The sequence below is a fragment of the Natrix helvetica genome (genome assembly GCF_964273705.1).
Source record: "Natrix helvetica genome assembly, chromosome: 1".
Lineage (NCBI taxonomy): Eukaryota > Metazoa > Chordata > Lepidosauria > Squamata > Natricidae > Natrix > Natrix helvetica.
Window position 1 is genome coordinate 359,759,847 of NC_138548.1, and position 70,481 is coordinate 359,830,327.

At 44.8% G+C, this 70,481-nt stretch overlaps 5 protein-coding genes across 9 annotated transcripts in view; 2 read left to right on the forward strand and 3 right to left on the reverse strand.

Annotated features, from left to right (window-relative positions):
- LOC309397287 (uncharacterized protein) overlaps positions 1-9,888 on the reverse strand; it is a 17,059-nt gene extending 7,171 nt beyond the window's left edge. Inside the window, exons 1-4 of one of the 4 annotated variants that reach the window (XM_081963163.1) lie at positions 9,633-9,888; positions 9,372-9,501; positions 5,534-5,611; positions 326-1,014 (exon numbers count right to left, since the gene is read on the reverse strand). In XM_081963163.1, the coding sequence (XP_081819289.1) occupies positions 326-1,009 (684 nt within the window). In that variant the 5' untranslated portion in view covers positions 1,010-1,014; positions 5,534-5,611; positions 9,372-9,501; positions 9,633-9,888. Of the gene's footprint in view, positions 1-325; positions 1,015-5,533; positions 5,617-9,346; positions 9,502-9,632 lie in introns of all 4 variants that reach the window. The other 3 variants (XM_081963162.1, XM_081963164.1, XM_081963165.1) reach the window with 3 other exon arrangements.
- Positions 9,889-15,151: 5,263 nt separating this feature from the next.
- Positions 15,152-32,239, forward strand: LOC309397833 (zinc finger protein 18-like). The gene is made up of 4 exons (XM_081964201.1): positions 15,152-15,322; positions 16,892-17,709; positions 20,991-21,111; positions 28,050-32,239. Exons 2-4 carry the CDS (start codon positions 17,020-17,022, stop codon positions 29,222-29,224), a joined length of 1,986 nt encoding a protein of 661 aa, XP_081820327.1. The 5' UTR covers positions 15,152-15,322; positions 16,892-17,019; the 3' UTR covers positions 29,225-32,239.
- Positions 32,240-32,397: 158 nt separating this feature from the next.
- LOC309398317 (arylacetamide deacetylase-like 3) lies at positions 32,398-39,808 on the forward strand. Its single transcript, XM_081965102.1, has 4 exons — positions 32,398-32,732; positions 37,012-37,228; positions 37,763-37,826; positions 38,558-39,808. Exons 1-4 carry the CDS (start codon positions 32,553-32,555, stop codon positions 39,330-39,332), a joined length of 1,236 nt encoding a protein of 411 aa, XP_081821228.1. The 5' UTR covers positions 32,398-32,552; the 3' UTR covers positions 39,333-39,808.
- A 14,903-nt stretch (positions 39,809-54,711) lies between these two features.
- On the reverse strand, positions 54,712-55,887 carry LOC309382446 (arylacetamide deacetylase-like 3; the record flags this gene model as incomplete). The annotated part of the gene is made up of 1 exon (XM_081933951.1): positions 54,712-55,887. The coding sequence occupies one exon, from the start codon at positions 55,885-55,887 to the stop codon at positions 55,072-55,074; it is 816 nt and encodes a 271-aa protein (XP_081790077.1). The 3' UTR covers positions 54,712-55,071.
- Positions 55,888-66,503: 10,616 nt separating this feature from the next.
- The window catches only part of LOC309397496 (uncharacterized protein), an 11,700-nt gene continuing 7,722 nt past the window's right edge, over positions 66,504-70,481 (reverse strand). For both annotated transcript variants that reach the window (XM_081963556.1, XM_081963555.1), the window contains exon 4: positions 66,504-70,481. This exon is cut by the window's right edge and continues 865 nt beyond it. In XM_081963556.1, the coding sequence (XP_081819682.1) occupies positions 69,914-70,481 (568 nt within the window). In that variant the 3' untranslated portion in view covers positions 66,504-69,913.

Sequence of the window (70,481 nt, forward strand, 5' to 3'; positions counted from 1 at the left end):
AAATGGGGCATGCAGAGAGAGCAATAAGCATTGGCAATCCCTGTAGCCTGAAACAGCTGATTGTCGGGAGGCCAATCCAACCGACAATCAGCTGCTCGTGCTAATCAGGCTGTGTTGAAGCTGAAACTGAAACGGGCTATTCGCTGTTTGCTGCAAGGAGGCAAATTGATGGGAGGCAGAGGCCAAAGGGTGGCGGATGACCAGAGGGGGGGCGGGGTACATAAGACGCATCCAAGTTTTCACCCTCTTTTGGGGAGGAGGTGAGAAATTGCGTCTTATACTCCGAAAAATACGGTAAATAAAAGAAAGAGCTCTGCACACATACCTCTTGTTCTGTTATCCCCGGCACCCACTGCCTGAGCAAGAAATCCTCGGCCAGGGATATGACTTGAGCGCTGTTCTCCGCATTATGTCTCTTGACCCAGTTCTGCATCTCTGGTGGAAGGATAGCCAGAAACTGCTCTAGAATCAGCATTTCCAGAATCTGTTCCTTTGAATGTCTCTCTACTTTCAGCCACTGACGGCAAAGGCTCTGCAGCTTTTCGTACACCTGCCTCGGCCCTTCAGCCTCCTGGTAGCAGAAACGTCGGAAGTGCTGCCGTTGCTTCTCCCGGCTCACTGCGTCGGCCTGCAAGATGGCCGCCTTCATTTTCCCATAATCGTCTCTGTCTCCCGCCTCCAGGCTGCTATAGGCTTGCTCGGCATCACCTCCCAAGGTTGGCCGGAGGCGGGCTGCCCATTCTTCCTTGGGCCACTGGAAAGCTCTGGCGACTTGCTCGAAGGAGGTTAGGAAGACGTGAGCGTCCTCCCACGGGGAAGGCTCCGGAAGGATCTGGGGGACTTCCACTGTAGTCAAGAACTCCTGCCACTGAGTCTCCCAGAGTTCGCCCAAATCTTCTTGGTTTTCCACCTTCACTTCCTGCTGCGTAGTTGTGCTCCTGGAGAAGAGCACCGGTGTTAGCAGGGGCTGGCTCTCTCCTCCGGGATCCTGCTCTTGTCCCAGCATCATGGTGTCTATGAACACAAACACAGAGTCAAGCCTGCAGCCATATCCCTTTTGGATCTTTGGCCTGCCACACTTTCTACTATTCCACTATGCCGTTTCTATTGTGGGAAAATGGGAGGGAGGATTGTACGGAGTTAAATGCTATGCAGCCAAAACAAAATCCCTTTCTAGAAAGCCAAGGTCATCCTTTGTCTTTGCACCTCTGCACCTGAGGGGAACTGGATGGGTGGAACTCCCAGCATGGCAGTGAGAGATTGGACCATGTGATGGACTTGTGGGTGTGGGGGAAAGATCTTGAAGTTTCAACTGGGTGGGGAAAACCAGGAAGCTTTTAGATTCGGGTTTTTCCAGATTTGCCAACATGGCTCTCTTAATAAATTGGAAAAATGTGGTGAAACTCACTTAACAACGCTCTTGCTTAGAAACCAAAATGTTGGCTCAGGAACTCTGGCATTGAAGCATGCAAGTCTTAAAGCTGTCAAATTACAAGACTCTTGCACCCCTAACCCTTTAGAAAAAAAAAACCCGGGGGTGTTCAAACTTGACAGCTTTAAGACTTGTGGACTTTAACTCCCAGAATTCCTCCTCCAGTCATGTTGGCTCAGGAACTCTGGCATTAGAAGCACGCAAGTCTTAAAGCTGTCAAGTTACAAGACCCTTGCACCCCTAACCCTTTAGAAAAAAAACCCAGGGGTGTTCAAACTTGACAGCTTTAAGACTTGTGGACTTCAACTCCCAGAATTCCTCCTCCAGTCATGTTGGCTCAGGAACTCTGGCATTAGAAGCACGCAAGTCTTAAAGCTGTCAAGTTACAAGACCCTTGCACCCCTAACCCTTTAGAAAAAAAACCCAGGGGTGTTCAAACTTGACAGCTTTAAGACTTGTGGACTTCAACTCCCAGAATTCCTCCTCCAGTCATGTTGGCTCAGGAACTCTGGCATTGAAGCATGCAAGTCTTAAAGCTGTCAAGTTACAAGACCCTCGCACCCCTAACCCTTTAGAAAAAAAAAACCCAGGGGTGTTCAAACTTGACAGCTTTAAGACTTGTGGACTTCAACTCCCAGAATTCCTCCTCCAGTCATGTTGGCTCAGGAACTCTGGCATTAGAAGCACGCAAGTCTTAAAGCTGTCAAGTTACAAGACCCTTCCACCCCTAACCCTTTAGAAAAAAAACCCAGGGGTGTTCAAACTTGACAGCTTTAAGACTTGTGGACTTCAACTCCCAGAATTCCTCCTCCGGTCATGTTGGCTCAGGAACTCTGGCATTAGAAGCACGCAAGTCTTAAAGCTGTCAAGTTACAAGACCCTTGCATCCCTAACCCTTTAGAAAAAATACCCAGGGGTGTTCAAACTTGACAGCTTTAAGACTTGTGGACTTCAACTCCCAGAATTCCTCCTCCAGTCATGTTGGCTCAGGAACTCTGGCATTGAAGCATGCAAGTCTTAAAGCTGTCAAGTTACAAGAACCTCGCACCCCTAACCCTTTAGAAAAAAAAAACCCGGGGGTGTTCAAACTTGACAGCTTTAAGACTTTAAGGTTTAGATAGGACTCTTAGAGGCGGGCGGGGCGATTGGTGAGCCAGCCAATCAGTGAGCGGCAGACGGGGCAAGTGTGGTGCGGACGGGCAGTGGGAGGGAGGGAGCTGGAACCGGTTCTAAACGGCACAGTAGATTTGTGGAACCTCTTCTATAGAAGAGGTTAGAATTGGCCGGAACCCACCCCTGGTGCCGTGGTAACTTTGAATGGTCACTAAGCGAACTATTTTAAGTCGAGGACAACCTGCATTTTCCCCACAACAACCCTGTGAGGTGAGAAGGCCAGCTTCTATTCGTTTGATGGTTTCTTCTAACTTTAACTCCTGTGTTTTATATTACTCTAGTTCAGTGGTCGGCAAGCCGCGGCTCGCGAGCCACAAGCGGCTCTTTACACATTTTAATGTGTCTTCTGTGTGACGGATTATTATCCTCCCTAATCATTGTGGATCGAAAAGAAAAAAGGGAAAGGGGCGCTTGTTTTGAAGCGCCCGCTCCCCTCCCTCCTCTCGGGCACTTCAAAACAAGCGCCCCTTTCCCTTTTTTCTTTTTTTCTTTTTTCTTTTCGACAATGATTAGGGAGGATCCTGAAGTCGGGCGGGGACGAGAAGCGAGGAGGCAGAAAAAGAAACGCAGGCTAAGGAGCTTCCCCTCCCACCCCCTCCCAGCAAAAATCTAACCGGGGAGCCGGGCAGTAGCAAATTAGCCAATCATGCGAGGAAAGCGAGGTCTGACCGGGTGGGCAGCGAAACTCCAGGGCTCTCTGTTCTAATTCCCCGTGAAAACTGTTGCCTCTGAAGCGTTTGCTCTACTGTTTGAACCTTTAAGCGTCCCTTTCCCTTTTTTCGACCCACAATGATTAGGGAGGATCCTGAAGTCGGGCGGGGGACGAGAAGCGAGGAGGCAGAAAAGGCTAAACTGCCTCCTCGCTTCTCGTCCCCGCCCGACTTCAGGATCCTCCCTAATCATTGGGGGTTGAAAAGAAAAAGGAAAGGGACGCTTAAAGGTTCAAACAGTAGAGCAAACGCTTCAGAGGCAACAGTTTTCACGGGGAATTAGAACAGAGAGCCCTGGAGTTTCGCTGCCCACCCGGTCAGACCTCGCTTTCCTCGCATGATTGGCTAATTTGCTATTGCCCGGCTCCCCGGTTAGATTTTTGCTGGGAGGGGGTGGGGGGGAAGCTCCTTGGCCTCCGTCTCTTTTTCTCCCTCCTCGCTTCTTGGGGCTCCACCAATGAGGGAGCAAGGCCCAGCACCAGGCTTTGGGCTAACACAGGGGTCTGCAAAGTTGGCTGTTATGACTGGTGGACTTCAATTCTCAGAATTCTGGGAATTGAAATCCACCAGTCTTAAGAGCCAATTTTGCAGATCCCTGGGCTAATATGATTGATGCCCTTGGTGGACTTCAATTCTCAGAATTCTGGGAGTTGAAGTCCACAAGTCTTCAAGCTGTCAGGTTTGAAGACCCCTGGTTTTTTTTTTTCTAAAGGGTTAGGGGTGCAAGGATCTTGTAACTTGACAGCTTTAAGACTTGCGTGCTTCAAATGCCAGAGTTTATTGAATCTAAAAACAGTGTACAATCCTATGTATTTTCGGTTTTAAAAATGTGGCTCTCAAAATAAATTTCAATCGTGGTTTTGGCGAGATTTGGCTCAGTTGAAAAAAAAGGTTGCCCACCACTGCTCTAGTTGATAATCTGGCGTTGCCCGGGTTATTTATTTATAGGGGGAAAATGTCCAGCTAAACGTAATTTCTAATGTTGGATTTTCCCCTTTGTGGGAGCCCCCTTCTGGAGTACTATGAAGCCCTTACCATGGCAACTCCACTGTGCTGTACAGTAAAAGGCATTTTACGGCAGTACATTAGAAGCCATTTTAAGGCAGAACAGGCTGTATCTTAACAGCACACACAACCTGAAGGTGCTAGGGGTGTCTTACCACAACAATATTTTTTTCCATGGTTTCTTGGAAACATGTCAAACAAACTATGGTCACCTGGGCGAAAAAGTTCGGTTACAATGTGGAATTGGCTAAGTGGGAAAAACTTTGGATACTTAATCAGAAACTAACATTGGCTACGGCGTATAAAGAAAATCTTTATAAGATGTTCTACAGATGGCATCTCCCTCCAGCACTGCTTTCCAAAATGTTCAAAAATCTGGCCCCAAATTGTTGGAAGTGTAAAAAAACACCAGGCACTTTCTATCATATGTGGTGGACGTGCAATGAGGCAAAAAAATATTGGAAAATGATTCAATCATGGTTAGAACAAATGGTGGGAGAACAAATTATGTTTAAACCAGAAACTTTTCTCCTAGGCATAATACCGGAGGGGTTTAAGAAAGATACACTTTATTTAATTATACATATACTAACTGCAGCGCGCATAACCTATGCACAGTATTGGAAAAAAGAAAATACACCATCAGAGCATGATATAATCAGAAAAGTGTTGGCCTGTGCAGAAGCAGATAGGCTCACTCTTGAACTTAAAAATAAAGGGGAATCAGAATATTTTGAAGTCTGGAACAGATTTTATGATTGGTATAAGACAAGATGACAAGACTGGAACAAATGTATATATTGTGATTGGACAGAAGGATAGACAATGTATTAAGTAGATTAATTGTTAATGGTTGAAACTAGCTGTACATAATGTGAATGTATGGTCACTCCAACTCCACGGTATTGCATCGTGTTAAATGTAAAAATAATAAAAATATATTTTAAAAAAACACAATATTTTTTTCCAGAGAGTAAGTCATCTATGTACTAAGTGTTGGTTGAAATTGCTTAAGGTATTCAAGAGTTATGCTGGAACATACAGACACACAGCCATTTATATATATATATATATATAGATAGATAGATAGATGATAGATAGATAGATAGATAGATAGATAGATAGATAGATAGATAGATAGATAGATAGATAGATAGATAGATTTCACCTCGCCAAACTTTTAGGAAAGGTTCCCCCCCCCCCCCATCCTTACCTTTAGTCTCACTCCTGCTTACACCTTGGCTCCGTTTATAAGCTTAAACTTGCAGCTTTGAGAAGATTCAGTTCATAACTGCCCTACAGAAGAGAAGTGGAATGTTTAAAAATATCGGATGATTTTACTGACAAAAAGAAAGAAAGAAACAAGGAAGTGGCGAAGATATCAAAGAGATCATCCCTCTTCAAATTGTCTATTTATGTTTAGAGTGAGATAATACCTTTTTACTGGGCAGTAGGCTATTAAAAAGAGGAACTAAGTACAATAATTGAAAAGACTGCGTTGCGACATTCTGAGCAAAACTGACTGTAAATTAGAACTGATGTTCCCTCTAATCTTCCAAATAAGCAATAAGGAAGATCTCAGCCTAGTGACTGGCTTCCGAGTCCCAATTATTAGTCTGTACAGGATATACAGATGGTCCTCGACTTATGACCACCACTGAGGCCAAAATTTCGGTTGCTAAGCAAAACATTTGTTCAGTGAGTTTTGCCCCTTTTTGGCCGCAGTCGCTAAGTGAATTGCTGCGGTTGTTAAGTTAGGAACAAGGTTGTTAAGCGAATCTGGCTTCCCCATGGAGTTTGCTTGTCGGAAGGTCGCAGAAGGGGATCGCATGATCCTGGGACATGGCAACCGTCATAAATAAGAACCAGTTGCTAAGTGTCTGAATTTTGTTTACCGTATTTTTCGGAGTATAAGACACACCTTTTTTCCTCAAAAAAGAGGTTGAAAATCTGGGTGCGTCTTATACATCGAATACAGCATTTTTTTGCCTCCCGAAGCCCCGCCCCCTTCACCAAAATGGCTGTGCATACCCTTATGGAGGCTTTCAGAGAGCTCCTAGGGGCTGGGGAGGGCAGAAATGAGCAAAATACGGGCCATTTTTTGCCCCCCAGCAGCATTCTGTAAGTCTCCATAAGGCTATGCCAAAAAAGTGGCCTGTTTCGACAAAAAAGTGGCCTGTTTTTCATTTTTTGCTCATTTTTTGTTCGTTTTTGCCCCCAGGAGTACTGTGCAAGCCCCCCCCCCCCCCCCAGGCTATTCATGTCCTTTTTTTAAAAAAAAACAGGCCCGTTTTTTGCGAAAACGGGCCATTTTGGGGAGGTTTGCAGAGTGCAAAAACTTTTTTCCCCCTTTTGGAAAGCTCTTTAATTGATTGATGAGAATTTCATTGATCAAGTGCTATGCCAGCAGAAACAAAGTCTTAGGTGCTGCAGATTGTCAGCGATTTCCTTCTCCAGCACATGGATAAATACACCTGGAAACATCTCCCTACCTACCTATTCTTTCTCTCTCACCTACCTACTGTATTTCTCTCTTTCTCTCCCTCTATCTGCCTACCAACCTACCTTCTCTCTCCCCCCCCTATCTATCTACTATATTTCTATGTATCTCTTTCTATTTCTCTCTCTCTATCCCTCTCCCACACACTCCCTCCCTCCCTACTGTATTTCTCTATCTATCTATCTCTATTTCTCTACTTCTCTCTATCCCTTTATCCACCTACCTACCTATTCTCTCTCTTTCTCCCTACTACCCACCTACTGCATTTCTCTCCTTTTCTCTCCCTCTCTATCCCCCTATCTACCTACCTACTTTTTTTTTAATTTGCCTCTTCAAAACCTTGGTGTATCTTATACTCTGGAAAATATGGTATGTGTAATTCTGCAACAGCCGTTCAGTGTGAAAAATCGGTCATAAGTCACTTTTCTCAATGCCGTTGTCACTTCCAATGGTCACTAAACACATGGTTGTAAGTTGAGGACTATCTGTACATTAACCAGATGCACATTTTGCCCTAGAGGGGGCCATATATGTAAACCTGCACGCTCTGATATTATCAGCCCTCCTAACTGGATGAATTAATTCCACTTTTTTGGAAGCTACATCAACCGAATCTTGCAAGTTTGCAAGTATAAACTTCCTGCTGCCGTTAGGACGGGTCCTTCCTTCCTTCCTCTGACCGTTGAGCCACTGAGGGCTCCTGCCTCTCTTCTCTAATTGTTTCCTAGGCAACATCTCCTCCTCTCATTTCCTCAAAGTCGCCCAGTCATACATTCTATATTTAATACAGAAAAAGTAATTTGCAGGCAAAAGAGAATGCACCAGATCTAACTTGACAAGGACAAGGATATTAGTAATTGTGAGTCTGCCAAGTTAAGCCAGGCTTTGATAGATCACCAAAAATGTGTTTAGTTTTGATCTCAGATATTTAGGTAAACAAGGGAAATCTAAAGGGCCATCCTCAAAGTCTTTGGATAAAAGCTTTCTGAAAGGGAAGTGCTCAGTGACAGGAAATGAGATCTGGTTAAATAAAAAAAGGACTGAAACACAGGAGATTTTTAAGGAGGTTGGATAACTGTTTGTCTGAAATGGTAGAGGTTTCCTGCCTGAGCAGGGGGTTGGACTAGAAGATCTTCCAAGTTCCTTCCAGCTCATATTATTTTGTTATTCTGAATGGAAAAACCCCACAAAAATAAAGAGCTAAGCAACAAAAAAAATTCAGACACATAAAAGAACTCAACATAGCCTTGTTTCTATAAATAATTAGGAAGATGGTAAGTTTCTCACGTATTCAAATTCTCTGGAAACCAAGAATATGCTACCAAAAAACATTGCCATCTTACATCTCCCTCTTAAAATGCTGAGTCTTGTCAACAAACCAGCATTCATTTATCACGAATACTGTAGCCTTGATTTGTATATTTCTTTACTTAAAAACCTCCATTGATGAAGTACCTACAATTTCTGAAGGCAAGCCGCTCCACTGATTAATTGTTCTAACTGTCAGGAAATTTCTCCTCAGTTCTAAGTTGCTTCTCTCCTTGATTAGTTTCCACCCATTGCTTCTTGTTCTACCCTCAGGTGCCTTGGAGAATAGTTTGACTCCCTCTTCTTTGTGGCAACCCCTGAGATATTGGAACAATGCTATCATGTCTCCCCTAGTCCTTCTTTTCATTAAACTAGACATACCCAATTCCTGCAACCGTTCTTCAGATGTTTTAGTCTCCAATCCCCTCATCATCTTGGTTGCTCTGCTCTGCACTCTTTCTAGAGTCTCCACATCTTTTCTACATTGTGGTGACCAAAACTGGATGCAGTATTCCAAGTGTGGTCTTACTAAGGCTTTACAAGCCTTTTCTTATATATAGATTCTTATTAATGAAGATAAATATACCTGTCCCAAGTATAATGTTTGCAGGATCCAATCTGGGTCGCTCTCCGCAATCAGAAGTTTAATCTTCCGAGCTTTAGGGACTCGTGCTGGAGCCCATCCTCAGGGAACTTCTCTCTACCAGAGTGCGTATAAACATTGATATTCATTTATACTTATTTCCCACTTCTGAACCGCCCCTCATCCTCAGAGAGGGGCTCTTCTCTTTCCTTCCACTTTTCCAATAGAATAGAAAAGAATCACAGAGTTGGAAGGGACCTTGGAGGTCTTCTAGTCCAACCCCCTGCTTAGTCAGGAAACCCTACACCACTTCAGACAGATGGCTATCCAACATCTTCTTAAAGACTTCCAGTGTTGGGGCATTCACAACTTCTGGAGGCAAGCTGTTCCATTGATTAATTGTTCTAACTGTTAGGAAATTTCTCCTTATTTCTAGGTTGCTTCTCCCCTTGATCAGTTTCCACCCATTGCTTCTTGTTCTACCCTCAGGGGCTTTGGAGACTAGCTTGGCTCCCTCTTCTTCTTCAATATTAAATTAAGGAAGGCGGATCTAATTAAATTTGAATGGATTCCCCCGCCGCTACTTTGTTTTACATCTCCTGGAAAGTCTCTCAAGGCAAGTCAAAAGTTCATACTTAATAACAGATTTTTTAAAATTACACGTTAATTGCTAGATCAGCGGGACAGCAGGCACCGCGTCCCTGTGGAAAGGGAGGTCTCCTGCGGGTCCTTTCCCAGCTAAGAGGGAGCAAATCCTGGGGATCTTTTGGGATCGAGCCGCTTGATTGCTCTGCAAAAAGAAGAGGGGGGGGGAGATGGGGAAAAAAGCCCCCACCCTTTAAAAAAATCTCCAGCCTGTTTGCTGCACACGCTTCTTTTCTCTCGGAAGGACATGAGCCTCCTCCGCCTTCGGCCACTCACCCTTTTTTTGCACCGCTGGTTCCCCGCTCCGGAGCACGAGGGAGCCCGACGAGCCTCTCAACCCGCCGCGGGGGAAAATGCCCCGTTGAAGAACCCAGGCCGGAAGCCCAGCATTGGGGAATGGTTTGTCCCCGCCCCCCCGTCCCCGCTTCTCCCCTTGAACTCTATGGTCTCTGGCTGGAGCCCCTCTAAGATGTTGCAGCTCTGTCGATTTGGGGAGGCGTTTTTTTTTTTTAACTCCCTACTCCCGGCGGAAAAAGGGATTACTATCATTGAAGAACCCAGACCGGAAGTCCAGCACTGGGGAATGGTTTGCTCCACCACCACCCTTCCCGCTCCTCACCCTCAACTCTATGGTCTCTGGCCGGATGCTGCAACTCTTGTCGATTTGCGGCCGCGTTTTCTCACGCCCCCTCCCGGCGGAAAACGGAGGTTTTTAGCGCTTCTCTGCCTGACATGAACTGGCTGCTGTTATTATTTGTTTTTCGTTTTGAACAAAACACCCCTTTGGTGGTCGGTGGGTTGTTTTTTTCACTGGGTCTGCCAATTGTGAGATGTTCCCATAAAACAGCTGTGTGCATTTAGGATGACTTGCAAGCCAGCCTGTGCTTTTCAATGAGGTGGTTCTCAATTTATCCCACTCCATTTAGTTCAAAGTTAGGACAGAATTGAAAAAGGGGTTTGATGACTCTAACCCTAACTGTCGGAGCATCCCCATGGTCACATGATCAAAAGTCAAAGGCTCACATGTTGTCCCCAGTTCGGGTCTCAGCCTGGTGCCAAGCCAATGATGGACGCCAGACACGAGGTGCAGCTTTTCCGATTGCTTTTTATTGGAGTACTCCAAGGAAAAGGGCTCCTGGTCAAAAGGCCAAGAACCAACAACAAAGCATTAAGAAACATCATACCCGGGATGGCGAACTTATGGTACGCGTGCCACAGGTGCAGTGGTGGATTTCAAATTTTTTTAGAACCTCTTCTGTAGGTGTGGCCTGCTTTGTGGGAGTGGCTTGCCAGCCATGTGGACGGGTGGAAATGGTTTGCTGGCCATGTGACCGAGTGGGTGTGGCATGCCAGCCATGTGACCAAGTGGGAGCGGCTTGGCAGTCATATGACTGGGTGGGCGTGGCCCAACTTGTAAAACGTGGTGAAACTCACTTAACAACGCTCTTGCTTAGCAAACAAAATTATTGGCTCAGGAACTCTGGCATTGAAGTGTGCAAGTCTTAAAAGCTGTCAAGTAACAAGACCCTTGCACCCCTAACCCTTTAGAAAAAAACTCCAGGGGTGTTCAAACTTGACAGCTTTAAGAGTTGTGGACTTCAACTCCCAAAATTCCTCCTCTTGCTCTTCATCTTGATGATGTGCGGACGGGCGGTGGGAGGGAGCTGGAACCGGTTCTAAACGGCATGGTAGATTTGTGGAACCTCTTCTCTAGAAGAGGTTAGAACTGGCAGGAACCCACCCCTGCATAGGTGCCACGCGGAGCCATTTGTCAGGGCACACGAAATGTTACCCTATCACAGTGATGGCGAACCTATGGCACGCATGCCACAGGTGGCACGCGGAGCCATTTGTCAGGGCACGCGAGGCGTAGCCCTGTCAACTGGGCAGCGCGCATGTGCACGCTGGCCAGCTGAGTTCACCTTTTTAAAAGCCATTTTTCACCCTCCCCAGGCTCCAGAGGCTTTATAGGAGCCTGGGGAGGGCGAAAAGAGCCTCCCCCGCCCTCCCAGAGGGCCTCCGGAGGCTTCAGGGACTGTCCGGAGGCTTCCCTGATGCCTTCGGAGCGCTTAAAACGACCCTCCGAGCAACCCGGAAGTCACTTCCGGTTTGCTCGGAGGATCCTTTTGAGCGCTCCGAAGGCTTCAGGGAAGCCTCCGGACGGTCCCTGAAGCCTCCGGAGGGTGGAGGCTCTTTTCGCCCTCCCCCAGACTCCTATAAAGCCTCTGGAGCCTGGGGAGGGCGAAAAAAGCATGTAAAAATGGGGGGGTCGCTCGTGCGCACATGCGCACTGGGGGGGTCGCACATTGCATTATGGGTGTGGCACGCCCGCACACGACCCCCCTGCGCTCCCCCCACTTGTGGCACGCGAGCCAAAAATGTTCGCCATCGCTGCCCTATCAGCTGGCAGGTGCCAGCTGATTTCAGCCTTTTTTTGAGGGCATTTTTCACCCTCCTCAGGCTCCAGAGGCTTTATAGGAACCTGGGGAGGGCGAAAACAGCCCCCCGCCCCCAACGGAGGCCCTCTGGAGGCTTCTGGAGCTTCCCTAAAGCCTCCGGAGTGCAAAAAACCGGAAATTCAGAAACATACTTCCGGTTTGCTCGTAGGGCCAGTTTTAATCCTCCAGAGCCTTCAGGGACCTTCAGGAGGTTTCCCGGAAGGCTCCAGAGGACGAAAAAAGACCCCACGAGCAAACCATTAAAAAAATTAGAAAAAGCAGGTGGGGGGATGCTATTTTCACCCTCCCCAGGCTCCTTATAAAGCCTCTGGAGCCCAGGGAAGGCGAAAAAAGCATGCAAAAAATGGGGGGGGAGCGCCTGCATGCATGCTGTGGGGTTGTGCATTGCATTATGGGTGTGGCACACCCGCACATGACCCCCCCTGCGCTCCCACCCTGCTTTTGGCATGCGAGCCAAAAAGGTTCGACCATCACTGCTTTATACATTTCCATTAAAGGAAAAGGCAGGACAAGGTGAAATAATAAGAAATATCATCTAATAAACATTTTAGTAATGGTCACTAGCTGTCCCTATTCCTAAGCCTTGGCTAATGAATGGAGTTATCTAATAACATTTCATTTGCTGCCGGCCATCTCTATTCCTAACTTTTATCCGAGGTCTGCAAGTTGTAGAATTATTATTACTTTTATCAACTTTCTAACTACCCATAATTGCTACAAGCTTTACACACACATATTTTGCTGTTGATAAGCATTCTTCATTCTTGCCAGACAGACCCCCAACAATGACAGTCTTCTCCGATTTACTTTTAAGTGTGTCCCATGACCTTGCTTTACCAGACAGACCGTCACATATTTATACTGACTCATATTTATGACGGTTGCAGTGTCCTAGAATGGTCACCTGATCACCGTTCACGACCTTCCGACCAGCAAAAACAACGGGGAAGCCAGATTCATTTATAACTCTGTTACTAACGTAAACCCTAAAAGGATTTCCTTAGCAATTGTGGGAAGAAAAGTCGTAAAATGGGGCAAAACTCACTTAACAACGGTAAGGTCCCAGAAATTTCCCCGAGCCACTGAAATAAGGCAGGACATAAAGCGAGATTTGGAATAAGAGTGAACATGAAACGGGGTCAGTGTAGAAGATCTCCTGGGGGCCCCGTCTATCCCTTCTATCTCAATACATTTTCTAGTCTTGAAGAAGGAACAGGAAACTTGAACTCAGGAAATTCAATTGTCAAACCGCAACACCTGCTGTGAGTAGGCCAAGTCAATTGGAGGTCTCCCCTGCAAATCAGACATAGAGCTTAACCACACAAGTTAGTATAAAACTAGTGCTTCCTGCATGCCAACTGCAGCCTAGACATGAAAGGGCAGCCCGGTATAATTTGCTTAGCCAGTAGAAATGAGCTAACATATTTCCGTGCTTTTGATGCTTTGAACATACTATAAGAACGCGTGTTTGCATTAGAACGCTGTTCAGATGTTAGAAATTCCTATCTCTATCTGAACTATTTGGCCAAATAAAGCTTTTCTTGATCTCGCAGTCCGGGTCTCCTGATTTTCTGCAACAGAAAGGCTAAAGAGAGTGAGACTCCAGATGAGGCGTGCAAAAAAAAATAACAGCTTTTTATTTTTGGCCAAAGTAAAAAGACTGGGCGAATATTATATTGTAGGAAGTTATCACCCAGCCCTCTCCCAGAAAAATGAAATATCCTAGGAAATATTGAAAAGACAGAATATTTATCTGGATGTGAAAAGGAAGAAACATATTGTAAAGACAGAATAGCTCACTGCAGCTTCCTGCCTCCACCCACTTTGTCAATGGGCCATTAAGAAGGCCAAGCCAGTCCCTTTACATAATAAAGAGTTCTCCCCTTCAGCTCCAGAGGGATGGGATTAAGGCAGGATAATATTGGCCCTTTACCCAACTCCCCACATGGCATCTGAGAACTCAGCCAAACCTGGATTCAAAACGCAGCCTAGAGAGTTGCCCCTGCATGGCCCCATGGGAGTCTGACAACCAATCAGAAGACAAGATCAAGATCAAAGGCCAGAGAGGGCATAAAACCAGGGACTTTCAGCATCTCAGTCCTTCCTTCTCTTCTTCTCCACCAACATTGAAGCATGTGATCACCTTTTCTGTTCAGGACTCAAGCCATGTGGTCCTGTCCACCATTAAAACCATCTTTCCAAGCAGCCTCCATGTCTCCAGTGTCTTTTTCCCCACTTGGAGCCGAGCCCAGAAGGACATTTCTTCCAACAATATCCAAAACATACAGACAAAATGCGTATATGGAATAGCCAAACCCTGTGAGAGTGGCCCAGAGTATTATATACATTTTATGCCGATAGAAACAAAGTTTACCCAATCAGTGACAAAGGTACGTTACCAACGTGATCTTTAAAGCGTTCCTTGTTCAGGCTCTGACCACCTTATCTATGGAGCATTCTAGCAAGTGGCTTTCAGGATTCAGAATTTGTGAGGCAGGAAAACTCCCTGCTCTGGTTCCTTTATCTATGGGGCCTGATATTGCTGGGTAACAGTTTCGTCTATATTTTCAAGGATGTGCCTATCTTTGAAGCCAAAGAATAGAAGCAAGACACAGAAGCGAGATAACAAACTTTGTGCTAATGCTAACCAGTATCAAGGTTACAATGTACAAGCTAGAATTAGCTCCTAACAACTAATTTCTGACAGTATGCCATAATAAGAAATAATAGAAGTCCGTTCCCGAACTTCCAGTTTGCGTGTTGGGTGGTTTTTCACTTCCCTGAAGCCTCCAGAAGGCGAACGGGTGAAAATCAAGGCTGAAAATCAGCTGGCCAGTGCATACATGTGCGATGGAGTTGACAGGGCTACGCCTCGCGTGCTCTCAAAAATGGGCACGTGCCATAGGTTTGCCATCACCGGTATAGGGTTTGGTTTAGTATAGGGTTCCCTGCCTGAGCAGGGGGTTGGACTAGAAGACCTCCAAGGTCCCTTCCAACTCTGTTTATTCTATGATCTAATCAGGAGCGCTGCAAAGCGTTCACGGGGAGAGCACAAAGACATCTTTTTCCTTAGGAGCAAGGAGCACAAAGGGGGGGCCCTCCCCCCCTCCCCCAAAACCTTAAAAAAAAAAGCAAAACAAAAGAGAGGATCAGAAAGATCCAGCCAGCAGAGGGATAGACGGGACGCGTCTCCCCTTTTTGGCTTAAAAAAAAAAAGATTGCAAAAGGATGTGAACGTTGCAGTCTTCTTCCTAGACTGGCTCCTCCCCCGGAAATGGATTTTTTTTGCGGAGGGTGGGGGGAAGCTTGGGAGGTAGGGAAGCAGCACATCTGCCTCCCAGCAGGGTTTCTCCATTTTTTAAAAAAATTAAATTGCAATTGCAAACAGCCGGAAGCAAGAAAGAAATCTGAAACAACGTGCGAGAGCAGACATCAAGGATTACCCCACGCTCAGATCCCTTTGTAGTGCAAGGAGTGGGGGGGGGGAATTGGAAAAAAGGAGACAAGGTAAAACATGATTGTTCATGCTATCACATTGTTATTGCATGCGCATTGTTTGTACATTATAATGCAGTGTCTATATTGCACGTGAGAAAAATGCCATACCATAATGTTATATACATTAATTATACACGTTATCTATCATCATCGTTATTAGCGTTATTCATTCCTGTGCATCTATAGCTCCTTTTCTTCAGGAGCTCAAAGTGGCTTATAGAGAACCCCCCCCCCTTTTATCGCCGAACAACAACCTTGTGGGGTAGGGCAGAGAGAATAGAATAGAACAGAACAGATAGGATAGAATAGAATTCTTTATTGGCCAAGTGTGATTGGACACAAGGAATTTTTTCTTTGGTGCATAGGCTCTCGGGGTACATAAAGAAAAATAAAATAGAAAACATTCATCAGGAATCATTAGATACAACACTTAAGTGATAGTCATAGGTTACTAATAAGCAATCAAATCATACTAGGAAACAACACAATATAAATTGTAAAGATACAAGCAACAAGGTTATAGTCATAAGTGGGAAGAGAGAGGAACTAGGAAGGGTGAAGAATAACAGTAATACAGTCTTAGTAGTAATATGACAGTGTTGTGGGAATTAGTTGTTTAGCAGAGTGATGGCATTCGGGGGGAAAACTGTCCTTGTGTCTAGTTGTTCTGGTGTGTAGTGCCGTATAGCATCGTTTTGAGTGTAGAAGTTGAAACAATTTCTGTCCAGGATGCGAGGGGTCTGTAGATATTTTCACAGCCCTCTTTTTGACTGGTGCAGGATACGGGTCCTCCAGGGAAGGCAGGTTGGCAACAATTGTGTTTTTCTGCAGTTCTAATTCTCCTCTGAAGTCTGTGTCTGTCTTGTTGGGCTGCAGAAGCAAACCAAACAGTTATGGAGTTGCAGATGACAGGCTCAATAATTCCTCTGTAGAACAGAATCAGCAGCTCTTTGGGCAGATTGAGCTTCCTGAGTTGGCGCAGAAAGAACATTCTTTGTTCTGCTTTTTTGATGACGTTTTTGATGTTAGGTGCCCATTTTAAGTCTTGAGATATGATAGAGCCTAGAAGGTCTCTACTGTTGATACTGTGTTGTAGTTGTGGTAGTTGTATTATTGAAAGAATGTTGATCCCTTTCTTTGTTCTCAAGGAGGATATTTGGTAGCTCAGGGTGGAAGTGTGGGGTCCTTGAAGCTCTCTAAGCTTGGCTTCTCTTCTTGCTGACATTTCACTACCTGACTAGGTAACATTGTCAGTGCTAAGGGATGGCTTGGGTTTTTACTTATTTGATTTATTTGCCAACAACTCTGGGAAGCTTACAGCGTTAAAATCATAAAAGATAGCTATTTCTAAAACAATAAAAGTAGACTCCCAGTCAAAGATAAAATTATAGTTCAATTTATATAGTAGTAAATTATATATATTATAATTTATACAGTATTATAGTATTATTTCATGATTTTGAGCTCATTCAATAATGTGAGATCAAAAACCCCAACAACCTCAAGCTGCCCAGCATTCCCTGTGGCTGATTTGCAAATTCCTTCTGTGTCCTTAGCTTTTGTTTCTTGACCAACCAGGATTCAGAGATCGTAACCTGAGGAGTCGCCCTTGATGCCAGCACGGTTGCAACGGTTTGGATCCCAGGGCAGGTTCCGGACCATTGGGCTTGGTGGTGCTTTTGCCTGGAGACCCTCTGAGAAGGACAATGGAACAGCAGGATCTTAGGGATCACCCGCAAAAGAAAGACCCTCGCGGAGGGGAGTCCCCGCCCCGAAGGACAAGCAGAGAGATCAAGCAGGAACCGGATGAGGGATCCCTTCAGCAGTGGGAAGCTCAGTGGCGGGAGTTCCTGAAGACGGTGGAGACCCCGCATTCGGGGAGCTCTAAACCGCCCGTGGATCCGTGGGAAAATAGCTTGGCCTTCCTGGACTCCTTCGAGCAGGTGGCCCGAGCCTGTCGGTGGCCCGAGGAGGAATGGGTGGCTCGGCTCCAGCCAGCCTTGAGAGGAGAGGCCGAGCAGGCCCTTCTGAACCTGGAAGGATGCAGCAAGGGGGATTATGGGAAAGTGAAGGCAGCCATTTTGCAAAGGGATGCCCGGCGGCGGGAGGAACAGCGCCAGCGTTTCCGGCGCTTCCGTTACCAGGAAGCGGAAGGGCCCCGAGGGGCTTACAGCCGACTCCAGGAACATTGCCAGCGGTGGCTGAAGGCAGACGTGTGCACCAAAGAGCAGATCGTGGAGCTGCTGATCCTGGAGCAGTTCCTGGCCATCCTACCGCCGGAGATGCAGCGCTGGGTGCGGGTGTGCGGCCCAGAGAGCTGCTCCCAGGCAGTGGTCTTGGTGGAAGACTTCCTTGGGAAGAAGGAAGAGCTCAACCCGTGGGAACACCATGCAGGGGTATTTCAATGGATCCTTTCTTATGAGGTCTGAATAGCGTTGATGACCAGGTTGCCCCAGGACAGAGTCCTTGCCCAACTCATTTTTTCATTACCCCACTTTGATCTGTTGATAATCCACACGATGGCAAGCGGTGCGTGCATACCAACGATAATGAGGACCAATAAGGGAAAATATTATTCGTAGCTCAGGGTTGACCCGAGGAGTCCTTGGTGCTCCCTGTTTTTCTTGCAGATGTTTCGTTACCCAACTAGGTAATTTCATCAGGGCCAATGATGTTATCCAGCGTTGGGGATGTGTCCTGGTTTGGATAAGGACACGCCTGCAAGAAAGCAACCAAACGGAGCGAGCACCACGGACCCTTCACAATTAGGACCTCTGTGCATAACGACGTGGTCACACGGCGCGACATCACATGACCACGCCAACCACCACAGCAGCCGTGACTGCCCAGTTTGCCATGATGGGGTGGATACCACACAGTCGTAGTGTCCCACGAGTCAGCCGATTTCCATTTGTGACCAATGGAATGGAATAGGGAGAGGAGAGGAGAATGAAGAGAGAGTAGAATAAGAATTAAAACTAGAATTAGAATTAAAATTCCACTAAACAGAGTTGGAAGGGACCTTGGAGGTCTTCTAGTCCAACCCCCCCCCCCCTGCTCAGAGAAGGAACCCTATACCATTTCAGACAAATGGTTATCCAATCTCGTCTTTAAAACTTCCAGTATTGGAGTATTTACAACCTCTAGAGGCAATTTGTTCCATTGGTTAATTGTTCTAACTATCAGGAATTTCTTCCTTAGTTCTAGGTTGTTTTTCTCCTTGATTAGTTTCCATCCATTGCTTCTTGTCCTGGCTTCAGGGGCTTTGGAGAATAACTTGACTCCCTCTTCTTTGTGGCAACCCCTGAGATATTGGAACACTGCTATCATGTCTCCCCTAGTCCTTCTTTTCATTAAACTAGACATACCCAGTTCCTGCAACCGTCCTTCATATGTTTTAGTCTCCAGTCCCCTAATCATCTTTGTTGCTCTTCTCTGCACTCTTTCTAGAGTCTCCACATCGTGACGACCAAAACTGAATGCAGTATTCCAAGTGTGGCCTTACCAAGGCATTATAAAGCGGCATTAACACTTCACATGATCTTGATTCTATCCCTCTGTTGATGCAGCCTAGGACAGTGTTGGCGTTTTTGAGAAGTGCTCGCTTCCTTGTTGACTTTGTCCGAAGTCAGCAAAGAAGGTGGTAAACGGGATTAGGTGACGGCAGGATGCTGCAATGTCGAAACCATGATTCATATGGAAACACGTGACTAAGGGGACATTGCGATGGCCATAACTGTGAGGCCATCCCATTGCAAATGCCCCTCATTCACCGCTGTTGTTATTTCTAAACGGTCGCTCAACGAGTGGATGTTAAGTGGGACCACTGGTCTCCTTTGACATCTCTCCAGTACCCTCAGCTTTGAGTGCAGCCCAATAGTGTGAGTTGCCGCCTTCAAAAGAGCTTTAGAATTCTTTATAGAATTCTTTATTGGCCAAGTGTGAATGGACACCCAAGGGATTTGTCTTGGGTGCAGATGCTCTCAGAGTACATAAAAAGACAAGATACATTCGTCAAGAATCATAAGGTACAACACTTAATGATAGTCATAGGGTATAAATAAGCAACCAGGAAACAATATCAATATAAATCATAAGGAAACAAGCAACAAAGTTACAGTCCTGCAGTCATAAGTGGGAGAAGGTGGGTGATAGGAACTTGGTAAGGCCACACTTGGAATACTGCATCCAGTTTTGGTAGAAAAGATGTGGAGACTCTAGAAAGAGTGCAGAGATAGCCATGCTGGTGGGAGATGCCATCTGTAGAACATCTTGTAAAGATTTTCTTTATACGCCGTAGCCAATGTTAATTTCTGATTAAGTATCCAAAGTTTTTCCCACTTAGCCAATTCCACATTGTAACCGAAATTTTTCGCCCAGGCGACCATGTTTTCCTTGAACGGCTATCTAAAATGTTCAAAAATTTGGCCCCAAATTGCTGGAAGTGAAAAAAAACACCAGGCACTTTCTACCATATGTGGTGGACGTGCAATGAGGCAAAAAAATATTGGAAAATGATCCAATCATGGTTAGAACAAATGGTTGGAGAACAAATTATGTTTAAACCAGAAACCTTTCTCCTAGGCATAATACTGGAGGGGTTTAAGAAAGATACACTCTATCTAATTATACATATACTGACTGCAGCGCGCATAACCTATGCACAGCATTGGAAAAAAGAAAATACACCACCAGAGCTAGATATAATCAGAAAAGTGTTGGCCTGTCCAGAAGCAGATAGGCTCACTTTGGAACTTAAAAATAAAGGGGAATCAGAATATTTTGAGGTATGGAATAGATTTTATGACTGGTATAAGTTAAGATGACAAGACTGGAACAAATGTATATATGGCAATCGAACAGAAGGACAGACAATGTATTAAGTAGAATAACTGTTAATGGTTGAAACTAGCTGTATATAATGTGAATATATGATCACCCTGACCCCGCAGCATTGCATTGTTTTAAATGTAAAAACAATAAAAATATATATATTAAAAAAAAAATAGAAAGAGTGCAGAGAAGAGCAACAAAGATGATTAGGGGACTGGAGACAAAAACATATGAAGAACGGTTGCAGGAACTGGGTATGTCTAGCTTAAGAGAAAGAAGGACTAGGGGAGACAGGATAGCAGTGTTCCAATATCTCAGGGGTTGCCACAAAGAAGAGGGAGTCAAACTATTCTCCAAGGCACCTGAGGGCAGAACAAGAAGCAATGGGTGGAAACTAATCAAGGAGAGAAGCAACTTAGAACTGAGGAGAAATTTCCTGATAGAACAATTAATCAGTGGAACAGCTTGCCTCCAGAAGTTGTGAATGCCCCAACACTGGAAGTCTTTAAGAAGATGTTGGATAGTCATTTGTCTGAAACGGTATAGGGTTTCCTGCCTAGGCAGGGGGTTGGACTAGAAGACCTCCAAGGTCCCTTCCAACTCTGCTATTGTATTGTATTGTATTGTATTGTATTGTAACTATGAGAAGGCTAATAGTAACAGAAGTGCAGCCTTAGTGAATGGTTTGACAGTGGTGAGGGAATTATTTGTTTAGCAGAGTGCCACATCTAAAAATTTGGGAGAGTCCTTGTATCGCTGATGGTTGAAGATTGTGTTTGATGACTGTTTTCAACCCTTTTTGCCCAGTGGCTGATAGAGGGCAATGCCATCCTTTCTTTGACAGGTATTATCAGAGGAGGCAGCAACAGTCTCCAGAATTAGCCAAGTTGGATCTGAGGCTGGGTGGAGGATGATGTATGTGGAGACCAAACAGGAGAACGATGACGCCACTACTGATCTCTTAGGTAAGGAGACCTTCTCTGTTTTCCTTGCAGTCAAGCGGACAATCTTTGGGGAATTTTGCAGAGTTGAACTGAGGAGCCCAAGTCCTCAAAGTTGACAGGACTAGGGCTCCCATTATCCCCAGCCAGCTTGGGTGGCCCTTCTAAGGGGGAATTGCGACGCAACACTTCTAGAAAAGATCAGGGTGGGAGAAATTTGATTTCAATGAATTGCTGTTTTGGCAATGTTTTCCGGATTAGTTTTGTTACGCTGCTGTTAAAATTAGTCAAGGTTTATTTTTCTTTGTAAACAAAACACCGGGCTGTTGGTCTGCGCTCCGAGCTGGGCAGTTTGGTTGTCACCGTTCGAGGAGACCTCGTCAGTGGGCTTTGAATTGTTCTCGTCTGTCTTTAAAATATCTTTTTATTTGATGCCAATTAGTGCGGACGTTGTTTGTTTGGCTATACCTGACTTCGGACTATTGGGTTGGCTTTTCTGTTGTTACCGAGACGTAGTACCGTCTGTGTGATGTAAATTGAGTTTGAGTTTTGAGTTTTATTAAATTTATATACCGCCCCCCTCTCCCCGCAGGGACTCGGGGCGGTGTACAGACAGTACATATAAAACAACAAAGCAGGAACAACAAAACATTAGACAACCAACATAAACATACAGTCTGTAAAATGCCCGAACTCATTTCTAGTTAAAAACAGTCTAAAACCAAATTAAAACCCCAAAATTTACAATACTAAAAAGCCATCCAGGAAGGTCAGTAATAGATTGTACTTGTGATTACAATTAGGCCAGGCCGGCTAGTCGGAACAGGTAGGTCTTGAGTTTCTTACGGAAGGAGCGGAGATCAACAGTAGTTCTAATGTCAGGGGGGAGTTCGTTCCAGAGGGTTGGGCCATCACAGAGAAGGCCCTACTCCTGGGCACCGCCCGCCCTCATTGTCTAGTGGAAGGTACCCGGAGGAGACCCTCCCTGTGTGAACAGATTGGTCGTAGGGATGTATGGGGTAGAATGCGATCTCGCAAATAACTAGGTCAAATTAGTGTTGTTTGTTCGGATACTGCTGAGTCAAGATCTGGTTTCGGTCAGATTGAATAGCGGGTGGGTGTTCCTGAGCAAGGCTCCGATTTCTTGCGAACTGACGGGTTGTGGTATTTTTTATTTATTTGTTGTTGTTGCGTAGTGGGGTGCCTGCTGTTTGTTTCAGATGCTCTCTTCAGGATGCAGTTCTTTCATTCTTGGCGATTGGTGAACTGGATCGATATCAATATGTCTCTTTATTGGTGGAGAACCAGGTCTCCGTGATAGCCTGGAGTCCTTTAGAATTTTTTATTGGCCAAGTGGGATTAGACACACAAGGAATTTGTCTCCGTTGCATAATAAGCTCTCAGTGTGCCAACAAGCAATAATCATGATTATAGTCATTGTAAAAGTACATTCATCACAAATCATGACACTTAGTGACATGGATACTAAACAAGCAATCAACATAAATCTTACTAGGATACTAATTACCATATTTTTCCGAGCATAAGACGCACCGGAGTATAAGACGCACCAAGGTTTTGAAGAGGCAAATTTAAAAAAAGAAGGTTTTGCGCTCTGCAAACCTCCCCAAAACGACCCGTTTTTCGTGAAAACAGGCCTGTTTTTTTTTTCAAAAAAAGGGCATGAATAGCCTTTAGGAGGCTTATAGAGTGCTCCTGGGGGGGGGGAATGATAAAAAAATGGCCCATTTTTCACGGAAACTGGCCCGTTTTTTTGTCAAAAAAATGGCATGGATAGCCTTTAGGAGGCTTATAGAGTGCTCCTGAGGGGGGTGCAAAATTGAGCAAAAAACTGCCCCCAGGAGCTCTCTGAAAGCCTCCTAAAAGCTACGCATGGCCATTTTGGTGAAGGGGACAGGGTGTTGGGAGGCAAAAAATGCTATATTCATTGTATAAGACGCACCCAGATTTTCAGCCTCTTTTTTGAGGGAAAAAGGTGCATTTTATACTCCCCAAAATACGGTAAGCAATTTAAATCATAAGATACAAGCGACGAAGTTATAGACATAAGAAGGTAAGGTGATAGGTAATAGGGAAGATGAGAATAACGATGGTAATACCGCCTTTTTCAATAGTTTTGACAGCGTTGTGGGAATTAGTTGTTTAGCAGAGTGATGGCATGGGGGGAAAACTGTCCTTGTGTCTAGTTGTTTTGACGGGCAGTGCCCTATAGCGTTGCTTTGTGGGAAGAGGTTGAAACAGTTCAATTCTTTATTGCGTGATTGGACACACAAGGAATTTGTCTTGGGTGCATATGCTCTCAGTGTGCAGAAGGAGAATAAAATACATTCATCAAGAATAAAAAGATACAACACTTAGTGATAATCAAGAGTATTAATACGCTATCAAATCATACTAGGAAACAAATAACAACAATATAAATTGAAAGATACAAGCAACATGGTTATAGTCATAAGTTGGAAGAGATACATACTAGGAAGGAAGAGAAAAATAATAGTAATACAGTCTTAGTAAATTATTTCATTAGTTGTTTAGCAGAGTGATGGCATTCGGGGAAAAGTTGTCCTCGTGTCAAGTTGTTCGGGTGTGCAGTGCCCTATAGCGTCGTTTTGAGGGTAGAAGTTGAAACAATTTCTGTCCAGGATACAAGGGGTCTGTAGATGTTTTCACAGCCCTCTCTCTGGCTTGTGCAGTATACAGGTCCTCCACGGAAGACAGATTGGGAGCAATTGTTTTTTTCTGCACTTCTGATTATCCTCTGAAGTCTCTGTCTGTCTTGTTGGGTTGCAGAACCAAACCAGACAGTTATGGAGGTGCAGGTGACAGACTCCGTAATTCCTCTGTAGAACTGTATCAGCAGTGCCTTGATTTCGCCTGGGTTACAACCCTGGTCCAGTTTAAAGACCGGTGCTCCCACAGACGAGCCCAATTCAAAGCGCACTGACGATGTTTCCTTGAACGGTGATGGAACATTTGCAACCAAACACATTGCCAAGCTGGGAGCTCAGACCAATAGCCCGGCTCCCAACTTGAGCTACTTAGATTCAAATACATTTAAACGAAACGTATAAAGAACAAATAAAATACACAGGGATATATATTTAAAACGAACAAACAGACTGTACGTAACAGATGCGACCTTTAAAATCCTTATTCAATATTCCTTCCTAGAAAGGCATTTGTGTGAAGGTGATAACAGGTAGTCCTCGACTTACATTAGTTCACTTAGTGACGGTTCAAAGTTGCAACAGCACTGAAAAAAAGTGACTTGTGACCGTTTTTTACTTTGCAGCATCCCCAGGATCACTTGATCACAATTCAGATGCTTGGCAACTGAATCATATTTATGACGGTTGCCAAACAGTCCCCACAGATATTTCTTTTGATGTGGCGTTCTTTTGCGCATCACCGAAAGCAGAATTACCTTTGCAAACCACAGAAAGAAAAGAGTTATGCCTTGGGGTAGCTGCACGTTTCTATTATTGCTTGAAGATCCGTGGATTGACCCAGATTGATGTTATCGCCAGGTGATGAAATCAGAACTTGGAACTATCAAAAGAAAAGGATACGTCTCTCTTTTTTTTATTATTCAAATGTGAATGTGTTTAGCCCTTGCTCTAAACCCGTCTGCCTTGTTCTAATCCCGGCTGTTTGTAGATAATTAGAAACGTGTTTCTGGATAAGTCCCATGTTCTTGTCCTTCAGCCAGTCACCAGGTTCTTAATATGGGCTGACCCCCCAAAAAAACCAATATTCTTGATGCATCCTGGAGGTGTATCGCTCGCATGAATTTGGACTGGACAAGTTGCATGATGGTAACAGAATAATAGAATAAAAGAGGTACATAATAATAGAATTGGAATGGACCTTGGAGGTCTTCCAGTAAAACCCCTTGCTCAAGCAGGAGATCCTATATAGCAGTGTTTCTCAACCTTGTCAACTTGAAGATGTCTGGACTTCAACTCCCAGAATTCCCCAGCCAATGCTGGCTGGGGCATTCTGGGAGTTGAAGTCCGGACATCTTCAAGTTGCCAAGGTTGAGAAACACTGCTATATAGGGTGATATTACTGGTATTAGTATCTCATGCGAGCAGTGACGTGCGGTGAGGCTGGTGACGTCATCAGGAAGGCGGGGAATGGGACCACGTGTGCTGGAGACTGAGGCTGCCTCAGCCTCCAGCACACGTGATCCCATTCCCGCCTTCCTGAGCGCGCTCTGCGATCCCCAACAACAGCTGCTTTTCAGTGCTTTTCTGTGCGTCTGGCGTTTAGGACATCCGGCTATCTACCTAAACGCCAGACGCACAGAAAAGCACTGAAAAAGCACTACGCCTCCAAGCCACTTCGTCTTGATGACGTTGCCGACGTCACTGCTGGACGCGGCCGGACGGAGGTAACCAGAGTGGCGCCGAGGGGTCCGGGCGGACGAAAGAGCGAGCGAACGAGCGATGGAGGATCAGGCAGCCTGATCCTCGGTCGCTCGTCTGCCGGACTGCCTCGGCACCACTCTGGCTACCTCCGTCCGTCCGCGCATGGCAGCTGCGGCAACGTCATCAAGCCCCTGCCACTTCTGGACGTCTGTTGCAGTCGCGAGGAGTGCGCAAAGTACAGCGGAGGCAGGAAGGTTATTGGCGCTTCCGAGAACCCTCCTGCCTCCGCCGGTTGCCCAGCTGGCACCGGCCCGCGCACGCTCCTCCTCCTCCCTCCTCTTCCTCTTATATATATGAAACTCCCTCGTGGATATTATTATTATATATTATTATTTCATGATGAGAGGTGAGGCTCTGCCTCCCCTGACCGCACGTCCCTGCATGCGAGGTACTAAGGCTGCTGTAATTGAGTGTATTGCAAATATGGCAACCTTAAGATGTGTGGACTTTGAGAATTCCCCAGCCAGCTTGTTTATCGGGGAGATTCTGGGAGTGCGAGTCCACACATCTTAAAGTTGCCAAGTTTGAAAAAGAAACACTCCTACAAGGGATGTAATTGGTCTAGCTTAGCTTGAACAAAATAGAAGTGGTCTTCGGCTTACAACAATTCATGTAATCACTGTTCGAAGTTACAATGGCACTGAAAAAAAATGATTTATGACCGTTGCAGCATCCCAGTGATCACACGATCAAAATTCAGACCCTTAGCCACTGACTCATATTTGTGACGGTTGCAGTGTCCCAGGGTCACGCGGTCATTTTTTGCGACCTTCCGACAAGCAAAGTCGATGGGGAAAGGGGGATTCACTTAACTGCCATGTTCCTAACTTAAGCCACTGCGGTGATTCACGTAACATCGGTGGCAAGTAAAATGGGGGCAAAACTCACTTAAGAAAGGTCTCATTCCGCAAGGGAACATTTGGGCTCTGTAATGGTTGTAAGGCGAGGACTACCTGTTAATTCCACAGCTCAAGGCAGTAGCTTAGAAATGTGGGTACCAAAATGCCTGAGTGTCAAAGCTTCTTCGGAGTTTGCCAAGTTCTCTTCTCCTTCTTGTCCCGGAGGAAGATATTTTAAGCTTAACTAAATCAGGGGGAAGCTGGTTGGAAATCAAAATGGCAGCATCCCACTTTCTTTCTTAGAAAATTGAAATTCGGGCCAGCTCCAGCCCAGGGCTTTGGCCAGGGAAGCGACTTTCTTGGGCAAGAAAGCAAGCAAGCTGAGGACGCTGCATCCAAGAGAGGCTGGAAGAGAAATTAGGGAGAAATGTTATGATACAGTAAATGTATATTATTAAGATGGCATCACCATTACTACTGTGTTTCCCGAAAGGAAGTCCTAGCTTGACTTTCACATGTGCGCCCAATATTAAGCCCTAGCCCCCAAAATAAGCCCTAATTAAGACCCCTGTCCACTCCATGGTGCACGGGTAAAAATTAAGCTAGAGTTGGGATGGTGGGAGGTGGACCTCCCTACTGCTTAACTTTGGACAGTTGCAGCCAGGCCTCGCACACCTGCTGTGCCGGCCCATTTCTTCTGCAGCCGGCAAGGCTTTCCTGAAGGCCTCTTCAGCCAATAACAGAGTTCCGGATTGATCCCTTGCCAGCCTGAAGACCTCTTGCGAAGGGTCGTTTTAAGCGCTCCGAAGGCTTTAGAGACCTTCAAGAGGCTTCCCTGAAGCCTCCGGAGCAGTCAAAACGACCCTCCGAGCAAACTGGAAGTCCGTTCCCGAACTTCTGGTTTGCTGTAGGGCTGTTTTTTTGCGCTCCGGAGAGCCAGCGAAAAGGAAGCCAGGGGCAACATGTGCAAGTAAGGTGGGTCAGTGGATAAGATTTTCTCCCTCCCCCAAATAAGACCTGGAACCTTTTTTGGTGGCAAAAAATATACACACTGTATTTTTGGAGTATAAGACGCACCTTTTTCCCTGAAAAAAGAGGGTAAAAATCTGGGTGCATCTTATACACTGAATACAGCATTTTTGGCCTCCTGAAACCCCGCCCCCTTTGCAAAAACGGCCGTGCATAGCCTTTAGGAGGCTTCCAGGGTGCTCCTGAGGGCTGGGGAGGGCAAAAATGAGGAAAAAGTGGACCGTTTTTTGCTCGTTTTTGCCCTCCCCAGCCCCCAGGTGCACTCTATAAGCCTCTTAAAGGCTATTCATGCCCATTTTTTGGTAAAAAGACAGGCCCGTTTTTGTGAAAAATGGGGCCGTTTGGGGGAGATTTGCAGAGTGCAAAAACGTTTATTTTTAATTTGCCCCTTCAAAATCTTGGTGTGTCTTATGCGATATATAAGACAGGGACTTTTTTGGGGAAACACGGTAGCTGTGAGAAGTTTTGCATTTTGTGATTTGGGTCCAGTTCTTTCTCTTCTCTTCTGCTGTCTCCTCGTCCAGCCGCGTCCACTATCCAGAACTTTTTTTTTCTCATTGGGAACCCCAAATATTCTGGAAGAGGCTACTTCTGAAAAATTTGGTTTGTGCTCTAACCAATCTCCCAATCTTCATTCCAACAGGATCTGAATGGAAAAGTGAAACGGAGGGAAAACCGTGTGGGGATTTCTCTGAAGAAATCGAGCGGGAACCCTTTGAAGAGAAAGTCTGGAGCCGAGCTCAACCCGCACACCGAGAAAGAGACCCACAAGGAGAATGGATCGATAAATCCCTCCCTTGTCCAGTCGGAGAGCTCCATCCGATCTCACTCCAGGAAAACAACGAGGGCGGAGAGGAAAGGAACGGAGCTCTCCGTGATCGCTGGGAAATGTCTGCTGTGACTGAAACCCAGAAAAGTATGTTTGGGAAGAACCCCGGAGATAGAGAAACGCTTTCGGAAGGAGAGAGTTCATATACATTTCTGGAAAACGGAGAGAAGTTTCTGGGCCCTATAATCCCTCCTTCGGATCGAGCTGTCCTTGCTGATGGACAACACCAACCCTCTGATTTCAGCCAAACCTTTCATGGTCCATCCACCCTGCTGAAACCGCCGAGAGTCCCCAAAGTGGAGAAGTTGTACAAATGCTTGGAATGCGGGAAGTCCTTCAGTCGCAGCGCCCACCTGACCTCCCACCAGATCATCCACACTGGGGAAAAACCGTACACGTGTTTAGAGTGTGGGAAGAGCTTCGTTCAGAGCGCCCACCTCGCCTCCCACCAGATTATCCACACGGGGGAGAAGCCTTACCGGTGCTCGGAGTGCGGGAAAAGTTTCAACAAGAGCACCAACTTTCTGAGGCACCAGAAGATCCACAAGGGAGAGAAGCCGCACCAGTGCGCCGATTGCAACAAGACCTTTTCCGACAAGCCGAGCCTAATTCAGCACCAAAGGGTTCACACGGGGGAGCGGCCCTACAAATGCTACGAGTGCGGGAAGAGCTTCAGTCACAGGGGCAGCCTCAATGCCCATCAGCGGATGCACACGGGGGAGAAGCCGTATGGATGCTCAGACTGTGGGAAGAATTTCCGGGACCAATCGAGCCTTATTAGACATAAGAGAACCCACACCGGGGAGAAGCCCTACACCTGCTCCGAGTGTGGGAAAAGCTTCAGCCAGAGCACAAACTTGACTTTGCATCAAAAGGTCCACACTGAGGGGACGTTTCCGGCAGATTCTCCCCAAATACTTAACACGGGGATGGGCGTGTTAGTCTTTCCACAGAATCCTGCAAACGGTTTCGTGGCACTCGAAAACTAAGGGGTACTTGGCTCAATAGTAGTGACTGAGAGAGGGATTTTGGAGTCCTAGTGGACAATTACTTAAATATGAGCCAGCAGTGTGCAGCAGCTGCCAAAAAAGCCAACACAGTCCTAGGCTGCATCAACAGATGGATAGAATCAAGATCACGTGAAGTGTTAAGACCACTTTATAATGCCTTGGTAAGGCCACACTTGGAATACTGCATTCAGTTCTGGTCGCCACGATGTAAAAAAGATGTAGAGACTCTAGAAAGAGTGCAGAGAAGAGCAACAAAGATGATGAGGGGACTGGAGGCTAAAACATACGAAGAACGGTTGCAGGAACTGGATATGGCCAGTCTAGTGAAAAAAAGGACTAGGGGTGACGTGATAGCAGTGTTCCAATATCTCAGGGGCTGCCACAAAGAAGAGGGAGTCAAACTATTCTCCAAGGCACCTGAAGGTAGAACAAGAAGCAATGGGTGGAAACTAATCAAGGAGAGACGCAACTTAGAAGTGAGGAGAAATTTCCTGACAGTGAGAACAATTGGTCAGTGGAACGACTTGCCTCCAGAAGTTGTGGGGGTTGGACTAGAAGACCTCCAAGGTCCCTTCCAACTCTGTTATTCTATTATTCTATTAACCTGCTTCTTCGGTTGCATCAGAGGCCTTTGTGTTTCCATTTCCGCTCTTAACATGTTTAGAACTCAGCCGAACTTTCTGTCCAAGCTGCACCTCTACGGAGCTTGGAAGCTCATTAATATATGCACATAAATTATGCACAATATACATAAGGTGTTCCCTGTATGGCTTCCCTTGGGACTTTCTTGCTTAAATTGTTACCTTTGGTTGGCAACGCAGGTAGTCCTCGGTTTGCGACCATTCCTTTCATGACCAAAGTTACAAGGGTGATAAAAAAAGCAACATAACTTGGCTTGTCTCTTGATGTTCTCAGATTCGTTCCTGATTATGGATTAAGGTGTAGCATTCAATGGGTTTGGGAAGGGTGAGGTTACTGCCTGGATTAATTTATATGCATCTTGGAATATATAACAAGGGGGTGGAATGAAAGACATCATATTCCTCGCCCCAATGGAGCCTAAGGTTTAAAACAGAGAGCCTAAGATCCTGTACAGATGGTCCTCGACTTATCATTGTTCATTTAGTGACTGTTCAAAGTTACGACAGCACTGAAAAAAGTTGACTTACCATCGTTTTTCTCCCTACCGTTGCAACATCCCCATGGTCTCCTGATCAAAATTCAGGCCCTTGGCAAGTGACCCATATTTACGACGGTTGGAGCGTCCCGGGGTCATGCGATTCATTTTGCGACCTCCTGACAAGCAAAGTCAACGGGGAGGTCAGATTCACTTCACAGTCTCGTTACTAACTGCAGTGATGCACTTAACAACTGTGGGAAGAAAGGTCGTAAAGTGGGGCAAAAAAAATTTCACTGAACGACTGTCTCGCTCAGCGACAGAAATTCCGGGCTCAATTGTGGTCGTAAGGCAAGGACTATAGGCCAATTTATAGGCCTCAATTTCTTCCATCTGAGGCGTGTTCTGAAACCCCACAAACGTTTCATTATCCAATTTCAAAATTGTATTAGTTTTATGAAAGCTTAAAATACAAAAATTCAAGGGATTTTTTTTTTTTAAATAAAGGTAAAATAAATAAAACTCTTCCAGGTCCATTTTCTGCTAGCTGTTTTCTTCACGAATGAGTTCATGATATAAAGTTCCTGCCCTTCAGTAAAATCTACTCGTCTTGTTGCCTCTTACTATCTCGTTCCATTTCCCCAGATATTGTTCTTTCCATCCTTGTGTTAAAGTCATCCATTAGTATTTTGTATCTGCACTTTTCTCTGTCTTGAAGGCAAGTCGCATTTTCAACGCCTCATCACTATAGCTTATTGTTGGCGCCTAAACTTGGAAGATTTGAAGCCTGTATTGTTTGTTTAATTGCACGATGCATTGAGCTACTCTTGTCTGATATACTTTCAAATTATACGACAGTGTCTTTCTGGTTATAGTATAACCGTTATACCATAAACAGCCGGGCCATCCAAATATTAATTCATATCTCTCTGGGAGTGTAGGTTGACTAATGTCTTATTTTGGAGTGCCTCCCATTCGTTTTGCCAGACCAAACCACAAGCATCAAAATACAACTTCAAATCTGGTAAACCCAAACTTTCTTTAGTGTCCTGCAATAATTTATGTCTATTTCTTGAGGGGAGGGGGTTTTCCCTTGCCCTATAAACTTAAAAGATATCGATCTGCCCTTTTTTAAATGGACTCTCAGTTGCCAATATCGGTAAAGTCTGAAAGAAAAATGAAAAGCATCTTTGGGTAAAACGTTGGTCTTAATTACGGAGATTCTATCAAAAATAATAGTTGCAATTTGTCTCATCTACAAAAGTCTCCTTATCAAGAAAGGGCAAAGGACTGCATTCAGGGCTCTGGGTTTTAATAATAATAACAACAACACAGTTGGAAGGGACTTTGGAGGTCTTCTACCCCGCCACCAGCTCAGGTAGGAAACCTGTCGCCTATTCGCAACCTTCCCAGCTGGGCTGCCAAGCTGCAGAAATCAGGGACTGCTGCCCTATACCATTTCAGATTGGTTGTCCAATCTCTTTTTAAAAACGTCCAGTGTTGGAGCATTCACAAGTTCTGAAGGAAAGGCGCTCCACTGATTAATTGTTCACACTGTTAGGAAATGTCTCCTTAGTTCTAGGTTGCTTCTCTCCTTGATAAGTTTCTATCCATTGCTTCTTGTCCTGCCTTCAGGTGCTTTGGGGAATAGCCTGACACCCTCTTATCAAAGAGAGAAGGAACTTAGAATTGAGGAGACATTTCGTGATAGAACAATTAATCAGTGGACCATCTTGCCTCCAGAAATTGTCAATGCTCCAAATCTGGAACTTTGTAAGATGTTTGGTAACCATCCAGTGGCTCCCATCCAAAGCACAGGGTGCTTCTGAAATCTTTAATTAAGGGAGATAAAAAAAGAACATCCTCATTTAATCTGCAAGGCGATCAATGTGAAACAAAACTAACATTGGTTAACGTAATAACCCACAAGCACAGTGCTGTTCAAATAGATCTGCCTGTTCAGGGTTAGGCCTGATTAAATTATGATTGGTTGCCCAATTGGGCCAGTTGAAATGATATAAGAAAAGGTTTCACAGTCCACCCATCGCCTACTGTTCAAAGAACTGCCAGGTGACATACACCTGACATTGGACGAAGAAAAAAGCAAAATAAACTTTAAGGCAATTTCCTTTGGCCCAATAGTGAGTGGGGGGAAAAAAATCCCATCTCTGATCTCAGGACCTTCCCACCATGGAAATGACATGGGGTCAAACTCTGTGGATGAAGGCTCCTTACTTCTGCATTTCAGCCATATTTTTATTCCTCGGGTGGGCTCTTTATGGCCTTGCCAGCATGAACATCCCTCCGGGAATCGACCAGAGGACAAAACTGCGCTTTCTCTTTTTGTTCGTGAAAAGTTTTGCTGGACTGGTAAGTCTCTGACTTTGGATTCTAGCTTTGCTTTCAGTTGGTTTGCCGGGCCAGCACAGCCCTACGCTGGGTATGCCAGAGGATCCAAAAACAACAATTTGGTTAGCCAGATTTATAAGAAAACCAAAGTCCAGGGTTTGTTCGTTTCTTTCTCAGATTGCTTTGGGGACCTACCTCACCTTTGCCGCTCTCTCCCTCTGATCCCGTGGTCTCCCTGCAGTGCTCCCGTCCATCCAACACTGGAAGTTTTAAAGAAGACTTTGGATATCCATCTATCTGAAGTGGTGTAGGGCTTCCTGCCTAAGCAGGGGGTTGGACTAGAAGACCTCCAAGGTCCCTTCCAACTCTGCTATTGTATTCTATCCTATCCTCTCTCCCTTCAGCTCTGCGTGTCTTGCTCCCTGCTTGGTGTTCCTTCCAGTTGGTTGGAAAGATTTTCTTGACAGGTCCTCTAAAGGGCTGGGATTGCTGCATTGACCCAATTGAGACAATCTATTCACCGTTTTCTGCATTGCTCTCTGGGGGTGTTTCCCATTTCCTTGGTGCTGGGAATTCTCCGGTCCTTTTCAACTTAAAAACATAGACCATGCCCTGCTGGATTGGCTCCCTGGCCTAACTTGTCAGGCGGTTGTTTCCCCCCATGACCAAACAACTGCCTGAGGAAGCCCACAAGTGTCCCTAGAAAGAATGCAAAGAAGAGCATTGAAAATGATCAGGGGACTGGAAGCTAAAATATACGAAGAACGGTTGAAGGAATTTGACTATGTCCAGTCCAGTGCAAAGAAGGACTAAGGGAGACATGATAGCTGTGTTACAGTAATTGAGGGGCTACCACAAAGAAGAGGGAGTCAAACTATTCTCCAAAGACCCTGAAGCAGGGGTGAAATGCTACCGGTTTGGACTGGTTCGCCCAAAGCGGTAGTAAAAAAACAAAACAAAAACACCCTATATTTGATTGTATACAATACAATACAATACAATAGTAGAGTTGGAAGGAACCTTGGAGGTCTTCTAGTCCAACCCCCTGCCTAGGCAGGAAACCCTATACCGTTTCAGACAGATGGCTATCCAACTTCTTCTTAAAGACTTCCAGTGTTGGGGCATTAACAACTTCTGGAGGCAAGCTGTTCCACTGATTAATTGTTCTCACTCAGGAAATTTCTCCTCAGTTCTAAGTTGCTTCTCTCCTTGATTAGTTTCCACCCATTGCTTCTTGTTCTACCCTCAGGTGCCTTGGAGAATAGTTTGACTCCCTCTTCTTTGTGGCAACCTCTGAGATATTGGAACAATGCTATCATGTCTCCCCTAGTCCTTCTTTCTCTTAAGCTAAACATACCCAGTTCCTGCAACCGTTCTTCATACATTTTAGTCTCCAGTCCCCTAATGTATATGTTTTAACAGCAGCTAGAATTGTATTTGCAAAAAATTGGAAAAATGAGAAAATGCCAACGCAGGAGGAAGTTATTCGAAAAATAATGGAATGTGCTGAAATGAGTAAATTGACATTTGAAATCAGAGAACAAGAAGATGTACAATTTTATAAGGTATGGGACTTGTTAGGTTAGATAAAAAAAACATGGAAATGAAACGTTGGAGAAGCTTTTCATATTGTAAGAATAATAGAATGAGATAGGTGATACTATAAAGACATTATTATTAAATAATTTTATTTTATTTTATTTTATTGAATTTATAGACTGCCCCCTCTCCCCAAAGGGACTCGGGGCGGTGTACAGACCACAAATAAAACAATATACAAAACTTAAATATTTTTAAATACCCATAAAACCAATTAAATGATAGGCTGTACAGTATAGTTAAAAATTAAAACAACCTAAAAAATCTACCCCAAAAAATTTAAAATACAGGCTAGAGGGACACAAAAACTACAGTTAGGCCAGGCCAGCTAAGTTAAACAGGTGGGTCTTAAGTTTCTTACGGAAGGAGCGGAGATCAGTCGTTATTCTAATATCGGGGGGGAGGTCATTCCAGAGGGTCGGGCCCATCACAGAGAAGGCCCTACTCCTGGGCGTCGCCCGCTGGCACTGCCTAGTGGACGGCACCCGGAGGAGTCCCTCCCTGTGAAAGCGAATCGGCCGCAGGGATGTATGTGGCAGGATGCGATCCCGCAGGTAGCTAGGTCCTGTGCCATGGAGCGCTTTAAAGATGATAGTCAACACCTTGAAACGTGTTAATAAACTAATAATGATGTAATGGAATATTGGTATATACATGAATCGAATATCTAAATCATTTTGTTTAAAATGAAAGAATAACTATTATAGCTGAACATATGATGAACAATGATAACGTACCTATGTATACTCGATGGACAATTTGTGATTCTATATACAACTGAAAGTAATGATGTACAAATATAAAATGTTGGAGAATTCTTTCATATTGCAAAATAATAGAATGAGATAGGTGATTCCATAAAGACATATTATTATTAAATAGACAAATAAGGATGCAATGCAATGGAATATTGTTATATATGTGAATCTAATTTCTAGAATATTTGCTTAAAATGAAGGAATATCAACTGTAACTGAACAATATGATGTACAATGATAATAATGTATCTATCTAATATACTTGATGGATAATCTGTGATCTTATATACAATTGAAAGTGGTGATGCACAAATGTTTGTAACCAAACGACATGCTATATGTAATTGATGAGGATTTTATGTTTCATATTTTGTTTGTCTTTGTTTGTTTAAAAATAAAAAAAACTTTTTTCAAAAAAAACCCCACCAGTTCAACTGAACTGGTAGTAAAAAAATGCTACTGGTAGTAAAACAAATGCTAATGCTTCAGGTGAACTGGTATTTCCAGGTTGGACTTAAAGACCTCCAAGTTCCCTTCCAGCTCTATTCAGATTGATTGATTGGAATATCTGCTTGATTACAAAGGAGCTGGACTGGTACAATACAATAGCAGAGTTGGAAGGGACTGTGGAGGTCTTCTAGTCCAACCCCCTGCCTAGGCACTTCAGACAAATGGCTATCCAACATCTTCTTAAAGACTTCCAGTGTTGGGGCATTCACAAATTCTGAAGGCAAGCTGTTCCACTGATTGTTCTAACCGTCAGGAAGTTTCTCCTCAGTTCCAAGTTGCTTCTCTCCTTGATTATTTTCCACCCATTGCTTCTTGTTCTACTCTCAGGTGCCTTGGAGAATAGTTTGACTCCCTCTTCTTTGTGGCAACCCCTGAGATATTGGAACACTGCTATCATGTCTCCCCTAGCCCTTCTTTTCATTAAACTAGACATACCAGTAATCCAGTTTCTCTTGCAGTGGAAAAAGGAATTGCTTTGTATTCAAGCAGAGTCCATTTAGATTAGAAGCATGTCTCACTCCAGCGAGAACAGACTGAGTTATGGACAGATAAAAGATCCAATCACTAATGGGGGAACAAAATGCCACCTTCTCTGAAAGGAGGAAATTGATAGGGTCGATTGCCCCAAAGTTTCAAAGGCTCAGCTCAGGATACAAATTTGCTAAATAAAGCTATTTTGTCCGTGTTTTTATCCCTCTGATTCTGTTTCACGGAAAGGAAATTACTTTTGACATTTCTTTCACAGTAGAAGAGAAAGTGAGGGATGTTAATAATTTATCTCACATTTCCCCAGAGATTCTGCATCAGAAGAAAGGGAAAGATACAATAACCATAGAAATAGGAAAAAGAAAAAGAAGATGTTAGGGAAAAGGGGGAGAAGAAGGAAAAGAATTAAATTGGAATTTTTGAGAGCCCAAGAGAAAAATAGTTCAAAGAGGAAGAAAGGGTGAAAGAGTTACTTTAGTAGACGAAAGAGAATAGTAGTAAGATTGTTATTGTTATGTAATTAATTAAGAAATAAGGAAATGATATTATATTGTTAATTGTAGAAAAAACTTGAAAGAAATGCTTTCTGTGCTTAAATTGAATTAGAGGATGTATGCTGTTCATACCAAATGATACCAATGGAGAAAATAAGAAATGAAAATTTGGTGTAACTTTGAAGAGACGATGGAAAATACTGTTTATGTATTAAGAAAAAATAACTATAAAGGTGAAAAACAATGGAAGAGAATAATTTGGCCTGAACGTGAAAACAAAACGATGATGTAAAAAGGACTATGTAAATGAGAGGATGTAAAAGAAAAGGCCCCGACAACTCTTTGTTTCTATAATATGTATAACTTGTATTAAACAATAAAAGACCTTGGGGGAAAAACGAAACCCTTCATGCGTTATCACTTGGTTTCACCCTTATGTTTTGCGCTGTGCAGGCCTTACTCCTGGATAAACTTGGCATCTGCCCTGAATATGTGATGTTTAGGCACCTTGTGAAAGGAACGCCCACAAAGATGCCGTCTGACTTAATCATCAAGGAAATGCTTTTTGATGGAGTGCCAGTGAGGGTCTATTGGCCCAAAACACCAAGTCCTGAGAAGAGGCGAGCAGTTGTCTGGATCTACGGAGGGATAGGCATGTTTGGGAATGTCGGTAAGTTTTCCAAATAATTGTTTGATCTGCAAGAGGGGTGGGGAAATGTGTGGGATAAGGGGCATCAGGATTCCTCCACGCCAGAGGTGGATTCCTATCGGTTCGGTCTGGTTCGGCAAATAGGTAGTAACTCAGCCGGATATGTGACTGAACTGGTTCTATCCTCAGGGGCGCCATCTTGATTTTCTGTTCTGCACATGCGCAAAACAATCTTCATTGAAAAAATGTTTTTTCCCCTTTTTTAATGGTGTGAACATGTGCAGACCTTTTAAAGTGCAAATGTGCATGCGAAGTGAGCCCGTCCACGCAAAAGTTTTCGGGCAATGCCGGCAGGAATTCAGGCAAACGTTTTCGGGCACTGCCGGCAGAAATTCGGGCAATGCCGGCAGGAAACACCCCCCCCCCCTCTGCGGCACACAAAGGACCAAATTGGAAAAATGGATGTGCTCAGAGAAAAATCTATGCGTTAGGGGTGGGATAAATGGGTCCTTCTCATCTGAACATCAATTCAACCAATTCTTTGTGGTATTTCAGAAAGCCACGAAAAGCTATGCCACTTCCTTGTCCGGAAAAGTGACACTGTGGTCGTATGTATCAGGTAAGTGGGCTCTGATTGACTTGCATTGCAGAAGGGTCAAAATCCAATTGCCGTAACCCTTCTCTTTCTGGATGGGCCACTAAGATACCGACAGCCACAAGGGACAAACACAGATGCAGTACATTACTTCAAAGAAGTCTACAGAATTACAGGTAGTCCTCAACTTATGACTACAACTGAGCCTAACATTTCTGTTGCTAAGTGAGACATTTGTTAAGTGAGTTTTACCCCTTTTTGGGCCACAGTTATTGCATGCTGCCCAGTCTTTGTGGGGTAACAACAACAACCACAACAATAATGGTGGTTAGTAGATGCCTGGAGACAGCAGAATAGAAGAGAAAGAACTGGAGAAGATAACAAAAAAGAAAGCCCTACAAATAGAAATAGGACAACCATAGCAGAGGCAAGGAAGCGTAGTATCAATAGTAATAGGTGCCTTGGGTGCAATCCCAAAACAGCTGGAGCATCATTTGAACGCCATGGGCATTGACTAATTCACCATCAGTCAATTGCAGAAGGTGGCTTTACTTGGAACAGCTTACATCCTGCGATGGTATCTGTAACATCGTCAAACATCCAGATCTGCCTATCCCAGATCCTTAGTAAGGACTCGATAGGTAGACAAAATGTCAAATCCAGTCTGATCATCTGGATGACTCGGCAATGATGATGATGATGATAGGAAGGCGAATGCATTTGAAATATTTTGTTTTGACTCACTGTTGCTTCAGATATCCCTTGGCGCCAGAGCACCCCTATCCAGCTCAGCAACGCAGCTGCTACACGGCCGTATCGCACTTTTTGAAGACTGCGGAGGACTACGGGGTGCACCCTAACCGGATTGTGTTGGCCGGCGACAGCAGCGGAGGCACAATTGCTGCCGGCATTGCTCAGCAACTTGTGACAACGAAGGACCTGCCGCAGCTCCGGGGACACATCCTACTCTACCCTTTCCTCCAATGTCTGGATTTTAATTTACCTTCTTACCAGCAAAATCGCTCTGTTCCCCTTTTAACCAAGGAAGAAGCCATTCGGCATGGCACAGTTTATATCTCAGGAAGGAGGGACAGGGCCAATGAGATTATGGCCAATGCCCACGTTCCGCAGGAATTCATGAGAAAGTATCAGAACTGGATCAATGCAGAACACATTCCGGAAGAATTTAAAGGCCGGGGTTACGTGCCATTTGTACCTGATGCGGTTTCAGAAGATCTTTTCACAAAATGCAAAATAATTTTTGAACCCACATTTTCCCCACTCTTGGCGGAAGATGCCATCATCCAGAAGTTTCCAGAGACTTTCCTTTTAACCTGCGAATACGACATTTTCCGAGACGATGGCTTGCTCTACAAGAAGAGGCTGGAAGACAACGGTGTGCCTGTCACCTGGGTTCATCTCAAGGAGGGATTCCACGGGATCACCTTGCTGATAGATATGGGCCTACTGGAGTTCCCAGGTACGAGGAAGAGTATCAAAAGTGTGATCCAGTTTCTACAACGGTTCTAGAAATCAACAGAACTGTTGTATGTCAAGGACTACCTTTATTCCAGTAGAGAGAAATTCCCTGAGGATGGGCTCCAGCAGAAATCCGAAAACTCGGAAGAGTGAACCTCTGGTCCCGGTGACCAACCCAGATTTGATCTTACAATGTTATCCATTTCGCTGCATACAGCTCTCAAAAGGTCACCACCTCCAATATATATTACATAAACATGACTAAATAAATACCAAATTATGCATATATACAAACTGATATATCTGTCTCTGAAGAGACATTTCTCTCCAGCAAGACTGATGTAGTCAGATCTGAAGGGACCGTTCCTTGTTGACGCTTCCACCTCATCTTTTCCTCTGTCCTCTTTCCTTGCTCCCTCTTTGCTTTGGCAGCAGGTTGTCCCCCCACCCTCCCCTCAGTTGCTGAGCTTCTGAAAGAGCGATGGCTGACTTCATGGGAATCCTTTGAGCTTCAATAAAAAAATAAATGATGAATCTCGGTCTGTTTCATTTCCGTTTCATTTCAGAGTTTCATTTCTGCCCACTGCAAAAGGCAAAGGGAGAAAGGGGAGGATGGCGTTGAGGTGTTGCAAATGGCACGGCCATGTTGACAGAATGTGGGGGGGGGTTGCAGTCCGTGTTCTCTGCATGTGTTGGAAGAGCAGGAACTAGCAAGCCCCTTCAGTGGGTACAACACTGCCAGCCCCTCATGAAACGGGTGGTCCTTTGTCCTCAGTCCCTTTGCGATCAGGGACTGCAGGGAAAAATGTGTGGGAATTACACAGCCAATGTCCAAATGGAGTCAGAGATGCTGACACAGACATGTAGTTTTATATAAAGAAATGCTGTATATTTTCAGTAAACAAGATAGGCAAACAGGAGCATTGTGAGGTAAATCAACACAGCAAGACATCGTGAGGTAAATTATGAAGCACTCAGGGCACGCAGAGGAAAAAAAGGCGGGAAACAAGGAAACTCCCCGCTTAAAAGTTTAAAACTAGAGAAAAAATACTTTGAAAGCATGAATAAAATAGTGGGGAAATATATATGGCAGGGGAAAAAAGCAAGAATTAATATAAAAATATTGCAAGTTGCAAGAGTTCGAGGTGGATTTGGATTACCAAATTGGGAATTGTGTTATCAAGCAGCGGGATTAGCTTGGATGAAAGAATGGATCCTACTGAGTAATACAAGATTATTGACATTGGAAGGTCATGATTTGCAACTAGGTTGACATGCTTTTTTTTGGTATGGTAAAAGCGAGGCACGTGGTTATTTTCAAAGACATTATGTAAGGAATGGATTGTTATCAATATGGGAAATTGTGAAAGGGAAACACTATTTAGAAATACCAATGTGGCTTTCAACGATGAAAGCACTGACACATCCAAATATTAGTAGTATGGAAAATATCATTAGATACAAAGATATCTTAACAGAAATGGAAGAACTAAAACAAAAACAAAAAAGAATTAGAAAAATAAGGGATTAATATAGGATGGTTTGCACAATTGCAAATACAATCAAGTTATGAAAAAGATAAAAGGGAATACGGTTTTAATTTAGGAAGTTCGGAGTTGGGTAAGATACTTACCGGAACGGAAGAAAAAATAATTAAGAAACTATATAGCTACCTACTAAGAACTAGGCTAGAAGAAGAAGTGGTTAAAGAGACAATGGTAACCTGGACAAGGAAGTTTGGTTACACGATTGAACTAGAAAAGTGGCAACAGCTATGGGAAAGGAACTATAAATTAACCATGTTAACAGCATACAAGGACAACCTATACAAAATGTTTTATAGATGGCACATGTCACCAGAAAAACTAGCAAAGATGTTTAAAGATAAATCTGCGAAATGTTGGAAGTGTCAATAAGCAATAGGTTCCTATTATCATATGTGGTGGACATGTGGCAAAGAAATACTGGACTAAGATAAGACTATGGCTAAAGAAAATGTTACAACAAGAAATAGAATTTAGACCAGAAATATTTTTCACTAGGTTCTCCCAGAGAACTAAATTTACTAAATTTCTCCCAGAGAAATTTAAGAAAGAGGATACCTATTTGATTATACATGTAACTACAGCAGCAAGAATTGTATTTTCCCAAAATTGGGAATTAAATAAGATACCAACAGATGAAGAGATAGTAAAAAAGATATTAGATTGTGCAGAGATGAACAGGTTGACAATGAAAATAAAGGATAAAGAGGAATCAGAGTACTTCATGACATGGGGAATATTTTATGATAGGCTAGAGAAAGCAAACTAGAAAAGAAAGTAGTAAGAAGATACAGAACCCAGGGAATGCATTGTTATGGAAAAGGGGGGAAGAAGGGGAAAACAGAAAGGAAAAGATTAAATGCATAAGTATATATATATATATATATATATATATATATATATGTATATGTATATGTATGTGTATGTGTATGTGTATGTGTATGTGTATGTGTATGTGTATGTGTATGTGTATGTGTATGTGTATGTGTATGTATATGTATATGTATATGTATATGTATATGTATATGTATATGTATATGTATATGTATATGTATTTGTGTTACAACCCCTGGTATGCCTAAATATGGGTGGAAGGTCACTACTCCCTTTTTCTGTCCTTCGGCTTATCACAGAAGACTATGCAGGCAGAAAATAATAATAATAATAATAATAATAATAATAATAATAATAATAATAACAACAACAACAACAACAACAACAACAACAACAACAACAACAACAACAACAACTTTTATTTCTAGACCGCACCCTTTCCTAGGCAGGACTCGGGGCGGTGTACAGTCATGTTAAAACCATATACAAATACATAGACATGAACATAGACATAGACATAGACGTGGACGTAGACGGAGGAGGTAAAAAATATACTGTACAATTCTTAGTTAAAATACAAATATTAAAATTCCCTTAAAAATTCCCCAATAAAATGTTTGCCAGGAGGTGGAAGATGGAACTGTCAATCAGCTAAACCAGCTAGTCGGAACAGGTGAGTCTTGAGCTTCTGTCGGAAGGAGCGGAGGTCATTAGTAGTTCTAAGATCGGGAGGGAGGTCATTCCAGAGGGTTGGGCCCATCACAGAGAAGGCTCTACTCCTAGGCGTCACCCGCTGGCACTGCTTGGCGGATGGCACCTGGAGGAGTCCCTCCCTGTGAGAGCGGATAGGTCGTAGGGATGTATGAGGTGAGATGCGGTCCCGCAGGTAACTAGGTCCCATGCCATGGAGCGCTTTGAAGATAATAACCAACACCTTGAAACGCACCCAAAAAACCACAGGCAGCCAGTGCAGCTCGTGCAGGAATGGTGTTATGTGGGAGTATCTTGATCCTCCCATGATAACCCGCGCGGCCGCATTCTGAACTAGCTGCAGTCTTCGGGTGCATCTCAAGGGGAGCCCCATGTAGAGAGCATTGCAGTAGTCCAGCCGAGACGTCACCAGCGCATGAGTGACTGTGCGTAGGGCGTCCCGATCCAATAGGGGGCGCAATTGACGCACCAGGCGAACCTGGTGGAACGCCCCCCTCGCCACGGCTGTCAGATGGTCATCCATCGACAGCCGGGCATCAAGGAGGACGCCCAGATTGCGCGCCCATTCCACGGGGGGCAATAATTCGCCCCCTATGGCCAGTGATGGCGTCAACTGGTTAAATCGGGGCGCCAGTAGCCACAGCCACTCAGTCTTGGAAGGTTGAGTTTAAGTCTGTTGTCCCCCATCCAGACCCGCACGGCTTCCAAACACCGGGACAACATTTCGACGGCCTCGTTGGGGTGGTTTGGGGTGGAAATGTACATCTGTGTATCATCAGCGTACAGATGGTATCCAACCCCAAAACCACAGATGATCTCACCCAGCGGCTTCATGTATGTCTTGAACAGGAGGGGTGAGAGGACCGAACCCTGAGGCACCCCACAAGTGAGTGGCCTCAGGGTCGACCTCTGCTCCCCTGCCAACACACACTGCGTCCGGTCGGAGAGATAGGAGCGGAACCACCGTAAAACGGTGCCCCCCACACCCATCTCTTCCAGCTGGCGCAATAAGATACCATGGTCGATGGTATCGAAAGCCGCTGATAGATCTAATAGGACCAGGATAGAGGAACAACCCCTATCTCTGGCCCTCCATAGATCATCTACCAATGCGACCAAGGCCGTCTCCGTGCTGTGACCGGGTCGAAAGCCGGACTGGCGCGGGTCAAGATAGACTGCTTCCTCCAGATGACGTGGGAACTGTTGCGCCACCACACTCTCTACAATCTTCGCTAAAAAGGGAAGGTTGGAGACAGGACGGTAATTAGTTAGTTCCTCCGGATCCAGGGAAGGCCTCTTGAGTAGGGGCCTCACCACCGCCTCTTTCAAGGCGGCCGGCAAGGACCCCTCCTCCAATGAAGTGTTCACCAGACCCAGGAGCCAGCCTCGTGTAACCTCCCAGGATGCCAGTACAAGCCAGGAGGGACACGGGTCCAGTAAACATGAGGTGGCTCGCAGTCGCCCACGTAACCTGTCCAAGTCCTCGGGGGCAACAGAGTCAAACTCCTCCCAGCATGGTGTCTCAAGACTTGCTTGAGAAGAACGTATTGAACTCAATTGGTATTCATATGTGCAAATACATTCTAGATACAATGAAGATAGAAAAAATGAGGGCTTTTATAATAAACCGACCGAATTAGATAAAATTTTAACAGGCAATGATGAAAAAGTAATTAAAAAATTCTATGATTATCTATTAGAGGTGAAACTATATGAAGAACAAGTGAAAGGATCTATGCTAGCTTGGGGAAAAAACTTTGGACATGGGATTGACTTAGAAAAATGGCAAAAATTGTGGACTCAAAATTACAAAATGACAATGTCAGTTGCATATAAAGAAAACTTGTATAAGATGTTTTATAGGTGGCACTTATCCCCATCGAGAATAGCAAGAATGTCGAAGAATAAGTCTGAAAAATGCTGGAAATGTCAACATACGCCGGGCACATTCTACCATATGTGGTGGACCTGTCCTGAAGCTAAAAGATACTAGACTAAAATACACATGTGGTTGGAGAAAATGATACATAAACATATAGACTTGAAACCAGAACTTTTTCTATTGGGAATAGTACCAGAAATATACAATAAAGACTTGAAATATTTGATTATAAATGTCTTAACAGCTGCTAGAATTGTATTTGCTAAACATTGGAAAAATGAGAAAGTACCAACAGAGGAAGAAATTGTTCGGAAGATAATGGATTGTGCTGAAATGAGCAAACTTACATTTGAAATTAGAGAACTAGAGGATGAGCAATTCTATAAAGTTTGGGAGTTTTATCAATGGTTGGATAAAAAAACCTGGAAATGAACTTTTTTACCCCTTTATTTTATCTTATATGTAATAATAATAGAAAGCTATACTTAATGTTGGGGGAAAAATCATTTTTTCTTTTTTCTCTTTTTATATGTGTTAAGCTTTATCTATGAAATAGACTACCTACTTATACGATATAAGAACAATAAGGTATTCAATATATAAGATTTAAATTTAAATTGATTTAAATTGTTAGGTATGATTGTAGTTGGTAACTATCTTATAATATAAAATGGAATAATGATGATGTAATGAATAATGGATATAAATATAGACTGAAATACTTAATGACTACATGGATTGACAAATAACAATGGAGAATTATATTTGGAATTGTGGATGATTGGAAATTCTATGGCTAATGGAAAGTAGAAATATCTTATATGAAGTAATGAGTTTTTTCTTTTTCTTTGATTTAATGCTTATTCTTATTTTTTAGAGAATGGTGATATAATTTTATAAAGACTTATTGTTACCTAGTAGATAATTATGGATGTAAAGAAACAAGGGTTGTCATAAAAGAAAGAATACTAATGGTAATTTGAACACACAATGCTCAATGAAATACTTAACTATGTTTAATGGATAATCAGTGACTTTATTCTTAATTGTTAAAACCACTGCACAAAAACTTGTAACCAAACAACATGTTTGATGAAATTGGGTTTTTTTTTCTTTTCTCCTCCCTGCTCTTGTTCTGTATGTGTTGTCTTGTCTTCTTTAAAGAAAAATAAAAAAAAATTAAAAAAAAAGACTTGCTTCCGACGTCTCTCCTGGTCCACTGAAGGGGGCCCATCCACTCCGGATCTGATCGATTTTGTCCTGCAGATATTCCCCAAACTCCTCTGCTCTACCCTGCAAAGGGGCTTCCCGCGACCTCTGAAATAAGAGAGAGCGGGTCACCCGAAACAGGGTGGCAGGGTGGTTATCCGCGGATGCAATAAGAGCGGCACAGTGTCTCCGTTTGGCCGCTCTTAGAGCCACAAGGTAGGTCCGTAAATAGGCTCTTACCTGTGTTCGGTCAGATTCGGAGCGTGAGGACCTCCACCTACTTTCTAGGCATCTCTTGTGGCGTTTCATCACCCTCAGCTCCTCGGTAAACCAAGGAGCCAGGGTGGTTCGTTGCCGCAAGAGAGGCCGCAAAGGCGCTACCCGGTCCAAGGCCCCCGCAGCCGCCTTATTCCAAGCGGCCACTAGGTCCTCCATCCGGGAGCGGGTCAGGGCTACAGGAAATGGCCCAAGCTCCGTCTGGAACCTATCCGGTTCCATCAGTCATTTGGGGCGGAACCATCTGGGACAATCAGGTTCCGCCTCCCCGCGGTGGGGCGTAGCGCCGGGGAAGTCGAGCCGGAGAGAAGAGTGGTCTGACCATGACAGGGGTGTGATAACTAGATCCCCTATTCCCAGATCACTTGTCCACTGTCCAGATACAAAAACAAGGTCCAGTGTGTGCCCACCTTCGTGTGTGGGGCCCTGAATTAATTGGGACAGGTCCATGGCTGTCATGGAAGCCATGAACTCCCAAGCCACCTCGGATGCTTCACCTGTCGACGGCAGATTGAAATCCCCCATAACCACAAGTTTAGGGGTATCAACTGCCGTCTCCACGATCAGCTCGAGGAGCTCGGGCAGGGCCGCTGATGCATAGCGAGGAGCCAAGTATACAATCAGCAAGCCCAACTGCCTCCCTGGGCCCCATTTCACACCAAGGGACTCACACCCGGAGATCTGTGGCACAGTGAACTCCCTCGGTTCCAGACTCTCCCGTATAATTACCGCCACCCCGCCACCCTTACCCTGGGCCCACGGCTGATGAAATGCACGGTAGCCTGGTGGGCACATCTCCACGAGGGGCAAACCACCCTTGTGGCCCAGCCAGGTCTCCGTTATCCCTGCAAGGTCCGGCTCCCCCTCTGAGATCAACTCATTAATGAGGGGGGCCTTGTTAACAACGGACCTTGCATTGCAGAGCATCAGCCTCAGGCCCTGGCTCTGTAGGTCCTGACCACCTAGGCTGTGAGGGTTGGTACAAGCGACCGGGCGTGTCCAACAGCCACGGTCTCCCAACCGACTACGAGATTTTATTCAGTCATCGCATCCACCCCTGCCCATGACCGTTGGAATAAAACAACCCTCTGTAGGAATGTCATTTCCCCTCCCCCTCCACACTCCGCTCACTTCCTCCTTGACCTCATCTGTTCGCCTGGCTACAGTCCTCCTCCTGGCCTGATCCCTCCCACCCACCCTGGAACCCCCTAAAAAGGATAAAAAGCATTTAGTTAAAAACCCCCTGAGTCTTCGCTTCCTCCACCTCTCGGGGTTAACAAACCCGTCATTAAGGTGGGCCCTTGAGAGGGCGAAGGGCCAGATCTGCGAGAGGGGGGACTCCCGCAGCTGGAGCAAATCCGATCTCGAATATATGCTGGAATATATGCTAAAAGCGATGCAATCAGGGCCAGAGTGCCATGGATGATAAAATGAGACAGCAGGCCAGATTCCACATCAGATGGTAAATAAAGAAATAATGAGAAGACATCAGGAAGATGGTAAAAAAGATGGAGGCCGGGAGGCAGTCCATAATGTAAGTAGGCAGACGAATTAAATAGATGTTTGATGGGTTTTTTCCTAGTGGGTTGATGAAAAAATGGTGGGGGTAATCACGCAGGCACACAGTAGTTGGCTCAGAGTCAGATGTAAATAGTCACAAACAAAATGGCAAGTGGGCAGGTAGTTGTACAAAGATGTTGGTGGTTAACGAGGGGCACCTGGGCACAGTCTTAGTCTTAGTCTTAGGAGGCAGATAGCAGATGGCAGGGGTTGATGGCAGGGGTTGCTAAATCCTCTGCCTCCTAGCTCTATGTCCCCTGCCCCTGGTGCCACAGGTGCCACAGGTCTCTTCCCTCTGCCAAGCTCCAGGCTTTAGGCTCTAGGCTCCAAACTCTAGGCTCCAAACTCCATAGATCTTGTCGTGGCCTGCCCACCCCCTATTTCAGCAACCCCCGGCTGCTGGATAAAGCCCCGGCGCTGCTCCAGCCAAAGCCCCAGCGCTGCTCCCGCCGGCCTGTGGCTCTCCCGCGGGCCTTCTTCGGCCTCCAGCGTCGCAGGCCTCGTTCCGCCCCCCCGAACGGCCTTCCGGCGGTCCTCACCCTTCCATTCGGCCCTGCTGGCATCACCGATACCGCCGTCTAGCCGCCTGGGTTGCTGGGAGCCATCGCCACCATTCTTTTCTCTTATTCATTCTGCCTCGCTCTGCCTCACTCCTCTCCTCCTCTCCTCCTCTCCTCCAGCCGGAGCTCCGATCATGGCTCCGCCTCCAACGCCCATCTCTGCCGATCTCGGCTTCAGCTGGGGCAAGGTGGAACAAACTTCTTCTCCTCCTGCCTATATGACCACCCTGGAAAGCCAAATTAGGCTGTATGCTCTTAATCCTCGGCCCTCCAGATGGAAAGAGGGCCGGGGGGCACCCCCCCCATGCATCTGCGAGCTGCGAGCTGCAGAGCTCTGAGACCGGCAGCCATTCCCCTGGAAGCTCCTCCTCCACCAAACCATATTTTTATTTTTAATGTTGCTTTTTTATATTTGTTGTTGTATTTGTACTGATAAATAAATAAAGGGAGACTAGTATAGATATATTTCGAGCTAATTAGCTCTCATCAGCTAGCCATACCCTTATTGGGATTTGAACCCAGGCTGTATATATCTTAGGCAGGAGTCTTAGCCACTAAGCCACGGGCTCACTTCCTTATCAGTTGAGCCAGGGAAATAGGTATGTATTTGTGTTACAACCCCTGGTATGCCTAAATATGGGAGGAAGGTCACTACTCCCTCTTTCTGTCCTTCGGCTTATCACAGAAGACCATGCAGGCAGAAAACCATATTTTTATTTTTAATGTTGCCTTTTTTATATTTGTTGTTGTATTTGTACTGATAAATAAATAAAGGGAGACTAGTATAGATCTATTTTGAGCTAATTAGCTCTCATCAGCTAGCCATACCCTTACTGGGATTTGAACCCGGGCTGTATATATCTTAGGCAGGAGTCTTAGCCACTAAGGGTTGTAACACAAATAGAGAGATACAAAGAGGGGGGAAATATAATTAGGATAGATTTGCAAAGGTAAGGGAACAAGAAAAGATACCAATTATATTTGGGTTTGCCGAAATACCATCCCAAGGAAACATAAACTGAGACCCAAAAGAGACACCTATAATAATAGAAAAGAAAGAGAGAGAGGAGGAGAGAATGAAAGGAAGATGGGGGAAAGAAGAAAGAGATAAGGAGAGGAGGATGGTAGGGAGAGGAAGAGAAGGAGAGAGGGTAGGTAGGGGAAGAGGAAGAGTAAGAGTAGGAGAAAGGGAAGGGAAGAAGGAAGGGAAAGGAGAGGAGGAAGGATCGTAGAGAAGGGAAGGAGGGAGAAAATAAAGGGAAAATAAAGTGGTGTTATAACAGGAGGAAGGGATGGTAAACAAAGCAGCAAACTCTATACCTATATTATAACCTATAAAATGGAATAACAAATGCATAAGAATGATAAATGTAAAGAAGAAAAATAATTATGTGAATGTATACTTAAAATGATATGTAAGAGAATAAAAATAAAATAAAAATGTTTGGGGGGGGGGGAGCACTTAGCTCAAGGAAAGGCTCATGCAAAGCCTCTTTTCAAATATTCTGGCAAGCCAAGGTACAAATTGTGACATCTCTGCCTGTTCTGGCAGCACATACACGGATGTCTAAAGGAGAAATTCCCCACGAGATTTGGAAATGCTTCTTCCGAAGCATAAGCTGGGCCAGAGGCAGGCTCGGTACCAGAGGCACGGCAGTACAAGGCTAAAAACCGGTGAGGGTTTACTAATCCTTTTCATATTCTTATCTTTTTATGTCATAGGTTTTCTTCCAACACATCCTACAGAGGTTTCAATAAATTGGAGGGTTGTGTTATTCGCAATTTCAGCTTGGGAAGGGTGAGGTCTTCTTCCCAGGAGATAGATCTAGTTATAGAACATCTAGTTATTCTTTTAATTTTATGCCACCTACATAGCAAGTTTTATAAACGCCCTCAGAGATTTCATTTCATTTATTGGATTTGTCAACCGTTCCCTCTCCCCAAGGGGACTCGGGGCGGTGTACAGACAGAATAAAATACATTATATACAACAATTACAAAACCCCATAAAACAAATTAAACACAAGTCTGTACAATAGTGCAAAAATTAATTAGTGATTAAAACCAAATTAAAATACCCCAAAATTTAAAATAACCGGCCAGGAGAGTCGAGGGATTAGATCATAATTGTGATTGGGCCAGGCCAGCTAATTGGAACAGGTGGGTCTTGAGTTTCTTACGGAAGGAGCAGAGATCAGTAATGATTCTAATGTCAGGGGGGAGGTCATTCCAGAGGGTCGGGCCCGTCACAGAGAAGGCCCTACTCCTGGGCGTCGCCCGCCGGCATTGTTTGGCGGACGGCACCCAGAGGAGTCCCTCTCTGTGCGAGCGAATTGGTCGCAGGGATGTATGGGGTAGGATGCGATCCCGCAAATAACTGGGTCCTGAGCCATGGAGCGTTTTAAAGGTGAGAATCAACACTGACACTGCGAAATCAAAGGTGATGCAAAAGAAAGCAGAAAGACCACAACAGACTCAGGGTTGCCCAGCACAGGACTTCACAATCTATTCACTGTGTGGTGGGCAGAAAAAAGAAAGAAAGAAAAAAAAGTGCACAATTTATTTGATTCCTGAAGGTCTCTCGGTACCCCTTTAATGCTTTTTTCCATAATGCCAGCCTCACAAGATCAGCAACATCAAGAAGCTGCCAAAAAAACTCCAACACCAACACAGTTCTGGGATGCATAAACAGAGGAACAGAATCAAGATCACGTGAAGTGTTAATGCCACTTTATAATGCCTTGGTAAGGCCACACTCGGAATACTGCATCCACTTTTGGTTGACCCGATGTAAAAAAGAGGTGGAGACTCTAGAAAGAGTGTAGAGAAGAGCAATAAAGGTGATTAGGGGATTGGAGGCTAAAGCACACAAAGAATGGTTGCTGGGATTGGGTATGTTGGATCTAACAAAGGGCTGAGGGGTGACATGTCAGCAGTCTTCCAATATATGAGGGCTTGCCACAAAGAAGAGGGTTCTTTGTCATTCCAAAAATGCTTTTCAAAAGAAATTCCTCACTCATTTGAATTCTGATGCAGGTGCCTCTGAGGGCATAGCTAAACACCCAAGTGGCCTTAAGGACTCCCAGAGAGCGAATGAGAATGCTAAGGACCAGGTGACGGCAAGAATATAAATCAGAGCTGTCAAACCCACGGCCCGCAGGCCAGATACATCACATGCCCACCCATGTTTTAGTGAAGAAGAAATCCTCCAGAGCCGTGGTGAGTTCCTACTGGTTTGGACTGGTTCGGCCGAACTGGTAGGGGTTTGGCAGCTTGGGTCATTGGAACCGGCAGCGACCCAGGCCTGCCACGCCCCTAAACCAGTTCTCCAGGCATCTTGTTTTTCAGTTCTGCGCATGTAGAACACAAGCGAACTGGCAGTAGTGCCTGCTGGAACCCACCCCTGCTCCAGAGCCCAGGGAGGTAAAAACACCCACCCACCCTGCCGTGGTGCAGGAGGCTGACTAGGCCACGCCCACCATGGCCACGCCCACCCAGCACCCAGGCAGAGAACCTCTTGCTAAAATTTTTGAAGCTCACCCCTGGTCCCAACCATCACCACCAAACGAACCTGATTTAGGGAAGCTCCTTACATTCTTTGGGAACGGGGAGCGTTCAATTAAGTAAATAAAATGGCGGTCCCTTTGTGACCCTCGAGAGAAGTGCAGATATTTCGAAGATATCACTTCAGCGCTTCTGTGGATTTTGATCGTTCTGATAATTGGTCAAAAGTTCCTTCATGTTCTAGATGACGGAATTGAAGTTCAGAACCTTAAGCCTGCCTTCAGGTTTCTGGAAAGTTCCATTAAGAAACCACAAGCGTGTGTGCTGAGCACGTGATAAAAACCACAAGATGCATGCAGGAGTATTTTTATAACTCCTACATCTCATCTACCATGTGCTGGCTTCCTCTCATGTAACCAAGTAAAAATAGGAAATCTATATATACCATTCTTGCTTCAGACTGATTTGGGGTTCTTCCAAACGTACGGGAAGACCCACCTTTGTTCAGCTGAATAAACGTGTTCATAAGTGATAACCTGACCTCCTATCTCTTTGTTCACACCAAGCCACACCTGATTCCTGCTTGACCCTTCTCTCCACAATGACAGTCAGCATTGGCAGAAGAAGAGCGCTCAAAGGATGGGCCCTGCTTTGAAGGTGGCTTTAAGGGTCCACTCTGTGTCCACTTTGGTTTAACCTCTGCATAAAACCCCTAGAAGGGGCCTCCCCCCCCCCGCCCCCGCTTGGGGTGAGGTCTCCTCCTTCTCCCAGTGACATCCGGTTGTCCCTCTCTATCCCTCTTAAAAACAGCTTTAGGAACTCCGGGAGGGAAAAGGCTGCTTAACTTCAAGGGAAACCTTCTGTAAAGTCAAGCTAGGCTTCTTGGTGACTCTGCCAAGTGCAGGTAGCCCTCAATTTAGAGCCAACTGTCTCACTTGGCAACAGAAATGTGTGGCTCAATTGACATCATAAGCCAAGAACCGTCTGTCTTGCCAGAGGAGGCAGTTGCTGTTTTGTCTAATTCAGGCTGAGATCTAATCTAACCTAATGAGGCTGTTGCTTGCCTCATCTTTCCTCAGCACATTTCTCTCTTCTTTGTTAAGGTATTTAATTTAATATCTGGGGCAGTGAAGGGATGTACAATCAGTAAGAACATGCATTTGTACCTGATTGGTTCAAGAGGGCTGGCCACCGCATGAGGCAATCTGAGCTGTGATTGGTTGCCGTGAGTGTAAACGGGAAGTTTCCTTGTTTTCCGCCTTTTTTTCCTCTGCATGCTCCATAATTTACCTCACAATGTTCTTGCTGTGTTGATTTACCTCACAATGCTCCTGTTTGCCTATCTTGTTTACTAAAAATATACAGTATTTCTTTATATAAAACTACATGTATGTGTCAGCATCTCTGACTCCATTTGGATATTGGCTGTGTAATTCCCACACATTTTTCCCTGCAGTCCCTGATCGCAAAGGGGCTGAGGACAAAGGATCACCCATTTCATGAGTGGCTGGCAGTCTTGTACCCACTGAAGGGGCTTGCTAGTTCCTGCTCTTCCAACACACGCAGAGAACACGGACCTGCAACACCCGCCCCCCATTCTGTCAACATGGCCGTGCCATTTGCAACACCCCGGCGCCATCCTCCCCTTTCTCCCTTTGCCTTTTGCAGCAGGCAGAAATGAAACTCTGAAATGAAACAGAAATGAAACAGACCGGGATTCATCATTTACTTTTTTATTGAAGCTCAAAGGATTCCCATGAAGTCAGCCATCGCTCTTTCAGAAGCTCAGCAACTGAGGGGAGGGTGGGGGGACAACCTGCTGCCAAAGCAAAGAGGGAGCAAGGAAAGAGGACAGAGGAAAAGACGAGGTGGAAGCGGAAGCGTCAACAAGGAGCGGTCCCTTTAAACATCTTTGCTAGTTTTTCCGGTGACATGTGCCATCTATAAAACATTTTGTATAAGTTTTCCTTGTATACTGTTGACATGGTTAATTTATAGTTCCTTTCCCATAGCTGTTGCCACTTTTCTAGTTCAATCGTGTAACCAAAATTCCTTGCCCAGGTTACCATTGTCTCTTTAACCACTTCTTCTAACCTAGTTCTTAGTAGGTAGCTATATAGTTTCTTAATTATTTTTCTTCCGTTCCCATAAGTATCTTACCCAACTCCGAACTTCCTAAATTAAAACCGTATTCCCTTTTATCTTTTTCATAACTTGATTGTATTTGCAATTGTGCAAACCATCCTATATTAATTCCTTGTTTTTCTAATTCTTTTTTGTTTTTGTTTTAGTTCTTCCATTTCTGTTAAGATATCTTTGTATCTAATGATATTTTCCATACTACTAATATTTGGATGTGTCAGTGCTTTCATTGTTCAAAGCTACATTGGTATTTCTAAATAATGTTTCCCTTTCACACTTTCCCATATTGATAACAATCCATTCCTTACATAATGTCTTTGAAAATAACCACATGCCTCTCTTTTACCATACCACAAAAGAACATGTCAACCAGTTGCAAATCATGACCTTCCAATGTCAATAATCTTGTATTACTCAGTAGGATCCATTCTTTCATCCAAGCTAATCCTGCTGCTTGATAATACAATTCCCAATTTGATAATCCAAATCCACCTCGAACTCTTGCATCTTGCAATATTTTTATATTAATTCTTGCTTTTTTCCCCCTGCCATATATATTTCCCCACTATTTTATTCATGCTTTCAAAGTATTTTTTCTCTAGTTTTAAACTTTTAAGCGGGGAGTTTCCTTGTTTCCCTCCTTTTTTTCCTGTGTGCCCTGAGTGCTTCATAATTTACCTCACGATGTCTTGCTGTGTTGATTTACCTCACAATGCTCCTGTTTGCCTATCTTGTTTACTGAAAATATAATTCTTTATATAAAACTACATGTTCGTGTCAGCGTCGCTGACTCCATTTGGACATTGCCTGTGTAATTTATCCCTCCAGTCTCTGATCGCAGAGGGGCTGAGGACAAGGATCACCCGTTTCATGAGGGGCTGGCAGTCTTATACCCACTGAAGGGGCTTGCTAGTTCCTGCTCTTCCAACACACACAGAGAACACGGACCTGCACCCTCCCCCCCATTCCGTCAACATTACCGTGCCATTTGCAACACCTCAACGCCATCCTCCCCTTTCTCCCTTTGCCTTTTGCAGTGGGCAGAAATGAAACTCTGAAATGAAATGGAAATGAAACAGACCGGGATTCATTGTTTGCTTTTTTATTGAAGCTCAAAGGATTCCCATGAAGTCAGCCATCGCTCTTTCAGAAGCTCAGCAACTGAGGGGAGGGTGGGGGGACAACCTGCTGCAAAGCAAAGAGGGAGCAAGGAAAGAGGACAGAGGAAAAGATGAGGTGGAAGCGTCAACAAGGAACGGTCCCTTCAGATCTGACTACATCAGTCTTGCTGGAGAGAAATGTCTCTTCAGAGACAGATATATCAGTTTGTATATATGCATAATTTGGTATTTATTTAGTCATGTTTATGTAATATATATTGGAGGTGGTGACCTTTTGAGAGCTGTATGCAGCGAAATGGATAACATTGTAAGATCAAATCTGGGTTGGTCACCGGGACCAGAGGTTCACTCTTCCGAGTTTTCGGATTTCTGCTGGAGCCCATCCTCAGGGAATTTCTCTCTACTGGAATAAAGGTAGTCCTTGACATACAACAGTTCTGTTGATTTCTAGAACCGTTGTAGAAACTGGATCACACTTTTGATACTCTTCCTCGTACCTGGGAACTCCAGTAGGCCCATATCTATCAGCAAGGTGATCCCGTGGAATCCCTCCTTGAGATGAACCCACGTGACAGGCACACCGTTGTCTTCCAGCCTCTTCTTGTAGAGCAAGCCATCATCTCGGAAAATGTCGTATTCGCAGGTTAAAAGGAAAGTCTCTGGAAACTTCTGGATGACGGCATCTTCTGCCAAGAGTGGGGAAAATGTGGGTTCAAAAATTATTTTGCATTTTGTGAAAAGATCTTCTGAAACCGCACCAGGTACAAACGGCACGTAACCCTGGCCTTTAAATTCTTCCGGAATGTGTTCTGCATTGATCCAGTTCTGATACTTTCTCATGAATTCCTGCGGAACGTGGGCATTGGCCATAATCTCATTGGCCCTGTCCCTCCTTCCTGAGATATAAACTGTGCCATGCCGAATGGCTTCTTCCTTGGTTAAAAGGGGAACAGAGCGATTTTGCTGGTAAGAAGGTAAATTAAAATCCAGACATTGGAGGAAAGGGTAGAGTAGGATGTGTCCCCGGAGCTGCGGCAGGTCCTTCGTTGTCACAAGTTGCTGAGCAATGCTGGCAGCAATTGTGCCTCCGCTGCTGTCGCCGGCCAACACAATCCGGTTAGGATCCACCCCGTAGTCCTCCGCAGTCTTCAAAAAGTGCGATACAGCCGTGTAGCAGCTGCGTTGCTGAGCTGGATAGGGGTGCTCTGGCGCCAAGGGGTATCTGAAGCAACAGTGAGTCAAAACAAAATATTTCAAATGCATTGGCCTTCCTATCATCATCAGCCAAGAAAATCTTTCCAACAGGACCGGAAGGAACACCAAGCAGGGAGCAAGACACGCAGAGCTGAAGGGAGAGGATAGGATAGAATAGAATAACAGAGTTGGAAGGGACCTTGGAGGTCTTCTAGTCCAATCCCCTGCTTAGGCAGGAAGCCCTACACCACTTCAGATAGATGGATATCCAAAGTCTTCTTTAAAACTTCCAGTGTTGGATGGACGGGAGCACTGCAGGGAGACCACGGGATCAGAGGGAGAGAGTGGCAAAGGTGAGGTAGATCCCCAAAGCAATCTGAGAAAGAAACGAACAAACCCTGGACTTTGGTTTTCTTATAAATCCGGCTAACCAAATTGTTGTTTTGGATCCTCTGGCATACCCAGCGTAGGGCTGTGCCGGCCAGGCAAACCAACTGAAAGCAAAGCTAGAATCCAAAGTCAGAGACTTACCAGTCCAGCAAAACTTTTCACGAACAAAAAGAGAAAGCGCAGCTTTGTCCTCTGGTCGATTCCCGGAGGGATATGCATGCTGGCAAGGCCATAAAGAGCCCACCCGAGGAATAAAAATATGGCTGAAATGCAGAAGTAAGGAGCCTTCATCCACAGAGTTTGACCCCACGTCATTTCCATGGTGGGAAGGTCCTGAGATCAGAGATGGGATTTCCCCCCCCACTCACTATCGGGCCAAAGGAAATTGCCTTAAAGTTTAATTTGCTTTTTTCTTCGTCCAATGTCAGGTGTATGTCACCTGGCAGTTCTTTGAACAGTAGGCGATGGGTGGACTGTGAAACCTTTTCTTATATCATTTCAACTGGCCCAATTGGGCAACCAATCATAATTTAATCAGAATTAACCCTGAACAGGCAGATCTCTTTGAACAGCATTCTGTGCTTGTGGGTTATTACGTTAACCAATGTTAGTTTTGTTTTACATTGATCGTCCTGCAGATTAAATGAGGATGTTCTTTTTTTAGTTATCTTCCTTAATTAAGGATTTCAGAGGCACCCTGTGCTTTGGATGGGAGCCTCTGGATGGTTATTGGTAAGTAAGTAAGCTCCCCATTAGGAGAGCGAGTGTGCAGAGAAGCGTAATGAGAGTGGTATGGAAGAACATGCACAAACCAGCATACAGGGACACTGAATAGTATAAAATATAGTAGTTTACTATGTGAAAATAGAGAGGTATTCAGAGTTCAGTTTACAGTCCAAGTCATACACGGTTCAGTCAGTCAGTAATCAAATAGTCAGTTTAGCACACAAAACAGCTAAAAGTAGCAAAACACAGTACCTCATAATACACCGATCAGCGTCTAACAAACAGAGAGCTAACAGTCATTCTGGCTCCCTCTTATGGCTGCTTGAGGTAACAGCAACCCAATCACATCTCTCTAGCATTTAAAGTAACAGATACATTTGCTACAATCATGGCTTATATACATTGCCAAGCCAAGACTAGGGTTACATCCCTAACAGTTATCCAACATCTTACAAACTTCCAGAGTTGGAGCATTCACAATTTCTGGAGGCAAGATGGTCCACTGATTAATTGTTCTGTCACGAAATGTCTCCTCAGTTCTACGTTGCTTCTCTCTTTGATTAGTTTCCATCCATTGCTTCTTGTCCTGCCTTCACGTGCTTTGGGGAATAACTTGACTCCCTCTTCTTTGTGGCAGCCCCTGAGATATTGGGGCATATCTCAATCGTATCAGTCCTCTAAGTAAAATATTAATCACAGGATGTGATCATGACAAACTATCCTTAGTCCTGGCTCAAATGGTTTCTTCTTCTGATATTTTTACGATTTATATTGTTCTGTTTGTTTCCTAGTATGATTTGATTGCTTATTGGTAACCTATGACTATCACTAAATGTTGTATCTTATTATTCTTGATCAATGTATTTCTCCCCTTTTTTTCCTTTTATGCACACAGAGAGCATATGCACCAAAGACAAATTCCTTGTCTGTCCAATCACACTTGGCCAATAAAGAATTCTATTCTATTGAAGGAGTATACAGTATGAATCAATATGAATCAATATCGGCTTCTGCTTATATTATTGCATACTGTCAGAAAAAAGTTGTTTTCTAGCATAGCAAATTGTAACCTTAATACTGGACTGCAAATGTTATGTCACTGCTGAGTCTCGCTTCTATGCTTGGCTTCAAAGCTTGGCACATTTTTGAAAGCTACTAGAAGAAATTGTTACATGGGAATATCAAACTGTATAGATAAAGGAACCAAACTAGGGAGTTTTCCTGGCTCATAAATCCTTAAAGCATTCTGCCGAAAAACAACTTGGCAAAGAGGGGCAGCCACCCCCTACACAAGGCTATAGGAATCCTCCACAGATAAGATAGACAGAGACAGGAGCTTGAACAAAAGAATGCTTTAACGATCACACGTTGGTAACAAATCTTTGTCTCTGATTGGGTAAACTTTGTTTCTATCTGCCTAACAGGTATATAATCCTCTGAGCCACTCTCGCAGGGTGTGGCTATTCCTTACATGCATTTGTTTGTATGTTTTGGATATAGTTTTGTCACCCAGATTTTGCTATGGCCATAAATAAAAGCTGGTATTTTTTGCAAGGCTCGTCTCGAGTCTCACTCTCTTTGGCATCTCAGCTTTAGCTTGCGGAAAACTGCTGGAACCTTATTCTATTCTATTCTATTCTATTCTATTCTCCTATTGTTCCAATATCTAAGGGCCACCACAAGGAAGGTGTTTGTGTGTTTGTCAACCTGTTCTCCAAAGCACCTGAAGGCAAGACAGGAAACAACGGATGGAAACTAATTGAGGGAAAAACCAATGTAGAACAAAGGACAAATTTTCTGACAGAATAGAATAGAATTAGAATAGAATTCTTTATTGGCCAAGTGTGATTGGATAAACAAGGAATTCATCTTTGGGGCATATGCTCTCAATGTGCATAAGGAGAATAAAATACATTCAATACAATACAATACAATACAATACAATAGTAGAGTTGGAAGGGGCCTTGGAGGCCTTCTAGTCCAACCCCCTGCCTAGGCAGGAAACCCTATATTGTTTCAGACAAATAGCTATCCAACATCTTCTTAAAGACTTCCAGTGTTGGGGCATTCACAACCTCTGGAGGCAACTTCTGTTCCACTGATTAATTGTTCTAACTGTCAGGAAGTTTCTCCTCAGTTCTAAGTTGCTTCTCTCCTTGATTAGTTTCCACCCATTGCTTCTTGTTCTACCCTCATGTGCCTTGGAGAATAGTTTGACTCCCTCTTCTTTGTGGCAACCCCTGAGATATTGGAACAATGCTATCATGTCTCCCCTAGTCCTTCTTTCTCTTAAGCTAAACATACCCAGTTCCTGCAACTGTTCTTCATATGTTTTAGTCTCCAGTCCCCTAATCATCTTTGTTGCTCTTCTCTGCACTCTTTCTAGAGTCTCCACATCTTTTTTACATCGTGGCGACCAGAACTGAATGCAGTATTCCAAGTGTGGCCTTACCAAGGCATTATAAAGTGGTATTAACACTTCACGTGATCTTGATTCTATCCCTCTGTTGATGCAGCCTAGAACTGTGTTGGCTTTTTTGGCAGCTGATGCACACGGCTGGCTCATATTTAAATGGTCTCCACTAGGACTCCAAGATCCCATGGATATAGTAATAAGTATAGTAATATCCCATGGATATAGTAATATCCCATGGATATAGTAATCCCATGGTTATAGTAATAAGTTGGATGAGCTAGATACTAGTAAGGAAGATAATAATAATAATAATAATAATAATAATAATAATAATAATAATAGTCTTGGTAAATGATTTGACAGTGTTGTGGGGAATTAGTTGTTAAGCAGAGTGATGCCTTTGGGGGAAAAAACTGTCCTTGTGTCTAGTTGTTCTGGTGTGCAGTTGCCGTACAGCATCGTTTTGAGGGTAGAAGTTGAAACAATTTATGTCCAGGATGCGAGGGGTCTGTAGATATTTTCACAGCCCTCTTTTTGACTGGTGCAGTATACGGGTCCTCCACGGAAGGCAGGTTGGCAACAATTGTTTTTTCTGCAGTTCTAATTCTCCTCTGAAGTCTGTGTCTGTCTTGTTGGGCTGCAGAACCAAACCAAACAGTTATGGAGTTGCAGATGACAGGCTCAATAATTCCTCTCTAGAACTAGAATCAGCAGCTCTTTGGGCAGATTGAGCTTTCTGAAAGTTCATTCATTCAGGAAGAACATTCTTTGTTGTGCTTGTTTGATAAATTGATGATTAATTGTGAGAACAATTAACCAGAGGAACATCTGCAGAAGTTGTGAATGCTCTAACACTGGAAGCTTTAAAGAAGAGAGTGGACAACCATTTGTCTGAAATGATAGCAGGTTTCCTGCTTGAGCAGGGGGTTGGACTAGAAGACCTCCAAGGTCCCTTCCAACGTGGTTATTCCATTATTCTCTTTCACCCAGGGATGTTTTTGGCTAGAAATCTAAAGACAAGAGCAGAGGAAAATCAGACATGAACTCACCAGAACCTTGGTGGAAGGGTCAAGCTCAAGTTTCTTTTTCATACAAAACGTCAAATCTGAGGTTAGGGGCAACTTCTTCCTTCTTTCTCTTCTTCCTCACTACAGCTGGTCCCAAGGGCCTTCTGAACCTTTCTCCACCAAGTGTGGACAGATTCTCTGAATGGTTTCCAGGAGATGATTCATCCAGCTGTTTCTCAAGAGGTCCTCAACAGTGTCAGAAGTTGTGCCAATTATTTCAATCACAATCCAAGGAATGTGCACCTGCGATTTCCCCGGGGAGTGAAAGGAGTGGGTGAAGTGTTTGTGTGTGGCTAGGGAGAGCCAGAGAGGGAATGGCAACACCTTCACACATGTGTCTCTCAACCATTTATCACAAAGTAAGTGCAGGAAGACTGATGCAAAAAGTAAATTTCCCTTTGTCCGGCATGTGTCTGAATTCATCCCTTTCCGTGGGAACTTGGGAATCTTAGTGGTCAATTATTTAAATATGAGCCAAAAGTGTGCGGCAACTGCTAAAAAAGCCAACACAGTTCTAGGCTGCATAAACAGAGGGATAGAATCAAGATCATGCGAAGTGTTAATAGGTAAGGGTAACGGTTCCCCTTGCATATACCGTGTTTTTCGGAGTATAAGATGCACCTTTTTCCCTCAAAAAAGAGGGTGAAAATCTGGGCACGTCTTATACACCGAATACAGCATTTTTGGCCTCCTGAAACCCTACCCCTTTTGCAAAAATGGCCGTGCAGGGGGTTTGGGAGGCTTGCAAAGTGCTCCTGAGGGCTGGGGAGGGCAGAAATGAGCAAAATATAGGCTGTTTTTTGCTTGTTTTTGCCCCCCCCCAGCCCCCAGGAGTACTCTACAAGCCTCCTAAAGGCTATGCATGCCCCCCTTTTTTTGGACAAAAAACAAGCCCGTTTTCACGAAAAATGTGCCGTTTTTGGGAGGTCTGCAGAGTGCAAAAACTTTTTTTTTTAAATTTGCCTCTTCAAAATCTTGCTGCATCTTATACTCCGGTGCGTCTTATACTCTGAAAAATGCGGTGTGTGCTAGTCCTTCCCAACACTAAAGGGCGGTGCTCATCTCCATTTCAAAACTGAAGAGCCAGCGCTATCCGGAGACATCTCCGTGGTCATGTGGCTGGCATGACTAAACGCCAAAGGAGCATGGAACACTGTTACCTTCCCACCAAAGGGCTCCTATTTTTCTACTTGCATGTTACATGCTTTGAAAGTGCTAGGTTGGGACAAGTAATGGGAGCTCACCCCGTTACGCGGCACTAGGGGTTCAAACCGCCAACCTTTCTGATCGACAAGCTCAGCGTCTTAGCCAGAGCCACCGCATCCCCGAATAGCACTATGATAGTTTAAAAAACATAAGATATTTCCAGTTGTAGACAATGGGTCCCAGATGGAAATACTAGTAGTCCTCGAGTTACGAGTTACGAGTTTTGCCCCATTTTACAATTTCTCTTGCCACTGTTGTTAAGGGAATCATTGCGTTTGTTAAGTTAGTAAGACGGTTGTTAAGTGAATCTGGCTTCCCCATGGACTTTGCTTATCAGAAGGTTGCAAAAGGGAATCCTTTTTGCAACACTGCAACTGTCATAAATATGAGTCAGTTGCCAAGCATCTTAATATTGATCATATTACCAAGGGGATGCATTGTCCCTGCTTCTGCTGGGACAAGTAATGGGAGCTAAGGATTCAAACTGCCAAACTGCTGACCTTTCAATCAACAAGCTCAGCATCTTAGCCACTGAGCCACCGCGTTCCCCCCTAAAGTGTGAATACCACTTTATAAGGCCTTGGTAAAGCCACATTTGGAATACTGCATTCAGTTTTGGTTGCCACGATGTAGAAAAGATGTGGAGACTCTAGAAAGAGTGCAGAGAAGAGCAACAAAGATGATTAGGGGACTGGGGACTAAAACATATGAAGAACGGTTGCAGGAACTGGGTATGTCTAGTTTAATGGAAAGAAGGACTAGGGGAGACATGATAGCAGTGTTCCAATATCTCAGGGGTTGCCACAAAGAAGAGGGAGTCAATTCTCCAAGGCACCTGAGGGCAGGAAGAAGCAATGGGTGGAAACTAATCAAGGAGAGAAGCAACTTAGAACTGAGCAGAAATTTCCTGACAGTTAGAACAATGAATCAGTGGAACAGAAGTTGCCTGCAGAAGTTGTGAATGCCCCAACACTGGAAGTCTTTAAGAAGATGTTGGATAGCCATTTGTCTGAAGCGGTATAGGGTTTCCTGCCTAGGCAGGGGGTTGGACTAGAAGACAGAAGTTGTGTGGGTTGGCAAAGCACAAGGAGGGACTACAAAGAGAGTTAAAGAAGGGAAGGAAGGAATGGCTGTTTCTACGGCTTCAGTGGCTTGGCTGGCAGTGCGTGAGGAGCGTCTCTCTTGGATAAGGATGGCCAAAGCGATGGCTGCGGAAAAGCCAGCCAGCAGGCACATTTCCCCCCACCCTATTTTCACACAAAGGAGAGTCCCTTCCTTTCCTTACCCTCCCACCTTCCCACCCTGGCCAAAATTGCAGTCCATGCTTTGACTTTCCTCTGCGCAACAGTTCCTCCTCCTGTGAACTTATCTTAGTTCAGTGGTTCTCAACCTGTGGGTCGGGACCCCATTGGGGGTCGAACGACCCTTTCACAGGGGTCGCCTAAGTCCATCGGAAAACACGTATTTTCGATGGTCTTAGGAACCGAGGCACCAATTTTATGGCTGGGGATCACCACAACATGAGGAACTGTATCCAAGGGTCGCGGCATTGGGAAGGTTGAGAACCACTGTCTTAGCTGGAGGCCACGAAAGGCGTATACTTTATCTGCTGTTGCTAGCTCTAGGCAGTGGAGGGCAAGCGCCCAGCTTGGCCCTCGAGCTTCCAGGGCACCGGGACCCCACAGCCAGTTGTGAAATTCCAATTTTTTCACTACTGGGCGTGGCGTGGCTTGGTGGGCATGGCAGGGGAAGGTTACTGCAAAATCACCATTCCCTCCCCCACTCTGGGGCCAGCTAGAGGTGGCATTTGCCGGTTCTCTGAAAACTATTCAAGGTTTCTTTATTTGCACTTATAGACCGCCCCCTCTCCCAGAACTGCTACCAGTTCCCCAGAACCTGTCAGAACCGGCTGAATTTCACCCCTGCCCACAGCCCAGCCCCTTCCCCGAGGGGGTGTCCGGCCGCACTTACCTTCTCAAGGTTGCTGCTGTTCTCGCTCTCCTTGAACAGGTTGCTCATGGTGTGCGCAGGAGGGCAAACTACGTGGCTCGCTCCCACTCCCACTCCATGCAAGGAGACCTGGCTTTGTAACCAAAGCATCCTCAGTGATAGGATGGGAGACCACCAGGAGAGTTCAGGAGGAGCAGAGAAGGGGATGGTGAAAGGAGTAGCGGGGCTCCTGGTGGCCAAGTGCTAAGGCAGCGTTTCTCAACCTTGGCGACGTTAAGTCCTGTGGACGTGCAACTCCCAGAATCCCCCAGCAGCTGGCTGGGGAATTCTGGGAGTTGAAGTCCACAGGACTTAAAAGTCGTCAAGGTTGAGAAACGCTGTGCTAAGGCAAGACTTCCATTAGACCCCCCCTCCCTCCCTCTCATTATAACATTCCTTCTTTTTCCTTCCCTCTTCGTTCTCCTTTCTTCTTCCTTCCCCCTCTTCTTTTCCCCTTCCTTGGTCTCTTCCTATCCTTTTCTTTGTCTTTCCTTTTCTCCTCCCTTCTTGGATGCTCAAATGCAAAGGGGTAAACATTTGTCCTTTTGTTTTGCTTTTAGTTTCTTTTGCTAGCCCTCCGCCAGTGAAAATGGAGCTTGGTGCCTGGGAGGGCTGCATGCGACCCTCTGAAGCTCTGTTTTCACTGGCAGAGGCACCGCGGGCCGGTCCTTCACTGCTTCCAGGGCAGCTCCGTGGGCCTTGAGTTTGGCACCTCTGATCTAGAAGAGTTGATGATCCTCTTCTTTCCTTCTTCTTCTGGCTTTTGAGCAATGTAATCAGTCAACAAGACCATGAGGGACTTTTGGGGATGGAAGATAATCCAGGGTAGGAAGAGCAATGAGATAACTATCACAACAGCACTGATGATGTTATCTAGTTTGGTAATGAAATGTCTGCAAGAAACCCACAAAGCTCAGAGAGCGCTAAGGAACCCCCCACATCTGAGTTTCAATGCTGATAATTGGATGTATTTACCAGGCTCACTTACAGATTCCCTTCCAACTTTTTTACTCACAAAACAGCTCTTGTGCAAGAGTCCCATCTTAAAATCCCCGCTTACTGAGGGGCAAATTGTTTTATCATCCTAAAAGTAAAGGTTCCCCTTGCACATGTGTGCTAGCCGTTCTCGACTCTAGGTGGCTCATCTCTGTTTCAAAGCTGAAGAGCCAGCGCTGTCCGAAGACGTCTCCGTGGTCATGTGGGCGGCATGACTGAATGCTGAAGGCGCACGGAACGCTGTTCCCTTCCCACCAAAGGTGGTCCCTATTTTTCTACTTGCATTTTTACGTGCTTTCGAACTGCTAGGTTGGCAGAAGCTGGGACAAATAACGGGAGCTCATTCTGTTAGCAGCACTAGGGATTCAAACCGCCGAACGGCTGACCTTTCTGATCGACAAGCTGTGTGTTAGCCAGAGCCACCGCGTCCTAGATCCTATCATCTAGGATAGCCCGAAATAAACAAGTCTTCTAGGCGGGGTGCCTTTGTTTTGCCATTTACCAAAGAAAATACCGTATTTTTCAGAGTATGAGACACACTTCCTCCACCCCCAGAAGTGTGTGGAAATGTCTGTGTGTCTTATACTCCATCTTATATTGCAGTGGGGGAGAAGGGGGTTGGCATGGCAGCGGTCAGCTGTTCTAGAACAAGCTATGGTGGTGGCAAACGGGCTGTGCCGAACAGGCCACACCGATGGGCCACGGCGGTGGCAAAGAGGCCCGAAGAATACCAGATGGATGCTGGGATTTTTTTCCCCCTTGTTTTCCTCCCCAAAAGTTAGGTGCATCTTAAAGTCCAGAGCATTTTACCGTCCGAAAAATACGGTACTTTAAAAATAAAAGTCTTTGTTAAAGGTTACTGGAGAAGGCTATAAGGGATATACCATTGATTCATTCAGCAAGGCAAAATCAGATTTTTGGTTGCATTGGAAAAGGGAGAGGAGGGGACAAAGGGGAAAAATATCCAGTCATAGAAACATAAAACTGGGCAATTAAATGGCTTGAGTTAGTCAAGTCACACTGTTGTTTTTAGAAAATCCCAGGAACAGAGGAGTCAAACAGAACAAAATAGACCAGGGCTTTCCAAAGTTGGCACCTCTTAAGACTTGTGGACTTCAATTCCCAGAATTCCATGCTGGCTGAGTGCCAGGTTTGGAGACCCCCTGATATACACCACTAAGCAGGACAGACTCCTATATTGCGATAGAGATCCCATAATTTTAAAGACACATGATCCCTACCACAAAGTCTTGCCGTATTTTCTTTCTTCCATTTGATTGAGACCTTGTTCGCCCACCTTCAGTTGACAAACAGATTAACAGAGTTGGAAGGCACCTTGTGGGTCATCCAGTCCAACTCCCCACCCGAGCAGGAGACTCTACACCATTTCTGACAGAGGGCAGTCCAGTCTCTCCTTGAAAGCTTCCAGTGATGAAGCTCCCACAACTTCCGAAGGCAACTTCTGTTATATTGGTTGATTGTTCTCACTGTCAGAACATTTCTCCTTATTTCTAGGTTGAATCTCTCCTTGTTCACTTTCCATTCATTATTCCTTGTCTGGCCTTCGGGTGCTTTGGAAAATAGCTTGATCCCCTCTTCTCTGTGGCAGCCCTTCAAATATTGGAAGGCTGCTATCATGTCTCTTCCTGGTCCTTCTCTTCACTAGACTAGCCATGCCCAGTTCCTGCAACCGTTCTTCGTATGTTTTAGTCTCCAGTCCCCTCATCATCCTGGTTGCTCTTCTCTGCACTTTTTCTAGAGTCTCAACATCTTTTTTATAGTGTGGTGATCAAAACCCATGTTTCGGACACTCTCCCCCCCCCCCAACAGAAGACAGAAACAGATTTCACAAATGAAAAGGTTATGTGTCAAATACCACAAGCACCATAAGTAGATGGAACTGCGAATGACATTTTTATTTTGGAGGCCTCTTAACCGGACAAAGCCACCCCCACCCTCTCTTTTCATAGGGCTGCTTACTACTTCCAAAATGTAAGAGTCCCGTATTTTTCGGAGTATAAGACACACCTTTTTCCCTCAAAAAAGAGGGTGAAAATCTGGGTGCGTCCTATACACTGAATACCGCATTTTTGGCCTCCCGAAAACCCACCTCCTTCACCAAAACGGCCATGCAAAGCTTTAGGAGGCTTCCAGAGTGCTGGGGAAGGCAGAAATGAGCGAAAAATGGTAGATATCACATCAAATTGGAGTTCCAAATTGCACATGGAATGTAATTGAATACCTCACTTTGAAGCCAGTGCCTCTAGTCTAGAACCTGTAAGGATTTTATTTTTTTTAACCAAGACTTTCTTCATCTGTTGTTTTTATTTTAAAAAAAAAACCTAAGATTTTCTCCTTGTTAACATTAAAAATACGATTTGTTGTTTTTACCCAAATGCCAAGAAGAGACTGGATCTGTTCAGGGAGGAAACACTGGAAGCTAACTTCACCTTATGCTGCAGTCTGATTTGTTCGAGACGACCATAACTGAGGCCAAAATTCCCATCGGTAAGTGAGACGCTTGTTAAGGGAGATTTTCCCCTGTTTTAATGACCCTTCTTGCCATAGTTAAGTGAACCGCTGCAGTTGGTATGCATGGTTGTTAAATGAATCCAGGTTCCCCTTTGCTTGTCAAAAGGTCGCAAAAGGGGAACACGTCCCCCAACCGGACTCCGTAACCATCATAAATAAGAGTCAATTGCCAAGCATCTGAATTTTGATCACGCTACCAGGGGGATGCTACAAAAATAGTCGTAAATCGCTTTTTTTCGGTGCCGTTGTAACTTCAGTCACTAAATGAACAGTTGTAAGTCGAGAACTACCTGCAAGTGGCTGATTTTGTACAATAGGCCAAGATCAAACCAAAGCAACCGCTGTTCTGGATCAACAATATGTTGTGACTCCAATCAGAGAAGGACAAAAGACCGATTAGGTAGGCCAACACACCAACACTGAACCACATATGTGTTCCTGCACTTACGACCACAATTGGGACTGTAGCGGTCACTAAGCGAGGTACCACATGAATGCACCCATTTTCTTTGGGTTTTTTTTTTTTTTTTTTGCAACCTTCATCAAGCCAAACCTTGTTCTTTTCTGGACTTTTCTTGCCACAGCCGTTAAGTGAACCGCTGCAGTGGTTAAAATTAGCGACACGGTTGTTAAGTGAACCTGGCTTCCCCCCATGGACTTGGCTTGTCAGGAGGTGGCAAAAGGGGATCGCACGACACTCAGCCCTGCCCCCCGGGACACTGCAACCGTCATAAATATGAGTCAGTTGTCGAGCATCCCAATGTAGAGCCTGTGTCTGCAGGAATGCTGCATGGTTTTAAGGGTGAAAAATGGCTTAGGTGGGTTTTTTCAGGGCTGTCGTAACTTCAAATGGTCAGTAAGTGAACTGTTGCAAGTCGAGGACCGCCTGTAATTCAGGCAGCATCCCCACAGCCACCTGGTCAAAATTCCGGCACTTGGTGACCACATGTACTATGTAGGATGGTTGCAGCATCCCAGGGTCATCTGATGGGCTTTTTTTTACCTTCTTAGCAAAGTCAATGGAGGAAACTGGATTCGCTTAATGGCCGTTTGAGTCACTTTTAACAAATGGAGGGATTTTGCTTAACAGCCAGGGATGGGGGAGGGGGGGAAGGGTCATAAAATCAGGTACAGTACCCTTAACAGTTGTCTTGCTCAGCAACGGGAATTCTGGTCCCAATTGTGGTCGTAAGTCAAGGACTACCTGTACGCCAACGCACTCAATCATATAACAGCTCCAGTCCCTGCAATTGGCCATGGTCAAATTTGAAGAGTTCGAATCTTTGGGTCTAAAAACCCTCTCTTGGTTGGTAGAAAAACATTTCTGAAATATCTAGGGAGATTCTCAACCATCAAAGATGCTTTTTTTTCCCCAACGGGCAACTGGACTTTCTGTTTTTTCTTTGAAGACGTTTCGCTTCTCATCCAAGAAGCTTCTTCAGCTCTGACCGGATGGTGGGGAATGGAAGGATTGAATAGAATAGAACAGAACAAAATAGAATAACAGATTTGGAAGGGACCTTGGAGGTCTTTTAGTCCAACCCCCTGCCTAGGCAGGAAACTCTATATCATTTCAGACAAATGGCTATCCAACATCATCTTAAAGACTTCCAGTGTTGGGGCATTCACAACTTCTGGAGGCAACTTCTGTTCCACTGATTAATTGTTCTAACTGTCAGGAAATTTCTCCTCAGTTCTAAGTTGCTTCTCTCCTTGATTAGTTTCCACCCATTGCTTCTTGTTCACCTTCCTCAGGTGCTTTGGAGAATAGCTTGACTCCCTCTTCTTTGTGGCAACCCCTGAGATATTGATATTCCTTGCAGACAGCTACTCATAAATCCTCCCATTCCCCACCATCCAGTCAGAGTTGAAGAAGCTTCTTGGAAGAGAAGCGAAACCTCTTCAATGAAAAAGCAGAAAGTCTAGTTGCCTGTTGAAAAAAAGCACCTTGGGACATTTCTCAAATACTTCCCATACTTCTCCCAGTTTCTCTGGAGAGTCCGAGCTACAGACAGGTCTGTTAAGTCAGCCAAATCAATCTTTCTAAACTTTCTAAAATTGGAGTCCTGATTTTTTTTTTGAGGGGGGAAGGAAGGGATAGAACCCCTCTCCCCAAATAATTCTGTAAATGTTAAGTCTTCAGATGATGAACCTGCGTAGACCCGCTCCTTTCAATATTTCCCTACTTGAAAAATGCGCCAGCCCTTGACTTCAAACCCGAGATAGCGTGCTCTTTTGCTTCCCGCGAACTAGAATTCCCTCCTCTTCCAAGCGGAATTTCCTCCTCTAGTTCTAATAGGTTCTCCGGGAACTAAAGAGCCAACCAATCGGATCTCAGATCTCAAAATCAAAACGGACGTCCTCCTTTACCGTAGACGTTTTCATTCTACTCCACACCTGGCAGATTCTCCCTTTCTGGAAAAAGAAAAGATTCCCTCAGCCCTGCAGTGCAGGTGCAAAGGGGATTCTGAACAGAAGGTGTGGGACTATCTATCTACCCCTCTGATCACCTTCTCCGGGCATCACACCATCAGCATCTCCCGCAAACCTCCCGTACTTTGGTCTGGGTAAATTGGTAGACACAAACACACTCCTGCCAGTTCGTTGCAGCATCAGTGTTGAGAAAGGAAACCCTTTGTTAGTGCACAATTGCTGAAAATGCACCCCTTCTAGAGAAGATGTAGAACTGCCGCCGAAGTACGGAAGCGCCGACGTCTCCCTGGGAAAAGGAAGATCCCACTAAGAATCCACAGAGGTCCACTTGAGGAGGATCTCAGGAATTCCCTTCTGTGTGGATTCGCTGATGACTAATGAGGTTTGAGCTCTGAGTAAAGCTTTTCCCACAGTCCAGACAGCGGTACGGCTTCTCTCCCGTGTGAGTCCGTTCGTGCGCCACCAGGCTGGAACTGCCCCGGAAACTTTTCCCGCAGACGGAGCACTGGAACGGTTTCTCCCCGGTATGGATTCGCTGGTGAGTAATGAGGTGGGATTTGTAACTGAAGCTTCTCTCGCACACCACGCACTGGAATGGCTTTTCCCCCGTGTGAATCCTCCGGTGTGCGCTGAGGCGCGAGCTGACACTAAAGCTTTTCCCACACTCGCCGCACTGGTAGGGTTTTTCGCCCGTGTGGATTCTCTCGTGGCTCACCACCTCAGAGCTACGGAGAAAACTCTTCCCGCAAAAGGAGCAGCGGAAGGGTTTCTCTCCCGTGTGCGCCCTCTCGTGGGCCAGGAGATCGGAGCTCTCGCTGAACGTTTTCCCGCAGTCCAAGCAGACAAAAGGTCTTTCTCCTGTGTGGCTCCTTTGGTGCTTCCGGAGCCGAGAGCTGACGCTGAAGGTC

Excerpts from the sequence above, each read along its gene's own strand:
- LOC309397833 (XM_081964201.1), top strand. The coding sequence starts at position 17,020 with ATGGAACAGCAGGATCTTAGGGATCACCCGCAAAAGAAAGACCCTCGC. Across the intron at positions 17,710-20,990 it reads CGTGGGAACACCATGCAGGG|GTATTATCAGAGGAGGCAGC; the intron begins GTATTTCAATGG and ends TTTCTTTGACAG. Across the intron at positions 21,112-28,049 it reads CGCCACTACTGATCTCTTAG|GATCTGAATGGAAAAGTGAA; the intron begins GTAAGGAGACCT and ends TCATTCCAACAG.
- LOC309398317 (XM_081965102.1), top strand. The coding sequence starts at position 32,553 with ATGGAAATGACATGGGGTCAAACTCTGTGGATGAAGGCTCCTTACTTC. Across the intron at positions 32,733-37,011 it reads TGAAAAGTTTTGCTGGACTG|GCCTTACTCCTGGATAAACT; the intron begins GTAAGTCTCTGA and ends TGCGCTGTGCAG. Across the intron at positions 37,229-37,762 it reads AGGCATGTTTGGGAATGTCG|AAAGCCACGAAAAGCTATGC; the intron begins GTAAGTTTTCCA and ends GTGGTATTTCAG.